Genomic DNA, 58,947 nt, shown 5'->3' with positions numbered 1-58,947 from the left:
TCTAAAAAGGAATTAAATAAAATTTGGAAAAGCTAATGAGATTGAAAGAACCTAAAAAAAATCCTAATTGAATGTAGAAATTCAAAATATCGAAACGACAAAAATATAACAAAAAAATTAGAGAATCTAAAAAAACTATAGCCATATGGATACATACAGGGTGAACCCGAATAATGTGCAAAGATTTTACACCACAATATCAGACATCGCATTTTGACTTAATAACCAAATTTCGCGTTCCAAAACAGAAGAAAAAAAATGATTAAAGTTTTCTGCAGAAATTTGTGTGCGCCACTGAAGGCTTGTAGCTCAAGTTTAGTCAGTCCAGACCATTGAGAAGATGGGAATAAAAAAGCTAATAAACAATCGACAAAAATGCTTTTATCGGAGTTCTCAGTTTAGCAATAATCGTGGTAAAGAAATATGAGTTTTACAGTGCCAAATTGTTCATATTTGGATTATTTTGAGTTAGATTTTTGTATTATTTGCCAGTGGTTTCTTCATAAGTGTTGTGATGAACCTAAAGTTATAAGAAATGTTTTGTTTATAGGTAAAACTGAATTTACGCGTAATGACTTTGTGGATTCTCCATTGGAGCGCATTTGGTCATTTTTCGTAATAACTTTAAAAACGTTTTCATTATTTTGTTTCTATTAAAATTTCAGTTTGGTCCACAAAACGAGTCACCTTACGAACCAATCAAGATAAATATTGGCTCTTTTGAAGGCCCATTTATTCAAACAAATTTATTTTTTGTTACACATAATTTTTGAAATGTGCCTTTAAAATCAGCAATTTAAAGTGAAAGTTAAACAAATCCGATAAGAATTTCCCCATTCGATGAATTTCAAATTTTTTTGCAGAATTATTATCTACAGCGGTGTCTGATATTATGGTTAAAATCTTTGCACTTTATTCAGGTTTACCCTGTGCAAAGAATCTAAAAAATTCGAGAAAATACAATCAGAATAGAGAAAAAATAATTTTATAATAACCACTGACAAAGAATAAAATAAACTCTAAATTAAAATGATCCAATTTTGAACAATTTGGCACTGTAAAAGTAGCGTTTTTATTCACAACTTTTCGATGGTCTAGACCTAGGCTAAACTTGACGTTGAACTGGTCTACTCTTCAGTAGCGCACAACAATTCCTACAGAACACTAATTATTTTGTTCTTACAAACAGTGACGTTTTGGAACGCAAAATGTGGCCATTATGTCAAACTACGTTGTCTGATATTGGAGTTAAAATATTTACACTTTATGCGGGTACACCCTGTATATGAACAGAACTTAGAAAATCCAAAGAAAATAAAAAATGAAGCGAAAAAAATTTAGGAATATAAAGTACAAAAGAGAGTCGAATGAAAACCCAAAAAAAAATTCTTATAGCCAATCTCTGAAGACAAAATTTCAAATATTTAATAAAAATTGATAGAATCTGGGGAAAATTTAAATAAATAAATCTAGTGAAAATCTAGGCAACTCAAAAATTTTGAGATACTTAGATAGAATCTAAAGAAAATCTAAGACAAATTTAACGAGAACTGAGAGCTAAGAAAAAAAACATAAAAGAATTTGGAGATTGTAAAAAAACATTTAAAGAAAATCTAAAGATTACAATAATAAAGATCTATAAGTCTAAAGAAAAATTGAAGAATCTTGATAGAATATAACAAAAATAAAAAAAAACGCAGACTTTTATAGAGAATAAAAAACAAATTCTAAATTCTAAAAAGAATAAAGAAAACTTAAAAATGATTTAAAGAAATTATTTAATCTAAAAAAAATAAAAGAAAATCTAGTAGATCCAAAAAAACTGGAAAAATTAAACAGAGATTATCTAGAAAATCTGCAAAAAACAGAAAAAATCTAAAAATAATCTAAAGAGAAAAAAAACTAAAGCGATTCAAAATATGTATAATTAGAAATAATCTGAAAAGAATCTCTAAAATTAATACAGAGCCGAGGAAATATTTAAAAAAGATCTACAAAAATTCTAACAATTTAGAATATGGAATTTTGATATGGAGTCACAGCTTTAATGCCAATAGACTCTTTAAACTTCAAAAACGAGCATTAAAAATCGTTTGCAACTTAAGCTACAGAGAAAATTGTGCAAGTCACTTTAAAGACTTAAAAATTCTCACTTTAACCATCATTATACATATTTAAATGTTTAGTCTACTTAACCAATAATATATTCGTACATCTATTCGACAAACTTAACGCTTTTCACAATTACAATACAAGATCTGTTGAGATGATCAGTCATAATAATATGCGGCTCTCGAACAGCCACAAATTACTTTCGCATAAAATTTTATAACATTTTACCAGCGGATATAAAACTCTTGCCAGTCAAGATCGTTCAAAGAAAAATAAAACATTTTTTAACGAACAATGACTTTTACTCAGTGGGAGGAGTTTTTAAATTTTGATTTTAGGCGAGACCTGTCATTTTAACCTGATTTATTATGTATACAGGTGTCCGGAAAGTCGCGCACCACCGTGAAACTGTATCATCCATCAGACAATGTCATAGATCACCGAAAAAATGTTAAAAAAAATCCACATCTTCAAATTTTCGAAATATGATAGATTCAAGAAGCAAAGTTTGATTCGAAAATTAACGATTTCTGTGCAATAATTTTACGTTCAAATGAATTTGTTACTTAAAGGACATTTTGCGCAAAGGCACGGTGCAAAGAAAATTGGAAAAATCTTGTAAGAAATGCCTGAAAACTGTTAACAAGATTTTTGAATCAACAATCTCGATCAGTGTGGCATCGTTCATGTGAAACCATAGTTACATTAGTCGTTCATGAGCCGACAATACAACAGCAACGTTACTATGGCTTTGAATACTGGAAATTTAAATTATGGGGGGTACAGTTCTGCAATGTTGCCATTTTCCTAATTTTCTTTTGCTCCTTCTGCTAAAACATAGAGTCTGGAATTTTTTTTAACATTTTTTTGGTACTCTGGGGGACCACCTAATTACCCCCTTTCAAGGTGGTGCGTCACTTTTCGGACAGCCTGTATATTTTTAGATTTTAACTTGTTTCATTTTATACTTGTCTTTTTGTAATTTTTTACTATTTTAATGTCATCCATTTTAATCTGTTTAACCTAGACCTTTGGTTAAACCGTTCAGGTTTCTTCCTCAACAATAAACATTCTATTCTATTCTAACATCTCTCTTTTTAAAGAGTTTCAATATTTTCTGCACCAGTGTTACGAGAATCAAGTGGAACAAAATGCCATACTATTCGATTCTAAATAATTGTTTTAAGAACTTTAAAGTTTATTTGTGTTACACTTAATAAGAATTCCCTATCCTCGAAATGTTCTCAAAAAGTGGTTTGAAAGCAATCATTAGCATGGTTCTCCCAGCGGCTTTATCGTCAGTTCGTGCACCTAAAACTGTGTCAAAACTAACAAACCAAAGTTAAAACTTACTTGCACATGCTCTGGCGTCGACAGCACGTAGACAACACCATCCGCTATATCTTCTTCCTTTAAACTGGGTCTTGCTTCAAAAAATTCTTTTCGTTCTTTACTGATGTCTTCTCTCAGTAGGGTCAACTCAGTGACCACAAACCCTGGACTGACACTCTAAAAGAACATGTTAAAATAAAGAAGGCAGAATAATGAGAGTTTCACTGTAATTTTGATGGGAGTCCCTCGGAGCTCCTGCCTTAGAGTCTCCGTCAGAGCAGTCACCGCGTACTTCGAAGCTGGGTAAACATTCACTCCCGCCGCGTTTCTTATTGAGTGCCCCAAAATGCTGTTAATGTGAATAATATGCCCTTTGATGTTATTCTCCTTCATTATCTCCACCGCCTGTTTCGTTGCGATGCACAACCCGATAACGTTAACGTTGAAGACTCTTTTCCACACCTCCACGCTTCCCGTTCCAAGAGGTCCTTCCTTGGCAAACCCAGCGCAGTTCACCAGAATATGAACAAGACCCAAGTTTGAAGTGATCCACTTGAAGGCGTCAACAATATCGGATTCCTTCGTCATATCTGCTTGAAGCGCGTGAAGAGTACCTTTACAATGTGAGAGGTTTTTGGCTCGAGCTTCGATTCGATCGGTACGACGAGCTATTCCTACGACCTTTAAGAAGTGTTATGAAGAAATGGAGAAAGGGTCTTACAATGAGGCCTTTGGCGACGAGGGCGTCAGTTATGGAAGCTCCGATTCCCGAACTTGCGCCTGTTACCACGGCGATTTTGCCGATCCATCGGTCCATAGAAAGCACCATTTTGAAACGAGGTGGAAATTCTATTGTAAGTTGTGTTGGTAGAGGTCGGTGGTTTTATAATAATTTTTGATTTGCATAGAATGCACGATGCATATCGAAGTGTTGGCAAGGTTGTTGTAATTTATTAGAATAAAGCAAGAAAGGTCACTTGTATCGAATTTTTGAAAATCGGAACGTTTGGATTTTGATTTTCTCTTGTTTGTTCAAACATTCTTTATGAATTCTGCAGATATTTTTAAGCGTTTCAGATTTTTTCTAAGATCCTTTAAATTTTCTTAGAAGTTGCCTTAGATGCTCTATGTTCTCTTCATTTTGTTTATTTTCCTTAAATTAGACCGAAAATTAAAAACTTGGACATAAAACCGTAACTGAAATAGTGACGTAATATTTTTTACATAGTTAGGGCCACCCTTAATGCTAGAAACATTTATAAACAATTTGCATATTCACAGCTGAGTAAAGTTCGTTAAAAAAAAAACAAAACTGCATTCTTCCACCACTTTTCAAAAGCAACGTCGTCGATGGTGATTTTCTGGTGATAAAATTAAATATGTTAGTTGACAATTGGATTACACATAACGGCCTTTCAGACTGTGCCGAGTTGTTACAATGTTTAATCCTTTGATTTGCAATCCAACAATCTGTAAGAGACATTTTAACCGAAAAAACTGCGTGATTTTCAGAAACGTCACTAATTTGACATTTGTTTTCTCACCAGAAATCTCCCTAGGCAACGTTGCCGGTTGTAAAAGTAAACACCCCAAAGCAATTAAACATAACACACAATTATCGTTTAAATAATTATATTTATTTTGACTTTGGTTTGAAATTGAAACGTTCCTCATTTAGGGGAATTTCATCAGCTGGGAAATAGGTAAATAGGTTGGTAGCACTCCATTTAAATCAAACTATTGCAGATTAATTTAAATTCAAATGTGTTTCAGCCAATTTTTGTGGTAACTTAATTAATTCACTTTTATTGGCCTCCAAATCGGCATACAAATTGACACAATTGACATTTATGCAGCGATGCCAACTTGCAAAATAAAACCAACTATTCGAAATGTTACGTTTGACTGCCTAGACATTCAAAAGATGATTTTCTTGCCGCAAATAAGTATCACAAATCTCATGAAAAATGACGGAGACGCGCAAATGTTAATTAAATAGTTTTTAATACCGGTCACTGTCAAGGTGCGAGAAAATGTACACCCAGTTCAACAGATCGACTGAATGTGCAATCGTCATCATCGTTTGTTAAATTTAAACAATTGTGTTTTTAATTTCACAACAGTTTTCTTGTTGTATGTTACTGTATGTTTTTGCTCTTGAGAAGTGGTATTCTTCGTAGTTTTGTATATTTGTATTTGCAAAGTAATTCTTTAATTTTTGTTTCATGTCTTTTATTGTTAATTTTTCGCTGTTTGCCTACTACCACAATTTTTTACTATTTTTCCTCTCTTTGTTTGTGTAGATTCTGATTGCGGTACCGTCAGAAATTCTCTTTAATTTGTGATTCTTTCGGTTTATACCTCTTTCGTTATTGTTTATGCTCTTTATTTTGTCCCATCTTTCTTAATTATTTATTATTGATTTTCGTTTCAGTTGGTAAATTCTCTGGTTATTTTGTGTATATTCGGTGTTATAAAGTGGTTATTTTTTATCTTTAAATCATTGCCTAGGCAAGCTCTTTTGTCCTTCCTGTGACTGCATATACATAGAGATACCATAATAATATTTTTAAAATATTGTCTACCCATTTCGATATAATCAACATTTTTGATAAAAGCAACATTTTAAAAAAATGTTTTCAGACAGGGTGACTATATCGAATGTTTACAGTACTACTAAACGATTTTCACTACAGTAAAGTGACTATTACTGTCAAAGATGCGAAAATAGTATATTGTACAACTAGTGCAGAAAGTTAGATATTTCACATGAATGTGACAGTTGAACTACGAGCCGCAGGCTAGGTGCTTAGCCACAGGAGTGTGAAATATCCAACTACCACGTCTGCTTGGTTGTCTCATACCATCAAAAGCAATGATTTTTACCACTTTTTTGTCGAAAGATGAATTTCCTAGAATTTAAAAATTACCAATGCATCAAACAGGATCACAGCAGAGACCTTTTTAGGACCACTTGAATCTGTCGAAGTGACATTTTTGGTTCATATAGTACTGCGTTAGAACTAGCGGACAAATTTATTTAAATAGATTTTATTTAAAATAAATAATTTACAATAATAAATATTTATCCAAAATGCACTAATAAAGTAGTACTTTATTCACTCATTTTAGACAAATAAAGTACTCTTTTACCATCTAAACACTTTAAAAAAAATTATGCCACATTTCCATGACAACAATGCAAGCATGGCTTTCTAAAAGCTAAAAATTTGTCACTGCTGTCACTTCTGACAATTCTTTTAAAGCCCTAATTGCAATCAACAGAGGTTTTGGATAAAATGTAGTATTATATTCGAGTGTAAGGACAAATTATTCACTTAAAAATCTTATTCTCTCGATCTACGATCTCGAGAATGACTGATTTTTGTCGTGAATAATTTGCGCCCTTACACTCTTATATAATAAATTGGGGGCTATTCGGGTGTCATTAAATGGCGCCACTAAACTATAAAATGGCGGTTTTAACGGTGAACAACAGTATCTAACAAGCAACAAAAATTTGCATTTTTGTTTATTTAAAATGCCCTACGATGCAGATAATTTTTTTTAAAGAAACAAGCATTCTTCGAACATTTAAAAGAAGGCTGTTGTGGACTTATGCCGGTTCAGATTATTAGTTCTTGAAGATTTTATTCTGTGATTCGGCTCTGGTTTTAAAAGAAAGTTACATATTTATATAATAGTCACGGAAATGATACACCTATGGCTATTGAATGTTTTTCAACAATTTTTTTGCAAGTAAAATCCATAAACTAACATCAACGTAGCTGTATTTGGCTTTTTTCAATTTTATATTTTTAGTGCCTGCGTTTCTGCCAATTTTCAATATCTCATGAAACAAATTGTTACTACAAGACTTCTTCCAATTTGTTTGTTTGTTTAGTTATGTTAACATTTTCTTGCCATTTTACTCTTGAACAATGACACATTTGACCATTGAAATACTAAATAAAACGACAAATTACTTTTGTCATACGCAGGAAAGGGCCTAGACATTACAAGAAAAAGTATTTCAACCTGTTAATTTGCAAAATTCAACAACGAAAACGGTTCAAAAAAACTTTTCAAACTTCATCAAAATAGGCCGTTTTTGTTGTTCACCGTTTCGGCGTTTCAGACGAACGACGACAGATGTCGCACCCTTCGCCAATTTTTCCAATATCTATTATCTAAAACCTAGTAGTAATGTGATACATTCCACACTAATTTAACACAGATAAAGTACCAAAATACACACTAGTGAATAAAGTAACGTCAGATTTATTTATTTACTTTCCAAATTTATTCAAATGGACTTAATTTTGTTTGCTGTTTTTTTTAGTTCTAGATCGCACATTTAGTTTCTGCTTGTTTTCTACCTATTTTCTTTTTTTCTGACCCTTTGACATTTTTTTTTTCATTTCTAAATAAATATTTTGATATTCTATGCTAGGTAACACTCTTTTCCTGTTTTTGGTCTTTTTCTTGGATCTCTTTGTCGTGTTTCAAAATGATTTTCATCTAGTCTAATGCTTTTCGAGGCAAATTAAAATATGTCGCTTTACGCAGATAATGAATGATTACTGATTAATTGTCTAATCTCAAAATACTCTTCAAAAATAGAGGACAATTCAATAACAGAAAGATAAAGCTGACTTAATCTCTGTCTTATTTTGTGGTTTGTTGTTTGAACTTCTTCCCTGTCGGCAATTTTGACATTTGATAGAAGTTCAAAGTGACAGAAGTAGTTCAAATACCGTACGAGCGGCACAACAAAAATTACATTCCAAAGCCAAAATCATTTTGAAACACGGTGTATTAATAAAAGCTTATCTCAGGCAAGCTTTACTTTATAATGAAAGATTTATGAAGACATTACTGAGGAGTGAAGGATTTTAATAGAATAATGTTCTTTATATTTTTACTATTTTTTTTAGAAATACACGCATCACTATTTCAAACAGTGTTTTCCGCGCATTATTTAATAAATGTAAAGAATTTGACTGTCAAAACATCAGATATTTCTTAAATCATTGAGTATAAAAATAACAGAGAAACAACCCAATGCTAATTTTTGTAACCAAACGAACGACTTGAACACCAGTGGGCGCCACAAAAAAAACGCTAGCGCCACCTATGTTTCAAGATGGTCGTCACACACCCTCTAGTGGTCAAGATTTTATAACGAGAAGCTAAAAAATATTTTATTTTAACATTAAAAATTGAAATATGTAGAACATTTGAAAAACTTAAATACATTTAAAAATTAGTTGAGGAAGTAGCGTTCTGAAAAATTAAAAAGCGTTTAAAAGAATGATATAATATAATAAACATATTTACCATTCCGGGTCAGAACCAAAAAGCAAAAGCAATTTTAATTGCAACAACTGTTTCTTTTTTAAAGGAATTTTTACAATCAGCTTCAGGTTTTCTGTTATCAATAGACACCTTGGAGTCGGCGGCCGTTGTATTTCAAAATTGGCGCTTTCCATTTTTTTAAATAAGCGTTCACGTCGACCTGGACGATTTTGACGACGTCGAGACATTTTATCAAATACACGTGACGATTAGACGAAAATACAGAACAAAACAACCAGCTAGACATTAATCTCCTAATTTATTACTCACACTTTAAACTATATTTGTGAGAACTAGTGAAGTAGGCAGTTTTGTTTATAAAAAAATTAATAGAGCTGAATTTATTAGATGTAGGGGAGAAGTGACAAAATAAAGTTTATTGTTTTATGGTTTGATTTTACTGTTTGTTGCTGGCATTTGGTAGTTGGAACGTACAAGTTCCAAATTGTAAAAGGTTGGCTGAAAATAATTTCATATTGTTAAAGCTTAATGTACACCGCGTAAAATCTAATCAGCGAAGGTTAAATCCGCGAACGGCGAAGTCCGACTGTAGTGATTTACCTTCACTTTTTTTGTAGATCACTTAGTCGTTTCATATTGTCAGTGTTCTTTTCAAATGTTTTAATTAAATATGTAATATGTTAAATATCAAATAAACTTTTTCAATTTTATAGCTATCTTGATTAAGAATTCTTTTAGTATATTACTTAATTAACTTACAATTAGTTGCCAAATTTCTAACGGTGATTACAAGTAAAATTTTTACCTCGAATTTCTTATTTCGACGTCTAAGCGGCAACATCCGCAACCTCAGTTGAGAAAATATTTTGTTACTACTTTGTCTCAGATGAATTTTTCGCGGGAAACTTACTGGTGGAGATTATCTTGTGTATTACTGAATAGATCTAACCTTAAGCTAAAGTTTGATATCAAATATTCATTGAGAAAAATTGTTTACACTGACGAAAAAACAGTTTTTTTGCGCTCCCGTATGCCTTTGTAAAAATTGAGATTGCGGTAGTTGCCGCTTAGACGACGATTTATTGGTTTGTAAAGTAAATATTTAGACTAAAAATTGTAAGTTACTCTGTATAATGTTCATTCCATTTGTTTTAGTTATCCCCTAGATATTATTCTCGAAATTATTCTCAAAATTCCCTTTAAATATTTATTACTGTACGTGCTTAAAACATCGGTAAAGGTAGAATTACATACACATGAACAGAGTCGTATTTGGAACCGATTTTATTTAGTACGTTAAAAATTTGGAAAGTGGAATCTTTATTACATTAAAATTTGGGATATTGAGACATCTTTTTAAGTTGATTTGGCACCAACTCCTCAGGCAGTTGTTAATACACGCACCCTTACTTTTCATAACTTTGTAGCCATTTTAAATTTGTGGAGAGATAATAAAGAAAATTTTCCGTATTTGTTAACGAATCGATTAAATCAAGATCCGATAGAAAATCTTTTTTCCCAAATTCGTCAAAGAAGAGGTTACGATCCTAATCCGTCTGTTAGACATTTTAGATTAGCATTGCAAAGCATTATATCTGCTGCGTTAGAAAAATCGACCGAGTTATCAAATTGCGAAATAGATGAAGATCACTACATTTCTACCTCAATTGATAATGATTTATTAAAAATGGAAAATCAAAATTTAAGTACTCCTACTAAAGAGACTTTCTCCGAGATGTCATCCACATCTCCTTTAATGCCTCCTGTTGAAGTAACCGTCAGTGAAACAATTTTGACCAATCCCACATTAGAAACTAACTCGGTAAATTATTTTACAGGTTACGTTTGTTCTAAGACAATCAAAAAATTCAAATGTACCAATTGTAAAAGTTCGTTATTACGAGATGATGGTGAAGACATTGTTCCAATTGAAATTTTAACATTAAAACGCGATTATTCTGAGAGACCTCACATTGAATATTTGAAAAGACCAAAAGATGAAACTTTTGAAATAGTCTTTATTTGCTTAAAAATATTTCAAGGGACTTTCTTTGAAAGACCTCACCTTTCTTCCATCAAAAATACCATATTATCTGTTATTTATGATCATCAAAAAGTAGCGCAATGGTTATTGCAATACGAAGGTTCTTCAACGCATAGATAATATTTAATCGACAATTTAATTAGAACTAAATTATTTAATGTTAATAAACTGCTGAACGTAAATGTAAAAAATGTCAAACAGAGCAAACGAAAACTGAAAACTCTTTCGCATACATAACAGCAATTTTTTAAAAAGACTTTTATGTGCTATATCTTAACTAATAGCTAATAATATGTTTATTATTATATGTTTGAATAGAATATATTCTTTTTTTTGACATTTTCACTTTTATGGGAACTTCTCAATTGTCAATTGTCAATTTATTAATTAGGTAAATTATATTATGTCTGTTTAGCGCAATTTGTATTTTCTTGTAGGTACTTCATAGTTTGAAAAATAAAAACCTCCGTATTCCGAAATTGCTTTACTTCTTGCGAATATTCGTTTGTTGAAACGATATATTCTACGAAATTCAATCCAAACTGTTTATCTGACCTGAACCTATCTCAACCCAACATGATATCATATTACCACTATCACCAACCTGTAAAAAAACTTCGTTCGTAGCAAGGAACTGTAATTTTGATGGTAGTGTGGAACTCTTAAAGAAAGGTGGCACCACTTCCTTACCACATACTGGCGGTTACAAAATTCCCATAAGCGTGGTTCCTCTGTTATTTTAATACTCAAGGCTTAAATTACCTTTTAAGTCTTCGTTTTTTTTATATCAACTTCTTTCAGTCTTTGTATTCTTTTTTATTTTTTTTCCAAAATGTTGTGTGTTCTTTCTAGATTTATCTCTCCATTCTATATTTTTTTTCCAAAATGTTTTGTGCTCTTTCTAGATTTATCTCTCCATTCTTTATTTTTTTTTCCGACTTTCGTTGAAATATGGCCTTAACCTCGCTCCTGTTAAATCCGTTAAATCCGCCTCTGGCCAAAACCGAATTAAACTACACAATTCCACGACCTTCCCGCATCATTAGTTCCAACAATTCCACTTCCTCCCTCTCTCTGGACCCGCACCAAATTCCACTCCGCGTTCAAATCTCCAGTCTTCTTCCAACCATCATGGTACTGTCAATGGACCGCTGGATCGGCAAAGTGGCCGTCGTCACCGGCGCCAGCAGTGGAATCGGTGCCGCCATCGTCGACCAACTCGTCTCCAACGGCCTCCAGGTACCCCATCATCTCTCATTATCATTACCAATGTAACAACTTCCTCCAGGTCGTTGGCATCGCCCGTCGTGTTGACCTCATCGAAAAACACGCCAAAGAACTCGCCAACAAAAAAGGGAAACTTTTTCCGTACAAAGCCGACTTCTCCAAAGTGGAAGAAATCGTCAAGGCGTTCCAATGGATCGAAGAAACTCTAGGTGGTGTCCACATTTTGGTGAACAACGCCGGCGTGGCTAGAGAAACCAATCTTATCGACGGAGACGCCGAAGCGTGGAGAAGTGTCCTTGAACTCAATGTCTTAGGATTGAGTGTGGCGACAAGAGAGGCGATTAAGAGTATGAAGAAGCATGGAGTTAACGGTCATATTATTCATATGAACAGTTATTGCGGGCACACTGTGCCCAATTTTCCGGGTTTTAATGTCTATCCGGCGTCGAAACATGCCGTCACGGCGCTGGCGGAGACGCTGCGGCAAGAACTCAACAGAGAAAAATCCAAGATTAAAATCACGGTACAGTGAAATCATTCGCATTTTTTCTTTTCAATTTTTTTCTATTTTGTTTCTAGAGTGTCAGCCCTGGACTTGTGGCCACCGAAATGACCACTCTGAAGAAAGATTTAGATCCAACAACTAAAGCAGTTATTGATACGTTTCCAGTTTTGAAAACTGAGGATATAGCTGATGGGGTTTTGTATGCTTTGAGCACTCCGGAACATGTGCAAGTATGTTATTATTATAGCACTAGTGTTGGAATAACAGTAAAATGTTTCAGGTCCATGAACTAACCATTAAGCCGGTGGGAGAAATGTTTTAGTTTGTTTTAGGTTCTGGAGAGGATAAAAACGACTTTGAATATTTACTAGATGGTTTTTTAGTGGTGGCTCCCAAATCCCTTCAGGATGAGGAGATCCGGGTGGTACCAAATGCCACGTTTGCGCATATGTTACATTATTTTTTATTACTGGTTTGACGTGATAAATGTTTGTTCACCGACTGTAAAAAAATGTTTTCATAGAATGGTTATAGTAAAGCTTTTAGTTTCATTTTTATTTGTTTATTTTTATTTTTAGCATTTTTTTTAATGTTTAACAATTTTATGACCTTTACAACTAAAACCACGTCATGAAGGAGACAAAAATTGTTTTTTACATGTATTAATGGTTATAGAATTGACTAAAATATGATTTTGTTCAAAATGCTCTAAAACCAAAAAAAAAAATATTTTTTTTTATAAGTTGCAATGGTAGCAATTTAAAAATGTGTCAAAAATGGGGACCAAAATTTTGATTTTTTGTTAAAAACTGCAATTTTCGTAGTTGTTGTTAAGTTCAAGTATATTTTGCCTGTCCAAACTCAAAAACGCAGATTTCTTAATTTTTCATAGAATTAGCTATATTTTTTTTTATTATACCTGCATCATAATCCTAAATTAAAACACGCAAAAGCGTGCAAAAAGGGGTCTTTAAAACACTAAAGCTTTAAAGTCGTCTAGGTAACAAGAAATAGTGAAATGTCAGGGCCAATTTTTATTTATAATATAAACATGAAAATTACAATTACTATTGTTTGAAATTTCAAAGCCCGCCGCTTTAAGCTGGTTTAAGCTTTTTCATTTTCATTCTTCTGTTGGACGTCCACAGCTCTTGATGAAGTTGATTTAGCAACCGATGTGTTCAGAACTCCAGCAATGCGTTTGGAAACAACTATTTTGTTTAAAATGGATTCTTCAATATAGCCACTAGCCACACTCGAAGATTTCCATCTCACCTGACGTTTCAACTCATCGATGCCACCACTGTTTCCCATAATCGTATGAAGTTCGTCGGAAAGCATGACCAGCATACTTCTAAGCGTCGGATAGATTCAGAATTAATCGCAGTTCTGCATGTTCTGCTAGCCTTTTAATATCATCACTCATTTTCTGAACGGATTTTTACAAACGTGAAAAAATGTGCTTAACAACGTAAACAAACAATTGCTTGCTAACCGTCTCTACGAAAACGATTCACAAACAACCTTTGATAATTTTATTGGGTAAATTCACAATTTTTCAATGCTCCTTAAGGATTGTAAATGGATAGGTATAATAAAAAATAGCGTATAACACTCGTTTATAAGCGCCTTTAAAACACTTACGACGTTAAAAGCACTCCGCTGACGCGTCGTGCTCTTAAACTCGTCGTGCGTGTTTTAAAGGCTTGCTTATAAACTTGTATTATAATATACTATTTAAAATTGCCTCAAATTTGAAAAATACGTCAAATCTTATATAAAATTTTAGAAACTGTAACTATTTTCTTGTAGGCTTTGTCTTTTTGAACTCGAAAACAGAAAACTTTGCAAATATCCACAGAATGAACTAAAAAGTGTCTTTCTAAACTGCTACAAATTATAAAAATGTGCTAAATTTGACCATTATAATTTTTATTTTTTTTCCAAAATTTGTGATTTTTAAAAATTTAGTTATTTTCATTGCTATTCTGTCTCTTCAAACTTAAAAGTAAAGATTTTTTTCTATTATCCACAGAATTAAGTAAAACATGATTAATTAAAATATTGTTTTGAAACAGAAAAATGCTCTCTATCATTTTATCTGCGATAAACTAAAAATAGGAAAACTTTCAATTATCTACAAAATTGATTAAAATGTGTTTTTTGTACTGCTGCATAAAAATGTGCTAAATATGAGAACAAAAATTTTTATTTTCCTTTAAAAACCGTTTGAAAATGTGAATATTTTCTTGTATTATGTCATCTGTCGAGTAATTTTTATGTTATTTACAGAAGAAACTAAAATATGATTTTATTTAATTGCTTCGAAGTTAAAAAATGCTCTAAATTTAAAAAAAAATCTAATTTTTTTCTATAACTTGCAGTTTAGAAAAGCGCGTTAATTTTGTAGATTTCGATTCTCTAAACGTCAAAGTAATATATTTTTAAATTTCTATAAAATTAACTGAATTGTGTTTTTTTTTAATTGCTTTGAAACTGAAAAATGTGCTAAATTTGAAAATTAAAATTTTAATATTTTTCCATCTTGTGATTTTAGTAAATGTGGATATTCTCATTGCTATTTTTCTCATCAAATTCAAAAGTAACGATTTTTTTATTAACCAAAGAATTACCTAAAACAATTTTTATATTGTTTGGAAATGAAAAAATGCTTTAAATTTTAAATAAAAAATTTAACTTTTAGAAAAGTTTCCGTTTTTCTGTCAATTTCGTCTGTTTGAAATCAGAAAGAATTTTTGATGATCCACAGAATAAACTAAAGCATGATATTTTCTAAAAATGTTTAAAAAATTGAATAAAGCTTTAAAACTTAAATTATAAAGTTTTATTATAAGAAAATATAATAAATATTTTAAAACAATTTTTTTTTAAAACTGTAATTAATGTTATTATTTTTTTGTATACATATTTTCTCTGTTCAAACTTAAAAACGAATATTTTTTTTCAGAGAATTAACAAAAATTTGATTTCATTTAATAGCTTTGAAATTAGAGAATGTTCTAAATCTAAAAAAAAATATTTTTTTTTCTATAAATTGCAATTGCGGTTATTTTCATGTAGATCTCAGCCAAGATAGATAGAAGACTGGTAAGCCAACTCGGTAGCCATTTTGTGTCGTAATTTTGGGCCCAGGTCAAACACTCGCTAGGTGTCGCTAGGATAGTGTAGGACTGTCATCGTACTGACAATTGTCAATTAACTGTCAATTTTAAACTGAAAGCCGTTACCTCAACCCGTAACCTAACCGTTACTAATAAAGGACACAGTTTTTGAGTTCTCTGTACGGTGATTTTGTGTTTAAACATTAAACAATCACCATTAATCTTTTCACTGCGCAATGTTTTTTGGAAAATTTTGTAACTCTGCGCGGTTTGTCAGCTCCTGCGTTAATATACGTTCCGAGCAGTTGATCGCTGTTTTGCCTTGGCGTATATTACCGTCTTGAGCACTGGGCCGATTAACTAGTTTTACAAATGTTCATAGAGATTTTAATTTTCCACAACGTCAATATATTAAACAAGGTAACATTGAGATGAGAGCTGATTATTATGGTGATATTACCTGGCCCTTAGTTCGGACCTACTTTTAAACTGCGTGGATAAAAAAATGCATGGAATAGATTTCAAATGAATTTTAGTCGTAGACGGATATATACTTTCTGAGCAGGGAACGGTAAAAAAAATGTATTTAAAACAATGAAAGCTATTGTGACTGTTTGTTTTGAGCAGTTGACCATTGCAATCAATGCGAATATATCCGTTCGGAGCAGTTTGAGCGAAATATTATTTTGTGGATTTTTCCGGGCCGAGCAGTGTAAAGGTTAAAAATGAAGAAGTGCGTCATTTGTGGACACGTTAAACTTTTAAGGGTCTACGAGCCTGCCCGAAAATTTCGTGTTTGAAAAGTATGCAACTTTAACAACACCTTTGATTGACAGCTGCCAAAAGGGATTACCGAGGATTTGGTAATGAGCGGATCATAAACTTTATGGAAACGGTCGCTTGACCTGCACATTTCCTAAGAAACCCAGCGGTTGGAACAATAAATTCGTGTTGGACCAAAGATGAGTTAAAATATCCGGATTTGAGTTTCTCTGCGTTTTGAGCTTGTGAAATTTCTGGTTCTAGTAGACAAAAATTTTACGGGTGTAATTTTTTTTCAATTAATGGAAAATGTATGTATAAAATCCCCAAATTTCCAGTTCCCATAGTACGTAATGGAAGAATGTTTTTTTAATTGAAAAATGTAATTTTCGTAAATGTGATCCAAAATTTTTCCTCACTGGTCGCCGGGGAAATTTTAAAATTACTTATTATTTTAATATTTTTATTTGAGAAAAACGCATTTAATTTTTTTTAACCAAACCTTTTACCTGACACATGAGTTTTTGGACCTTTTAGACTCTGTTGTTTTCTGTGATTTAAAAGTTAACTCTTCATAATAATACATCCCACTAATCAATAAAAATACTTCCCTAATTAATATTTTTTAAGCCAGAACCACTCAGGAAAAGCAAAATTGGCGTTTAATGTTATTATGCAAAAAAACTATTTTTTAAAAAATCTGAATCCACTTGTGTCTTTAATTGTACGAATTTTACACAATAATCCTTGTCTCTAATCTTACCTGCTACCGGTGGATTTTATAGGTTACCAATAAGACAATTAGCTTTCAAATATGTCGAAGCTAACACCATAATTTTCATTTCAAGAAAAGACTGTAAAACCCAAAACCTATAAATAAATACCTTGAAAAAATATTTAAATTCTTTCAATTTTTGGATACTTGTGTTTTTGACTGGGCTCGACTTGTAAATCAATGTACTTTTTTAAATTTCTAGAGTTTTATCGATTAAAGTTCAATGTTGTTTTTTGATGTTTTTGATGCTAGAAATACGGGTTTTTGTTGAAAAAAATGCATAGAAAATAGGAAAATGACTAAGAAAACTAGGCATAATAATCTGAGTTAGAATATATCATATATTTAACTACTTATTATTTCAACATATAGTGTATTAACTTAAAAAAATGTATGTTTGAATAAAAAATAAGTACCTTCAACTTTTAACTTTTTTAAAAACAAGGGAAAGTCTGAAAAATATACTTGAAAAGGTAAAATCTCTAATTTTGAGTGTTTTTGAAAGGGAAATTCGCTTCGCTCATGGAGATTTTGTCCGAAATTTGTTTGAACGAAACCGTATTCATTTTTGTTCTGAAGTAGCCCAACAGAAAAAACAGGGTAAAAAGACGAATTTTAAGTATTTTTAAATGGTAACTTTTCTTGGCCGAAACCGTATTCACGTTTGATAAAACAAGATATATTTCTTAAAATTTTGACTTTTTTAAAAAGGGTGACTTCGAAAAACCGGGCGAATTCTTTAAAAATTTTGACTTTTTAAAAACTTTTGAAAACCAGACTAAAAGCATTAAAAACAAAGTGTTCTGAGAGGGCCTACTAGTACAAAATTCAAAACAGGGTAAAATCTTTGAAAACAGGACAAAAGACGAATTTTAAGTATATTTAAATTGTAACTTTTCTTGGCCGAAACCATATTCATATGTGTGCTGAAGTGGCTCCACAGAAAAACTGAGCAAAAAAGGCAAATTTTATCTTTTAATTAAGAAGACTGTTAAAATAGGACTAAACTGCTTAAAAAACAAAGTATTTCGAAAAACCGGGCAATTTCTTTAAAAAATTTAACTTTTTAAAAGCTACTTTGAAAACCAGGCCAAAACCGTATTCATTTTTGTTCTGAAGTAGCCCAACAGAAAAACAGGGTAAAAAGACGAATTTTAAGTGTTTTTGAAAGGAAATTTGTTTGGACCAAACCGTATTCTTGTTTGAAAAAACGGTGTATTTTCCTTAAAATGTTGACTTTAAAAAAAAAGGGTGACTTCGAAAAACCGGTCAAATTCTTTAAAAACTTTAACTTTTCAAGTTAGTTTGAAAACCAGGCTAAAAGCATTAAAAATGTGTTGTGTTCTGAGGGGGCCTACTAGTACAAAATTCAAAACAGGGTAAAATCTTTGAAAACAAGGTAAAATTCCTAATTTTAAATGTTTTTAAAAGGGAAATTTGTTTGTACGAAACCGTATTCACGTTTGATAAAACAGGATATACTTCTTAAAATTTTGACTTTTTTAAAAAAGAGTTCGAAAAACCGTACAAATTCTTTAAAAAATGTTAATTTTAAAATATACCTTAAAAACGGGAGTCTTTTCACGATTTTTCTGCTTTTCTGTTAACCCTTGAAAATCGGGGTGTTTTCCTTAAAAAGTAGCTGTGTTCTCAAGGGGCCATCTTAGTAGTTGAATTATACGAATTTTAAAAGCAATTAAAAATGTATTTCGAAAACCTATAAATAAATATCTTGAAAAAATATTTAAATTCTTTCAATCTTTGGATACTTGTGTTTTTGACTGTGCTCGACTTGTAAATCAATGTACCTACTTTTTTAAATTTCTAGAGTTTTGTCGATTAAAGTTGGTCAGTTGCTTTTATCAAACTTGCACGTCAGCAGTTTTTGACAAAATTTGGTGTTTGGGAATAAATTGTGTTTTTGATAATTTTTATCAACACCAAGATTTGAGCCAACAATTTTATTAAAAAACGGTGATGAAAAATATTAGGAATAGTTCCGAAAGTAAAAATGTAATTAGCGGTTTTAAGTCAGAATTATCGGATAAAGTTTTTGAAATAGAAAATGTTCCCAATAATACACATTTTATAATTGCGGAAAAAAGGTCTTCTAATTTAAAACTGGAAAATACGAAATGTAAAATTAATGCGTAAATAACAAAATTTTGTGTGAAAAACAGTGAATTATACCGAGTCCGGCAACAGTAATAATCACCCCACTTAGGGCCCGATTTTAAATCAGTGGCGTAAAATTGCGTTGTCGCAGTTGAAGATACCTTTGCTCCCTACCATCGCTAAAGAATTATTTACAATGTCAGGATTAATATGAAGGTTTACTGCCTTAATTACTTAAATATTTTTAACACATTTATATTAAAATATATATATATATATATTGAATGGTTCCAAAAACCCTCACAAATAGATAAAAATTACACTTTTAAGGCGTCGCGACGCCAAAACTATCGGTGATAAAGAACAAGTTTTTGCGTCATCTTCTAGAGCTTCTTCGATTATCCATTAGCGTATGTAAATTTTTAAAATTTTACCTCTATAAGACAATTTTGGGGGTGACCACAAATGTTGCCGGACCCTGTATCAGAGATAATAAAATATTATTTCTCAATACACTAGCTACAAGTACCTTCGATATTTGTTGCCGAGAGCGACCAGTTGGGTCTTTACCTGCTTTTACCCGATAGCAGTTTATTACAATTGGGCGGAACGTCACTGACCCCCTAGTGAGCGGTCGTAAATCATGAGATTTGAATAAGATAATTTGCGTTAGTTGTACTGTTGGTTGCCTATTTTTGATTTGTTTTTTTATTAATAACTTCAAAATTATAGCATAATGACAAAAACAAAAATGTCACCTCCATAGAGGTTTTAATTCTCCACATGTTGGTATTTTTTTTAACTTCCTAGGTTGCTTCATATTCCTTAAAAACGAAAAATGGGAATTTCAGTTTTTAATTAATTAAAGTCAAATTTTTCACTTTTTCAAAATTCGAAGATGTCACCTCCATAGCTCTACCTGAGACGCATACATACAGAGGTCGAGCGATTTTTCAAAGTCCAAAATGCGCTTCAAAAACGAAAAATCGTAAGCCATATACGGGTATATGCGTAGCGTAGACCCTTAAGGGCCCCACAAACTTCGTTCTTGCACGACGTGTTTGAACGACGGTTTCGACGGTTGGAACGAAACGGTCGGAAAAACCGAGGTCTGTGGGCAAAAACCGTCGTGTTGAACCGACAGTTTTACCCACAGACCTCGGTTTTTCGGAAAAACCGAGGTCTGTGGGCAAAAACCGTCGTGTTGAACCGACAGTTTTACCCACAGACCTCGGTTTTTCCGACCGTTTCGTTCCAACCGCCGAAACCGTCGTTCAAACACGTCGTCCAAGAACGAGGTTTGTGGGGCCCTTTAAACAGTGATGTTTCTATTTTTAGAGTTCCTTCGGTAATATACACCTACATATTTATTTGAAAAATTACTCCTTAATCAACATGAAGATTAGTACAAAATTTTCTTAACCTCAAAATCACAAATTGACAATTACCTGACAGTCCTTCGCTAGAGTGTCGCCATCTATGTGAGGTTTTATCTGGACCCAAAAATACGACACATTTTTATAGTAGGGAGTTGACGTACCAGTCTTATATGTATCTTGATCTCAGCTATCTAAACATCAAAGTAATATATTTTTTAAATATCAACAGAATCAACTAAAATGCGTTTTTTTGTAAATTGCTGCAAAATTAAAAAATGTGCTAAATATAACAAACAAAATTTTATTTTATTTCAAAACCGGCAATGTGGTTAAATTTATTGTTATTTCTTCAAATTTATAATTAAGACAAAATTAACTAAATCACATTTTTTTATAATTTTTTTGGGCCGGTTTACACAATAATTTAAATGAAATTAAGTTAATCTCGCAATGAATTTAAGAATTGATGACTTTTGATTGGCGGAAAAACTATCACATGTCACTTTAACATGATGTTAAGTATTTAATTAAAATTAAACATTTAACATTACTTCTGTAAACCAACCCTTTATTAATTTGCTACAAATTTATTTAAAAAATATGCTAAATTTGAAAACCATTTTTTTACAAATACTACAATTTAAAAAAAATATGGTTATTTTCATTTCTATTTTGTCCAAAGTGTAAAATTTTTGTATTTGTACTATAGAAATAACTTTTTTTAATTATTTTAGAAATAAACATTGCCCTAAATTTTAAATACATTTTAATTCCAATTTTAGGAAATGTAGTCATTTTCTTGTAGACTTTTTCTTCCTAAACGTAAAAAAAAAGAAATTTTCAACTATTCTCAAAATTACATAAAAATATCGTGCCAAATATACCAGTTGCTCTCAAATCTTTCCAACACGGTGGTCAAATTTCAGGTCAAAACTATTTTAGTGTCACACACCTGCTATAAAAATTAAAATTCTTTGATAAATAGTAAACATCGCATTTATCATTTAACTACTCAGTTTAAAATGTAAATTTGATAACACACCATTTTTATTTTGTTTTTGTGTTAATACTTTTTAAACTGTGTAAGAAAGTCATTGCTGTAAAAATACCAGCGTCGTATTGAATTAAATGAGACTTCTCCCCCAGCTTTTGAGGTATTCCCGCCTACAATTATTAAAAAAATATGTCAAAAGTCCCAAAGTGTCTGTCAAAACCTTCAAGAACTACCATATTGTCAAAATTCCATTCACGATTGCCCGAATTTGTGAAATTTGGAACAACCCTAACATTTCTAAGGTGTGTATAAACCAAACATTTTAAACACTTAGTTATTTTGTTTCAGGTGATAAGATACTACTCGACTTTTTATCTAATTACGTACTATTGTAACCTTGTTTTACTTGCCTTCACTGTATTCTTTTGCATTCTTTTTGTGATAAACTTTATCAAGTTGTAAACAAAGTGTCATGTTTATTTATCCTTGACAGCGGCATTGCTTCCTCCTTGACCTCCTACATTGAAGGAATCTGGGAATTCTAACCAAATTGTTTCTTTTTCTCCGATAAGAACTCAAATCAAAAATTATCAACACAGTCTGTAACTATAACCGCTTCAAAATGGTTCTATCAATGCAACGCTGGGTCGGTAAAATCGCCGTCGTCACCGGCGCGAGCTCTGGAATTGGTGCCGCCATCGCCACCGCCCTCGTCGAGCACGGCCTTATCGTAAAACACTCCATATTTCCCGTTTCAAACTCTACTCTCTTCATTCCAGGTCGTGGGCCTCGCCCGCAGAGTCGACAGGATCAACGAACGCTCCAAGGAACTTTCCGGGAAAAAAGGGAGACTCTACGGGGTGAAAGTCGATCTGACTGTTGAACAAGAGATCCTGGATGCCTTCAAATGGATAGAAGACAACTTAGGACATGTCCACATTCTGGTTAACAACGCCGGATTCATGAAGGAGGAGCTGCTCACCGAAGGAACCACCGAAACGTGGAAGAGAATCATCGATGTGAATGTGTTAAGTCTGTGCATTGCAACCAGAGAGGCTATTAAGGTAATGAAGGCGCACAACATCAACGGGCACGTCGTTCACGTTAACAGTATTGTGGGGCACATGGTCAGTTCAGTACCCAAAATTAACTTGTATCCGGCGAGTAAGTGGGCTGTGACGGCGTTAACTGAGACGTTACGACAAGAACTGAACTCCTTTAAGGCTATGTCCTACCCCGGCCGAAAAGCATAGGAAATAGCGCAAAACGCCATTACTTTTTACGGCCACAAATTAAGAGCTGGAGTTTTGATTTTTTTTGTACGTGTAGACAATATCGAAATGTACACGGGAAACTCTGTGATTTTTAAAAATTCTTAATAGATTTATTTAAAAAAAATAAAAACTGAAAAAACGCCATGTCGTTTTACGGGCACAGTTTTAGGAATTTTTGCTTGAACTACGACTTGATAGATGGAGAATTGTATTCTACACCCGGGAAACTCCTTGATTTTTTTCAATTTTGAATAGTTTTTTTAGAAAAAAATATAATGTAATGTAAAAATGGTCCTCAATTTTCTAAAAGTCGGCAACCAACACTTCAAAATACAAATGATTTACAACCCCTCACAGCAGAGGTTTCTAATCCTAATGACGGTTCGACGACTACGGCTCGACCGAGTCGGGATTGACCATTGGAACCCCAACCAGATACCTACTCACTACCGAGAGCTGATGATCATGAATCCCATAACATTTTAATCTTATTCTTATCAGGATTATCATTACTAAATTTTGTTACCAAGCATAAAGCTGGCCCAATTACCAACGAACGAAAATTGTAATTATCAATTAAATTACACTCAAAAAAAATCAAAGAAAATGATAGAATTATAATATCATCCTATCATGTTATGTCCTTGTAGCCATGTGATAATCACATAGTTAGCCTTTAAGCTAGGACATTTGCATAAGTGGTTGGGATTTAGAGCAACAAAATCTAATCAAATTTTTTTTATTGCACTTACAAATCCTTTTTTAAAATATTACGAAGGGGTTCATTTCTGCTCCACCGAGAGTCAATAATCTCTGGAAGCATGGCTTTAAAATAAAACTTCTCGAGATGGGTGATCATATTATTTTCCCAAAAATCATTATTCCGTTCAACCACACAGTATTGTAAATCCGTATACACTACAAAATAACAATATTGCTTTTTAGTGATGTGGAGTTGACCCTGGACTTGATACATATATGTATCTAATGGCTTTAAAAGTATCTTATTGCTGTTCGGATCAATCGTACAAAAAGTGATTGTTTTGTTGTTTATTGCATCTTTGACCATTTGGTTTTTTGCGGTATAAGCACATTTAATTTCTAGAATGCAATCAGTACCAACCAAACCATCAGCAGATGCCTCTAAAAATTTTCTCTCCGAATCAACAAACAATCCACATTGTAATACTGTCATCCCAGTGATAACTTCAAATTGTTTTTGCGCTTCCTCTTCACAATCAATGCCAAACTGAATAGACTTAGGCAGTATCTTTGGTAATGATTTGCATATAATATTTTTCACAGTGTTCGCAGTATTAGTGGTATCTCGCATCTTGCAAATTTTTCCGAAATTGCTAGCAGTTAATCGAATATTTCTTTCATTGATCCATAAACTATTATTTCTCTGGCCCCGCGTATTTTTTTCGATTGAAATAACATCGCACTTATTGAGATCAATTATGAAATCAGATTTTCTTCTTTCAAAGTCGACATGTGTCATATCCGGAATTTGAATTTGAGTGTGAGCATTTTTTCCATAATCAGAATCGGCACTTTGTATTCTCAACCTCTTTCTTCCACTCCTACATGTAGTATTTTTTTTTTAATTTAGTTTCCGCAAATTTTGTTGTAAAAGTGCCAACATTTCCGCCGTACATTTTATTTGCGAGTTGGAAAACAAAAGTGCCTTTGTTGTTGTAGCTAATCACAGCAGCTAAACATCTACATTGGTACGATCCTCTATAAGAAAAATTTATTCTTTTCCCACCAATAAATTTAAATTTCAACACAAGGATACACACGAAGTGAATTCTCAAGGAGAAAAAAGATCCATTATTCGACTTCTTACCCTTCTTATAAAGATAAGCAAAGCTCCCCTCTTTTTTTTTTAAATTACCTAGTTTACCCCTTCGGATTGACACACTTCTAAGAAGTAAAATTCTGGTTTGTTAATGTTATTTGCAATCAGTGTTTACAAATATTTAATACTTTTAAAATAAAAATTTCTAAAAGAAAAAACTTTATCTTATACTTTCGTATAATTGAGATGCACTCTTGTTTTGAGACGTCAAATTTTGAATTATCTATTAGATCTCAAAATCTATCCTTTGGATTTCAAAAATATGTACCTAATAAGTAATTCAGTAATCTCTATGCTTTTTCCAAATGTTAGACTTGATCTTTATTGATTTATCGACTATAAATTCCAACTCGAATATAAGATACATTTCAATTTTCGAGATGCAAAAGAAATAACAAGATGGGAAAACAGCTTTATTTTATTCATTTTAATTTACGTATTATCATTAATGATAATTTTCCAATACATTAAATTAATTTCGAGGGACATCGTATTTCGAAATAAGAAAAATCTATGAAACAAACTTCGAACCAAGGCAAACTTATCTGCCTGGTTTATTGCTGTACTGTGGTAGAAAATATGCTAATTTTACAGACGATTTTCACCCTTATGGATGATTGGCATGTGTCAAATGGTTAGTATGTTGGGTTGCATATTTTTCAAAACACGAATTTTAGTTGAGGGGTAGAACAGCCTTAAGAGTAAGATTAAGGTCACGGTACGTTCGCTTTTCTGTAGATTTGATTGGTTTAATTTTTTTTATTTAAGAGTGTCAGCCCTGGGTTGGTGACCACTGAAATGACAGTATTGAGAAGCGACTTCAGTGAAGAGAAGCGACGGATGTATGAGAGTCGCCCGATTTTGAACACAGAGGATATAGCGGATGGGGTGGTCTATGTCTTGTCCACACCGGAACATGTCCAAGTATGGGGTTAAATTAGCCACATTTAGCTAACTTGGGGTTGTAGGTGCACGAACTGACTATTAAACCACTTGGAGAGCCTTACTAAATCCCAACTGTCTCAAAATTGGCACTTTATTCCTCCTCGACCTCCTAACTTTGGAGGAATTTGGGAGCAGTATAATCAAACAGCAAAAAATTGGTTTTAAGTTGTTATTAAAATAATATAATATAATAGTATATTAAAGAACGTGTTTTATAATGGCCAATTTGGTGCACGAGTTCCTGGTGTACAAAACGAGCCGTAGGCGATATGTATGTATGGGACGAGTGCTCCAATACCATTATAAAACAAGTCCTTTATACTATTTTTTCGCATTTGCGGCCTTTTTTTAATAAAAAATTAAAATTTTCCAATTCTAAGAGTTTTCGTGTTAAGAAATTGGTAACCACGAGTTGCCACTTGATATTCAAATTCAATTTAAAATTTGACATTTATTGAGTTTCACTATCACCGAATTTTAACTTAACGTAACCTAACCTCACAACCTGTAGATATGGTAAATTCAATCTATTAGGATTTTTTTAATAAAGCTATTTTCTTGTAACTTACTTCGCGTTAGGAATATCTCTAAAAGTTAGTGATTATTCTAAGAGAAGTTGCTTAGAATCGAATTTTAAATTCATTTATACCAAATGAGAAGTTTTTAAACAAAAAATTCCCAATTTTTATTTTATCACATACATTTTTTTAAGCAGAAATATGTTGTATAATAAAAATAGGCGAACCAAAATGAGCCATGAATTCTTTAGTACATACAATGTTGTCCATGCTTTCCTACACAATTTTGAACCACTTTCAACTTTAAATTTTGAGTTCCTATTAAATATAATTTTTTGCGAACTAAACATAAACAAAATCATTTATTTAGCAGAAATTAACAAAATAATAATATTTCATTATCAATAATTAACGATCGAATTTCAAGGTTTTAATATTAAAAAAAATCGAAATAAGAATTTTAGGTTGAAATTTTGTAAGGAATCTATTATGAGCAACTTTTCTCAAAAATCGAAGATGTCCAACACCACTTTATTCAAAAACTCAATTTTTGTAATTATTATTGTCTTTTGTTATTAATAATTTCAAAAAAAAATGCCAATTCTTTCTGCTATTTGCTGCTTTTTTACATTACAATAATGGCATTCTTTTATTTGACACCATGCACCTAGACTTTATTAACTTTTATTGCCTATTTTTTTTCATTTTTGATATTTTTTTTAAATATTTTTTGTAAAAGTAGAACATATTACACATTTCTGAATCAAGAAAATTAATATCTTCCAAATTATGAAAAAAAAAATGGGTTTCAATTTAAAATAAGAAAGTTGAGTATCGCCCAAAAGATACTAAGACATTTAGAAAAAAATTTAAAATCATCAGTTAATAGGGAATTTAAAACCATTTAATTTGTTTCTTAAATTTATGAAATCTGTTCATAAATAAAAATTCTACAATGCCTGCCGTTTTTAAAAAATCACCCTGTATAAGTGGGATCAGCGAAGAAGTAGACACCACCATGAGGTGTCTTTTTCATCTTAAACTCGTTGTATATTTCTTGTACCACAACTCCAAAAGAGGTGTCTTTCTTGTATAAGTTACCGAAAGGAATGGATGGTACCAAGAAAGGAACTTTCTTTTTCTTCCAATAAGTGAAAAACCAGCAATAGTACGTAAGTACCAGCGCGGCTATAGTAATGACCGCAGCAAAGAGATTTACCAGAAGCTGAGCAGTGGACAACATTTGAAACATATTGTGATCTTGAGTTATTTTGACTGTTTGTCTGTTTAAATGCTATCTTGGAAAGTACTGTAATTCAACGGTTAAGTGTAACCGATAGTACCAATGATAATGAACGTACGTGTCTAATGTGTAATTAAAGAAAATGGCGATGGGTGGAAAAATGTCAATTTTTAAGTTGAATTTATTTCTTTTAAGTTTACATGAATTTTAAAAAAAATATTCTCAGAATTAAAAAAGAACCTAGAAAAAGAAAGATACAAAATCTAGAGAAAATTTAAAGAAAATTAATAGGTTGAGAAAACGTGAAAGCAATTATTTGAGAAAATTTTAAAGAAAAAAAAAATTAAAAAAATAATTCTAGACAATTTAGAAAAGAAATACAAGATGTCCGGAAAGTCGCGCACCACCGTGAAACTGTATCATCGGACAATGCCATAGGTGACAAAAAATGTTAAAAAAATCCATGTCTTCAATTTTTCGAGATATGATGGGTTGAAGAGGCAAAGTTTGATGCGAAAATCACCAATTTCAGTGCAATAAATTTACGTTCAAATAAATTTGTTACCTAAAGAACATTTTGCGCAAAGGCATGGTGCAAAAAAAACCGGAAAAATCTTGTAAGAAATGCCTGAAAACTGTTAATAAAATTTTTGAATCAACAATCTCGATCAGTGTGGCATCATTCACATGAAACCATAGTTACATCACTCGTTCATGAGCCGACCTGACTAACGCCAACAATACAACAGCAACGTTACTATAGCTTTGAATACTGGAAATATAAATTATAGGGGGGTACAGTTCTGCAATGTTGCCATTTTACTAATTTTCTTTTGCTCCTCCTGCGAAAACAAAGAGTCGGAATTTTTTTTTAACATTTTTTTGGTACTCTAGGGGACCACCCAATTACCCCCATTCAAGGTGATGCGGCACTTTCCGGACACCTGTAAATAAGATTCTTTAATTCTTCCTTTCTTTCATTCTTTTTTTTTCTTTCATCTACTCTTATTTTTAATCTCTTCTTTCTTTTTTATTGAGATTTGTCGTATATAAATTATTATTAATATTAAATTAAAAAAAAATCATTACAACAAAAATATACAGGGTCCGGCAACACTTGTGTCCACCCCCAAAATCGTCTTTAATTTTAAAGATAAAATCTTGAAATTTTGCATACTCAATAGTTGGCAAAGCTCCAGAAGCTGATGCAAAAATTTGTTTTTTATCACGGTTCGTTTGGCGTCGCGACGTCTAAGAAGTATAACTTTTAGCAATTTTTAAGTTTTTGCGGAAATACTCGCGAATTTATTTTTCTTTTTAACACAACTGGGATACAAATATTTGAGTTCTAATTTTAGATCTAATGTAAATTGTGTTTAAAATTTGCGAAAAAAACGTTGTTTTATCAAGTTAGTTTTCCAAATTTTGACGGCGCAGTGGCAAACTACGTTTACACCACATTTTCACAAGTCTCTTCATTCGCTCGTATGAACGTCAACTTTCATAAACTCGGCCATGTTGCACTTTTTAGACACCAGAAATCGTTAATTAACATTGACAAAGCGACAATTTAACCAAGTAAGACTTTTGTGACAATTTAAAGCAAACCAAAAGATAGATGACATTTGTGACACAACATATTGACAGATGGGTGTAAACGTAGTTCTCAATTTTGACGTAATGAAATTGGAAACTAACTTGATAAAACAGCAATATTTTCTCAAATTTTGAATATAATTTGCATTAAATCTAAAATCACAACTGAAATAGTTTTAAGACATTTTTTATATTGAAAAAAAATTAAATTAGCAGTTGATTTTACAATTAGCTAAAAATTACATTTTTAAGGCATTCTGTGCTATTTCAGAAAGAGTATAAAAAACAAACAATGTTTAATTAAAATTAACTCCAATCCACGTATTTTCTGCACCACTGGTAAAAAACGCATGAAATGACTTGCAGCCTAGCAACCAGCAACTCGATTTTTGTTCACTTTTAAATCAGTGGCGCACAAACAAATTTATTATTTCTGTGTAATTTTATCTCGAAAACAAAAAGATTTTTACTAAAACTTTTTTCTTTTAATACGCTCAACTTGTGATAAAGAATAACCACACTCTTTTTGGGCATGCATTTCAAAAACACCCTGTATGTAGAATCTAGAAACATAAAAAAATTATGAAAAACATCTGAACATTCACAGAAAATGTAAAAAAAATATCTATTTTAATCAGAGATCAATTTGCTAAAAAACGCCAAATTTTCGAATCAAAGTCCTCCTGAGAAATTTTTTGATTTACGTCAAACTGACAGTTATTATTGTATGCCAGTGACGTAGTTGTTTCGTATTTGTATAAACAAACATATTTGTCACACAATAAGGCTATCGTTATTAAGTCGGTTATACATATGTAATATTATTCAAAATTATGTTTATTATAAACTTATTAAAATTTTGTTTTCTCTTTGTTTTTCAAACAAAATTGCAATACTTTTTCTTCCCGTTATTGACGCCACTGTTTTTAGTGACAATTTATTTATTTGGTCAATTTTTGCAAAATTCAAAATTGGATTGAATAAATCTAATTGGACAATTTTAAAGCATTGTATCTTTTTAAATATGTAATACGAAAAAAATAAAAATAATTGCGGATTTTAAGAAACTTTACCATCTTTGATTAGCCATTGCTCTATGCCGGTAACGTCACCTAACATCCTGTATACAACATCTAAAATTGAAAAAATCTAAAGAAAATCTAAAGATTAAAAAAAATCAAAGAAAACTCTAAAAAAGTGCTGAAAAAATGTTAAAGAATATAAAAAAAATTAACAAGAATTTAGAGAATTTACAGAATCTACAGAAATCATAAGAATATAGAAACTCAGGATAATTAATTTAAGCAGAATTCAAGTAAAATTGTTGTACAATTTCTTAGATTTGCTTTAAATGTTAAAATCTTAAAGGCTTACAAAAAAAACTGTTTCTTCAATTTAAAATTAGCAACTAAATTTTCTTTGCGTCCAACCAAACAGCACCATCTGGAGCCAAAATTAAAGAGTGAACGTCAAACGTCATCGGTTGCTTTGTCTTCCGATTTAAACTAAACTCGTACTTTCTTAACAGAGAAGTTAGCCCAACTTTGGCCTGCATGAGCCCAAACCGCATTCCTGAAACAACGACAGTATCTAGTTGGAGTTTTCCACAGAGTTCTACTTTACCGATACAAATTCTAGGACCTTCTCCAAAAGGAATATGAGCGTAGTTATGTCTAGTAGCTGCATTCTCTTCGTTGAAACGCTCAGGATCGAACTTCTCAGGATCAGGATAATAATCTTCGTCGTGGTGTATCGCCAAGATTGATACAATGACTTTTATACCCTTTTCGATAATGATGTCTTCACCGGGAACTTTGTACTCTTTGACACATTCTCTTGTTATGTAAGGAACTGGAGGGTACTTTCTTAAAGCCTCTGGAAGAAGATTGAAGTTTTTTGAGGTGATTAACACTTAGATTCTCACCGTTTAGAACTTTGTCCATATATTTCATGTCCTGGATGGCGTCATATGTCACTTTCCCGTCATACTTCTTCAAGACAGTGTTGATCTCCTCTCTGACTTTTTTCTGGACTTCTTGGTGGTGGCTCATTTCGTACATAGCCCACATCATGGTGGTTGAAGACGTTTCAAAACTTGCCAAGAAGAAACCAACACTCAGAGCTGTGATCTCATCCATCGTCAACGTGTTACCATCATGCTTGTAACCATCTTCTTCCGCCAATTTGTTGTTCTTCAAATCAATCAGAAGCTGCATAAAATCTCTCCTCGTGTAGTTATTCTTCTCTCTGAACTCAACAGTATCTTTGACCAGTTTGAAGAAGAACTCACTGATGTCTTTTGGGAAGACTCCGACTTTCAACAAACTTGCAATCTGAGGTAAATTCGTTCCAATCGCTAAGTTAATCCTCCTCAGAGCTGTTAGATTAAAAACTTTTTTTCCATACTTTCTAAAAGGAGATTCTTCATCTTTGAAGGAGTTGCACTCCAAACCGAAAGCACAAGACCCGATGACGTCAGTGGTAAAACTCCCCACAAGATCTTTGATGTCAATTGCTTCTTGTCCATTCACCAGAGTTGAAATTTTTTGTACGAGGTTTTCTTCACATTCTACCAACGTCTGGAACATCGTCTTCATCTTCCCGGAGGTGAAACTCGAACTTAGTTTCGCTCTTAAGTTCCTCCACTTGGTACCACCAATTGCAAAAAGATGCGCACTGATGGGGTCAACCTTCTCATTGTAAAACATTCCCCGGTCTGTAAAGTGGTGAAAATCTTTGGTTAGAACGTTTTTAACTACCTCCAGGTCAGTTAAAACGAAGATGGGTCTGCTTAGAAAGAAGACACCACCGAGTTTCCAGGTGTTGCATTTGATCTCTTCGTAAAATTGTCTCACTTTTACTCCTGGAGCTACTGTTGGTTTATATGGGTTCTCGATGTTACCAAAAGGAAACGATGGTTTCAAAAATGGTAAATTTTTTCGTTGAAAGTACGAATATTGCCATTTGAAAAACAAGAAGATCGTAGCTGTCAGAAGCATTATCAAACCAAGAAGGTCGATTAAGAAAGACAAAGTCCACAACATCTAAAATTTTATAAAAGTACAACGTGTTTATAAATGTTTCTAGCATCAAGGGTGGCTATCAAATGTCAAAGAAATTTGCCGCTCATTACAAATGTGGGTTTCGATTTTTCAACTGACATTTGCAGTTAACCTCAAACATGGAGCAAAGTAAGTTTTGAGAAATAAACTGTTCCAGTTGTGGTTTAAAACCTGAAAATTGAAAACTTGGACACAAAACCGTAACTAAAACGTCATTGAAGTAAGTAACATTATAAATAATTTTCCTGATAGTTATATTCCCCATGAAAACAAAGCGGCAAAAGAGTGTACAACAGGAATTCCAAAGCCACGCTTGATGCTAGAAACATTTATAAACACCTAGTAGAATAAATAGTATAAAACAAGCCTTACATTTTAGACCAAATTGGCGTCAAAATGAACAAAACTTTACGAAAGTGGTCAGACTGTAGATTTATATAACCATCCAATGACTTTCAATGACGTCAAAATTTCCACGAAAACAATGTAAAACTGCCCCATTAAAAACTAGGACAGTTATTACAAAAATTAACATACGCTTTTAAAGACAAATTATTATTTTTTGTTTTAAAGCCTTAAAAGTTCGAGCACATATTAGTTACAAGACTTTGACGGAATCTCTAAAGTTTTATACATTCTGTGATTGTATGATTCTGTAATTATGTCATTTTATGATTATAAATGTTTCTATATGAGTCTAGGATTTTAGCATTCTGTGATTGATTCTATAATTCGGTGGTTAAGTTATATTGGTTATGTTATTGTTTTTATGATTCTGGAAGTTTAAAATTCTATCAGGGTCCGTCAACACTTGTGTTCACCCCCAAAATCGTCTTAAATTTTAAAGCTAAAATTTTGAAAATTTGCATACGCTCATGGTTGACAAAGCTCAAGAAGCTGATGCAAAATTTTGATTTTTATCACCGATAGTTTTGGCGTCGCGACGTCTTAAAAATGAATTTTTTAGCTAATTGTGGGGGTTTGTGAAATTAACTGCTTATTTAATTTTTTTCCATATCAATGTGTTAAAAACATCTCAGTTGTCATTTTAGATTTATTGCAAAATGAATTAAAAATTTGAGGAAAAAATGCTGTTTTATCTCAAGTTAGTTTCCAATTTCATCACGTTAAAATTAGGAACGACGTTTACACCCATCTCTCAACTTTTTGTGTCACAAATGACATCTATCCTTTGGTTCGTTTCAGATTGTAACAAAAGTCTTACTTGGTGAAATTGTCGCTTTGTCAATGTTAATTAACGATTTCTGGTGTCCAAAAAGTGCTACATCCCCGAGTTAATCAAAATTGACTTTCACACGAGTGAATGAAGTGACTTGTGAAAAATTGGTGTAAACGTAGTTTGCCACTGGGGCTTCATTATTTTGAAAACTAATTTGATAAAACGGAGTTTTTTTCGTACATTTTAAACAAAATTTGCAGTAGTTACAAAATAAAAACTCAAATATTTGTATGACAGTCATAATTCAAAAAAATTTGGATTCGCCAGTATTTCCGCAAAAACTCAAAAATCTCTAAAAATTATACTTTTTAGGCGTCGCGACGCCAAGTGAACAGTGATAAAAAACAATTATGAGCGTATGCAAATTTTCAAAATTTTATGTTTAAAATTAAAGACGATTTTGAGAGTGGACACAAATGTTGCCGGACCCTGTATAATTATATGATTCTATGATTCTATGATTAATAGTATATTATGTCATTAAGGGCAAATAGGAAGCTTTGTGTGCTGAGCCTGTTCGTGTGTCTGCCGAACGTAGTGAAGCATATACGATTTTTTTTGCAAACGATAGAAAATTAGTCTTATTTTACTGTAAAAACATTAAATTCATGCAGAATCATAGTGCAATGGAAACATTTTTATGGTTATGGTGGAGCCCAATCATATAAAGTGCTGCGTCCTGCTTAAGCATATAAGTGAAACTTATACCCTGACAATCGAGCTTGATAATGTGTCACTTTTATGACGTTTGAAAAAAAAATGCTAATTTTAATTCGATTCTGTTTAGAGTTTAAAATTTCTTTATTCTTCTCATTGTGCTTTATGTTATGTTTATTATTGTATCATTCATTCCATGATTCTATGATTTAGAGTCTAGATTTTCGTTAGATTTTCTAGATTTTCATATTGATTGTCTTTGAAGTGTAAATTTGAAGTGTAAATACGACATAAAAGGTGAAATTTTCTTGGATTGCCAGGAAGTTACAGAGAACCCGTGGGCATGATTGATACCTCCCCAATCAAGAAATGTTTGTTAAAATAAAAGGTGAATGAGTCGTTTTATTTTTCGAAAATTTCTCTTTTTTGCAATTTTATGGTAGGTAGCTCTTATCACTTCAAGATAAGACGTGTTATCAACACCAAACATGTTTTCCCACTTACTGCCGCTTTTGCAACATCACTCTTTAACCGAAACTCTTCCAAAATGGTTCTCTCAATGCAAAAATGGTCCGGCAAAGTGGCCATCGTCACTGGTGCAAGCTCTGGGATTGGCGCTGCTATCGCCGACGCTCTCGTTGAACACGGCCTCATTGTGAGCCTTCCACTCTCTTACCGCTCTTCCAATTTTTTTTCCAGGTCAACTCTTCCAATGGACAACGAAGACCTTGGGGCTTGTTCACATTTTGGTCAACAACGCCGGACTAGCCACTCCTGGTCTCCTAACAGAAGCAAAAACAGAAGACTGGAAGAAAATCCTCGATTTGAATGTCTTAGCGCTGTGCGTTGCAACAAGAGAAGCAGTGAAGATAATGAAAGAAGGCAAGATCAACGGGCATATTATACACATTAATAGTGGATTGGGGCATCGAGTTGCCCCTGTGCCTGCTCTTAGCGTCTATTCAGCGTCGAAATTTGCCGTCACGGCTTTGACGGAGACCCTAAGGCAGGAATTCAACCATCTGGAGCTTAAAATAAAAATTACTGTGAGTAAAAATGTCTATTAACTTTAGGGGCAGTTACAACATTATTTTAGAGTCTTAGTCCAGGTTTGGTGGAGTCCGAACTTACAACTTTGGGGAAAAATTTGGATTCAGAAAGGGCAAATTATTTTAAAGATAAGCCGATCTTGAAAGCTGAAGATATTGCTGATGGCGCCATTTACGTGTTGTCTACACCAGAGCATGTCCAAGTGAGGAAAAATTTTTGTTTTTTTGGAAAATTTGTACCATGCCATTGCAGGTCCACGAGCTGACAATCAAACCGTAGAAGAAACCAGGAAAAACGTAGAAAGATGGGAATTTCCACCAAAAGTTAAATGTTTGTCATTATTATTGTCTGTTTTTGACTTGCAAAAAATAAAATTTAAAACCCCGACCCTTTTTGATTTGGCTGAATTTTTTTTTTCTTTTCTACTCTATAAAAAAAGGTTCTCAAAATTTTTTCAATTTGTTCCTAATCCAAAAAAAGTTATGAATTTTTCGAAAAATTTTTTCAAATTGCGATAACTTTTTCAAAAATTAACTTATTGAGACGTTTTTATTTCAAAATACATACAAAAAAAATTAAGATGATGATGAAAAAAACGTTATTTTCTCGAAGTTTGTTGTGATTGGTTGATTTGAAAAAATTAAAGTCGCTGATTGGTCAAATCTATAGTGAGTTGAATTCTCATTGCAAAATTTTTGATGCTGTGGATTTTGTCCTTTTTAACAGACCTTTTAGGTCTTCTGGTGGCTATAGTCTTCTCTTTTTTTTAAGTGGCTATACTAGTACTTTCAACAAAAAAACGTTCCATTCTTAGAACTATCCTTTCCTTTTAGTAACTTAGAGAACCCATTTAAACCCACAGTAACATTGGGAGTAAAAGTAACTTTTCGAAGAAATAAAATGTAAGAATTGAAACTTTAGGAGTGTTTTTTTATCCGGGCCAATGATTGTAAATGATGTAAATGATGTAAATTAACTTGAATCAAGTCAAAAACGTTTTAACGAAGGACTTGAATAAAAGTTTCTTCAAATACTTAATTCTTATCAGTTTTTCACACTTTCACAATTTTACTTCTCCAAAGCAACTCAGCAAATTTTTCGGGTGTATTTTTCATTTTGCAAAAGGAATTTTTAATTATTATTATTGTATTACATTGTATTATGTATGTATTAGATTCCAGCATTTTTTATGTCAAAATTTTAAAATACCCGCAAAAAAAGTTTTCCTAATTTGTATTTTAAAGATTGCTATTATAGCATCGCGTATCGAAATGGGATATTATATATTATAGCACTGAAAACAAATGAGGAAATAGCGAAAATAGCTCTGTTACAAGAACAAATTAGGAAAAAGCGTCTGGAACATCATCTTCATCTTCCCGGACGTAAAAGTCGGAGTGACTTTCGTTCTCAAGTTCTTCCATTTCGTACCACCGATAGCGAAGAGATTCGCGCTGAGAGGATCATCTTACTCGTTGTGATAGATTCCACGATCAACAAAATATTAGAAGTCTTTCGTTAGCACGTTCTTGAGGTAATCCAGGTCCAATACCATGTACGCAGGAGTACCAAACATGTAAATACCACCATGAGCCGCACTTTTCTTCTTCAATTGCTGGTACCACTGCTGGCCAACAATCCCGAAATTGATTTTTTCGGTCCATGGGTTGTTCAAGTTGCCAAAGGGTATCGACGGCTCCACAAAAGGGACGTTCTTGGTACTCCAGTAAGTGAAGGACCATCGGAAGTACGCAAGTACCTCCGTGGTCAAAGCGAGAACCAAACCGGCGACATCTATGAGAAGTGAGGTGGACTCAAACCACAACATTTGATGACGTAATGTTACTTAAGTCGAGTTACTGGGTACTACTAAGTACTACTCGTATCGGCGAAAAACACGCAACTTTAAATCTGAGAGTTCGAACGCGATTGGTCGACGACAATAATAATGAAAGGTGCAAGAACTTGATGCGTTGTGAAATCTTGTGATAATTAATGACAGAGTACCGCTGAACGAGAGTAATTTTTATGGAATTTATGACGCCACTGAGCTTGTTTTTAATTGTCATTCTGATGTAATTTATTTACTCTAATTTGTAGAATTATTGCGACATGTTGCGGTTTTTGATGGATAAGATTAGATAATTTTGAGGAGTCTGAGAATTGAAATGGGAAATTGCGTTGTCACATTGAAACCACTTGTTACTTTTTTTTTTTATTTTCATGATGTATGTAACTATTAACTATTTTTTTGATTCGTGTCATATTTGATCATTTTTTTTAATTTTTTTTTTGGAAAAATAGACCGCAAAAAAATGATGCTTTAATATTTCAGAGTTTTCACTCTCTAGTGAAACCACAAACTTCAAAGTCTTCTAATTAGAATATTTGTTGACGTACGTTAAAATTTCAAACAGTTTTGGATTATGCGCAAAATTCTGCGTTAAATCAGCAAATAAAAAATGTCACTCTTAACCTCATATCATTCATTGACTTAAAAGACAAATTGAACGCATTTTAAACAATTTTTTGTTCGTAGAACAACACAAATAACTCATAATTTACTCACTTATGACATTTTTAATAAACTTATCAACGACATGCCTATGCGGTAATGATTTGAACGCACGATACGTAGAATACAATATTTTTTCTACAACTATTTGCTTAAGTCTGAATCTGGCAAAAGACAGAAAAAACTGAATACATCAATTTGACCAACTAAAATTTCGTTTAATTTGATTTTTTGCTTCTAATACTCACCCCAATTAATTACAGTTTATTGTCATAGTCAATTGAAGAGTTTTCTGAGTATTCATCAAAAACATAAAATAAGTCTTTTTATTGTCAGTATTTATTGTCAGTTATACCAATCTGTAGTTGGCAGTAGTAAACTCAGCTCGTTTTTCTTTCACCATTTGCCCTGTTCAAATAATGAGAATAAAAGTCTTTACATAGTTGTAAATAAATGTCAATGTTGATAATTAGATGGTTTTACTACTAAATAATCTCAAGCTTAATAATCGCAAAATATAATAATAAAGAAAAAGAGTTATAATAAAATACTTGCAAGTTTGCACTGAAAATAACAAAAACGAGTTTATGTATTCGTAAATGTTATGTATTAGGACATTTACAACACAAAAAATCACCAAATAAACGCAAGTCTAACACCACAGAACTCTCTCCACATGAAAAAACACACATTAACAGCAAAAAAAGCGAAATTTTAACACGTGTTTATCCTTCACCGGACAGTTCAGATTTTTTCCGCTGCACGACGCGTCGATCTCGCGGTTTGCCCAATTGCATCGTGTATCTCGCTCTGCTGAATAACCAATCACAAAGCTGCATTTTAAATTTAAGGTCGACAAAAATTCTCTGCAGGGAAAATAGCTTCAAGAGCTCATTATTATCAGTTCACTCATCAAAAAGTAAAGTTGCCAACAGGCCCTAGCAATTTTTATCGGTAACAGTTGGCAGCAATCTTGTTGGAAGCTAATCGTCCAGCGCAAATTTGCCAAAACTTGTTAAATTCTTATGTAAGTCTCACTTTTGGAACAAATTTTTGAGTTAATATACCCAACTATACAGGGTGTCCCAGAACTCGCGCCCCAGAGAGCAAGGTAGGGTGCCGACAACAATACAGATGGTAAATTTCAAAACAAAAATTGACTAAGTTTAATAGTATTCGAGAACGGATAAAAAGTTAACAACCAATCCCAAAAGCTTATTCGAGAAGTGGAGTAAATGGCCATCCCAATTTCCTAGGCAACGAGAGTCTAATGTTTAACTGACCAATGGATGATAGTATGTGTCCATAGTTACCAATTTTCAAATTCTGTTCAGCTTCGGGATTGGCTACAGTTTTTTTTGTCTTATCTCGGTTATTTTTTGAGTTAAAAAATTATAGTTTCAAAATTTTGGTTCAGAATTGTTGCCTCCATAAGCCCTTTCTCTCTGGGGCGCGAGTTCTGGGACACCCTGTATGTATGTATAACTATATTCAACTTTTCCCTAATTTTCTTCCTAAAGAATTGAGAAACTGTTTTCCAGTAACTTAAATTTGCTGTACAAATAAATGAGAGGTTTTCAGAGAATCTTTATAAAGTTTTTTTTTTTCGAGTTTTGTATAAATTGAAAGAACAGCTCGAGTTCTATAAACTGGAAAATCTCAGATTGGTAGATCAAATAGTTTACGTGTAGTGGTCAAAAAAAATCAAATTTGTTGATTGTTTCAGTCAAAATTTTTGCCCAAAAAAATGACCATCGAATTTTGGATATCCGATAACGGACTCTAAACAAAAAAAGCGCGAGAAAGGCGACAGTGAAAACCGCAGTTTTCTGTCTGTCATAGTTTCGGAGATATCGAGCGTTTAAAATTTAGAAACCGAAAATTTACTATCCGAAAATTTAATTGTTGCAAATTTAGTTATTTGTTGACTTACGTAAAAAAATTAGCCCTGTTTTGAATTCTGCGTGAAATTCTGCGTAAAATGAGAACTAATAACTTAAGTAAGTTTGTTCCGCAAATACGCTGGAAAACGACCAAAACATATTTACATATACATAATTTTTTCAAAAAATTTAAAATTTTGAATCACGTATATATCAAAAATAGCAATTTTAAAAATTTTATTTAAAGAAAAATTTTAATAAGTCCAATTATATCCTTTTGGCGTTCAACCACACATCGCCATCCGCCGCCAAAATAAAAGAGTTTGTGGCAAACTTCATCGGCTGCCTGGTCTTCTCGTTAAGAGTGAAGTTGTACTGCTTCAACAGAGAAGTTAGCCCAACTTTCGACTGCATGAGTCCAAAACGCAGTCCTAAAACAATGAAAACAGTCGGAGGAATTGTACAGAGCTCTACTTTACCGATACAATTTCTTGGTCCTTCTCCAAACGGAATATGAGCGTAGTGGTGTCTAGAAGCAGTGTTTTCTTCGTTGAAGCGCTCAGGATCGAACTTCTCAGGATCAGGAAAATTGTCTTTGTCGTAGTGAATTCCTAAGATTGATACAATGGTTGTTAGACCCTTTTCGATGATGATGTCTTCACCGGGAACTTTGTAGTCTTTGACGCATTGTCTTGTTATGAAAGGAACTGGAGGGTATTTTCGTAGGGTCTCTAGAAGAAGATTGAAGTTATTTTGGTGTGATTAGATTTGAATTTTACCGTTAAGAACTTTGTCCATGTATTTCATCTCCATGATGGCGTCATAAGACACTTTTCCGTCATATTTCGCCAAGACGGTGTTGATTTCTTCTCTGACTTTCTTCTGGATTTCTTGGTTTTTGCTCATTTCGTACAGCGCCCACGTCATGGTAGTGGAGGAGGTTTCAAAACCCGCCAAGAAGAAGACGAAACTTTGAGCTGTGATCTCATCCATCGTCAAGGTGTTACCATCATGCTTGTACCCTTCTGCTTCCGCCAACTTGTTGTTCTTCAAATCAATCAGAAGCTGCATGAAGTCTTTCCTCGTGTAATTATTTTTCTGTCTGTACTCAACAGTGTCTTTGACTAGTTTGAAGAAGAAGTCACTCACGTCTTTCGGAAAGACTCTGAACTTTAGCAAACTCGCAATCCGAGGGAAGTTTGTTCCGATCGTAATCTTAATCCTCCTCAGTGCTGTTGATGTAAAGACCTTCTTTCCGTACTTTCTGAAAGGAGAATCCTCGTCTTTGAAGGAATTGCACTCCAAACCAAAAGCACAAGATCCGATGATATCAGTGGTGTAACAACCAACGAGATCTTTAATATCAACCGCTTGTTTCTTCTCCACCAAAGTCGCGAGTTTTTCTTGAAGATTCTCCTCACAATCTACTAAGGTCTGGAACATCATCTTCATCTTCCCGGAGGTGAAAGTCGGAGTAAGTTTCACCCTCAAGTTCCTCCACTTTGTACCTCCAATTGCGAAAAGATGCGCACTGATCGGATCATCCTTCTCATTGTAAAACAGTCCTCGATCCACAAAGTGTTGAAAGTCTTTGGTTAGAACGTTCTTGACCAATTCCAAGTCAGTTAACATAAGCATCGGTCTGGTCGTAAAGAAGACACCTCCGAGTTTCCAGTTCTTGGACTTGACTTTATTGTAGAGTTCTTTGACTCTTTCTCCGAATGTTACAGTAAACTTGGATGGGTTCTCCAAGTTACCAAAAGGAATTGATGGAGCCAAGAACGGAAAGTCTTTTCGTTGAAAGTACGAAAATTTCCATTTGAAGAAAGAGTAGATTACAGCAGCTACGGCTACCAGAAGACCAAAAAGGTCGAAGAAGAGGGATGGGGTCAACAGCATCTAAAATTTTGAATGAAATGAATTGGAAAAAATAACTGACTTACCTCAATGAAAAGAATCGATTGAGAATGATGTTGGAATTATCAAAAGATAGCAAGAGATAACAAATTTAATTTCACAATACAGTACAACCTCGATTATCCGTGCTTCTCGGGACCCGAGTCTGCACGGATAATCCAGTGGGTAAATAAACATACGTTTAAAGCAACAGAATTATTTGGAATGTTTTTTTAGTTCAAAATATATAAAAACTTTAACAAAAATAAATATTCAAAAAAACTCAACTCTTATCAGTCATATTACATAAAAGTAACTATTTTGTAGTAAAAAAAATCTAATCTTTTATTTATTTCTTTTTTGGTTGCAAAATGTTCTCTGCCATTTTCAGTTTTCTTAAAATGGCTTTTATTGCGAAGAAATTTATTTCAAGCATTTTTGTTACTACTATTAATAGAAACAGACATTTGAACTTACAACTTTGTTTTTGTTCGCTGCACTGACTTAAATCTCTTTAAACTACACCAACCGTTACTCGTGAAATTCCAAATTTTCAGTTTTCTAACATTGGAAACAAAAGTACCAAGCAGTTGATCTTCGATTTGTGTGTTTTTTGTAATGCACGGATAATCGAGGCACGGATAATCGAACGAATACCCTTGCACGGATAATCCGCACCCGGATAATCGAGGATCTACTGTAGCTGTTTTAAAACATAACAAAAAATAAATTGGGCAGTCACATTGTAGACTGAATAAAAATTTATTGCAAAAAGTAAGTTGTAAAAAAAATAAATATTAAACAAACCTGATAATGATTCTAAGTCAACAAAGCCAAAATTTGTTAAGCATGACTAAAAGACCAATTCGATCGATTAGACTAAAAGATAAATTAAGATTAGATTCCATTAGACCAAATATTAGAGTAATCAAGTCTATTTATATTAAAGGCTTACTTTTAGCACCGAGATAAGAAATGTTGTACTGGTACGACTTGCTGCATCACCATAACTAATCGAGGCCCGTCCTTGGTAGTTCAAATCATATTATAATCTGAAGGGGAGGGGAAAAATAACCATCGTCACTGAATTGGATTTAAAAAGGTAAAAATAGTAAACAAAATCGGATTTCGAAATGCATTTTTAATCTTTTTGGCCAAGAGGATTGATCATTAATTCGTGGACTTGAACATGCGGAGGAGTTGCCAGCACGTACATCACTGAATCGGCAACGTCTTCAGCGGTCATAAACGGCATGCTCTTCAAATGTTCTGCAGGTATTTGATAGCCGGAAGCTTCCAGGAATTCAGTTTTTACTGCACCAGGACTAACACTCTGCAATTAAAAATTTAAGCTGGTTTTGACTTTTTCTTTAATTTACCGTAATTTTGATTTTGAGTCCAAGATGGTTGAACTCCTGCCGAAGAGTCTCGGTCAAGGCCGTGACGGCGTACTTCGACGCTGGATAAACATTGGAATTAGGAAAGTTGGGTACTTTATGTCCGACAAGGCTGTTGATGTGCACGATATGTCCATCGATGTTGTTCGCTTTCATGATTTTTACCGCTTCTCTCGTCGCGATGCAGAGCCCCAGGACATTCGTGTCGAAAATTGTTTTCCACTTTTGGGTGTCACCGTCTGTCAGATTTGTATTTTGAAGAAGGCCGGCGTTGTTGATTAGGATACTGACTGGTCCAACGTTGTCTGAAACCCATTTGAAGCCTTTTAAAATGTCGTCTTCTTTGGTCATGTCGACTTTCACAGCGTGGAGCTTTCCTGTTTTGCCTTGGAGCTTTTTGGCTTGATCTTGGATTTTTTCGACACGGCGGGCAAATCCTACTACCTTAATTAAATATTAATAAATCGCATTATTCTATTGTCTTATTCTAAATTTTTATGAGAGTTTGCTAAATTTAACTTAAAAGCAATGAAATTTGGAAGATTTATAACTTTAAAAACGCTTATTTAATGTATGTAATTAATTACAAAATTTTTAGAAGTTTTTGCTTGTAGAACGAATTCAACATTTCGAAAATTGTTATGTTTTCTAATTTCAACAGTTTTAACGTTAAAGCAATAATATTTAAGAGATTTATTAATTTAAGGGCGCTTATTGTTTGTGCCAAATTACAAATCATTACAAATCATTACAAACAAAAAGTAACAATTTTACAATTTTTTTGCAGTGGGGACAAAACTCATTAAAAATTTTCATTAGTAATATAATTGCTCGAAATTGTCGGAATATTACTTGTTATATTACTGATGAAAATTCAACGAACTGACAAGTAACTGACAGATCGCGTGGAATTGTCACTGGAAATTTCACTAGTGAAAATTTCCAAGAAAAGTTTACTGTGATTGGTTTATTTGAAAAAATAAATGTCTCTTATTGGCCGAATCTATGGTGAATTGAATTCTCAATGAAATTTGACAGTTTTAAAGATAGAGCAATTAAATTGAAGAATTTGTCTTGTCAGTTTGGAGTTGTTTATTGAGTGTATCTATTAAATTACGTAATTTTATACTTTCTAAGAATTAAGAATTTTTCAAAAGTTTTACTGTTGAAACAAATTGAAATTCAAAATTTTCTATTAAATTCCGTAAGTTTGACAGTCTTTACAGTTAAGCTATGAAATTTTGCATAATTTGAAAACAAGAAATAATTTTTTTTTTAAATTTTCATTTCGTGAACAAACTCAAAATTAAAATTTTTATTAAATTCTATAAATCCAACAATTCTGACGAAAAAGTAACGAAATTTGGAGAATTTATTATCAAAAAGGCACTTAATGTTTGTGTTAAATTGCAAAAATTTAGAATAAGAAGAAATATTTAAAAAAATTTATTCGACCTCATAAACAAAATTTTCTATCTAATTTTGTAAGCCCGACAGTTATAGAAGTAAAGTAATGAAACTTGGAGGATCTGTCATTTTTGTCTGTACTAAATTAAGTACTTTTATAACAAAAAATAAGAACTTTGGCAAATTTTCACAGGTCGGACAAACTCTAATTCAATTTTTTTTTATTAAATAATGCAAGTTTGAAGGTGGTTATAGGGTATATTAACATGAGGAATTTTTACAAAAAAATTAAATCTTTTGAATTTTTCACGTCCTGAACAAACTCAAATTCCAAATGTTTATTTAAATGCTGTAAATCCAACAATTTCGACTTGAAAGTAATGAAATTTGGAGAATTTATTACTGAAAGATCGTTTATTGTTTGGGCAAAATCGCAAAATTTTAGAACAAAAAAAATATAGTTAGTTAAAAATTTTCATTAGTTCTTATAAACCCATAGTGAAAATTTTGCATCAAATTCTGTAGATCTCACAGTTTTAAAGGAAGTGTAATAAAAATAGAAAAATTTGTTATATATTATATCAAGAAATAATAAATTCGGAAATTTTTATTCCTGGGACAAACTCAAAATTCAAAATTTTCGATAATATGAAGTAAGTTTGGCAGTTTTAATAGTAAAGCAAAAAAATTTGGTGGCTTTATAACTTGACAGACTTAACTTAAATTTAAAGAACCGAAGTGTGTTTTATAATACGGAGAAAAGCACGTACCTGCAGACCGGCCTCTACGAGTTGTTCGACGATGGCGGCGCCAATTCCTGCACTTGCACCGGTGACGATTGCCACTTTGCCTTTCCAGCGGTTCATTGAAATAACCATCTTGTTATGTTGGAGTGGTAAATACGACTAAAATAAATTGCAGCAGCTTCACAGGATTTATGTGAAGCTGATGTTAAATTATTTTGGAGAGGGGAATCAATTTTGCTTAATCATGGTGGCCTCGAGCTAAACAAGAAGCAACTTTAACTAAAGTAAATAATGACTTTTTAGAGTTGTTTGTAATAAAAATAATGTTTTATATAACGACCACTTAAAGGCCTTTAAATGTAAGTTTTATACACTATTTTTTCGACGACTGAGCGAATTAAAAATGTTACAAGCCTTTTATCAAAATTTATCTTAAACAAGATATACCACAACTTCTTTGAAATTTTGAGTCATTAATGAGAGTAAAACAAACATTTTTGGCAATTTTTTAGTAATTAGTGTTTTAGCGTGTAGTGCAATTCATCCAAGTTGTACATTATTTGCTGAGTTAACAAACATGTAGAATCTAATTTGTTGCTTTAAATAATTGTTATCACCTTTTGTCTATTAATAACAGAATATTTAATAAAAAACTTTCCAAAAATTTTGCTTTTTTAAAGGCAAGTCAGCAAATTGTTTCTCTATTTCTCATTTAGAGTTCAGAAATAATCATATTAGGTTACAGCAGTTTTTACATCAAAGGTTTGAGTTACCTGCAAAGAAAAATAAAAAAGTATAATTTTTTGATTTGGTTTTTAAGAGTTATATTATAGCATTATTCTGATTATTATCAAAAATAACAGTTTTATTCCCAAACACCAAATTTTGTCAAAAAATGCTGACGCGCGTTTTGATAGCAATGCTACCATCATCAGAGCGATGATTAACAGTTCAGTTATTTTTAATTATTTTTGATAATTTTGGTCAACACAAAGATTTTTATTCAACAATTTTTTTTAGAAAATTAATCTAATTAATAAATTTCTTAATCTTTTTAAAGCATTGCTTTTAAAGTTGGTAGTTCTGTCAATGACTCGTCAAAACTATGAAATTAATTCAATAACAAACGTTATTTGATGACAGTTGACATTTGAAGACGTTTCACCAACTTAATCGTTCAAGTACAATGTCTGTAAATAAAAATATTTTCTAACAAAAATTAAAATTATGTTTGAATTAATAGTATGTACATTATGTCACTAAGAGCAAAAATGAAGGTTTGTGAGCTGAGACTGTGTATGTGTCATAAATTACAGGCGAAGCACACACAGCACTTTTTACTCTGAATTTCATATAAGATTTTTTTGCAAATGATAGAAAATTATTTTTTTTACTTCTTCTAATATAAATTATTCTTACTGCCATGCCAGTTATGAGACATTTTCAAGGTGCATACAGTGACTTGATAAACTGATATTTACAAGTGAGGAACAAATAAAAATAATAAACAAAATTAGATTTTGATATAAATTTTTAATTATTGTCCGCTAAGAGGATTGATCATTAATTCGTGAACTTGAACATGGGGAGGAGTTGCCAGCGCATACATCACAGAATCGGCAACATCTTCAGCTGTCAAAAATGGAATGTTCTTCAAATGTTCTGCAGGTATTTGAAGACCGGAAACTTCCAGGAATTCTGTTGATACTGCTCCAGGGCTGACACTCTATAATTAAGAAATTCAGGTAGTTATAATTTTACAATTTTTTTCGAAAATTTACCGTAATTTTGATTTTGAGCCCAAGATGGTTGAACTCCAGCCGAAGAGTCTCCGTCAAGGCCGTGACGGCGTGCTTTGACGCTGGATAAACGTTTGCATTAGGAAAATTGGGCACTTTATGTCCGACAACGCTGTTGATGTGCACGATATGTCCATCGATGTTGTTTGCTTTCATGATTTTCACCGCTTCTCTCGTCGCTATGCAGAGTCCGAGGACATTTGTATCGAGGACTGTTTTCCACTTTTCAGTTTCACCGTCCGTCAGAGATGTACTTTGGAGAAGGCCAGCGTTGTTGATTAGGATACTGACTGGACCAACGTTGTTTGACACCCACTTGAAGCCTTTTAAAATGTCTTCTTCTTTGGTCATGTCGACTTTTACGGCTTGAAGTTTCCCTTCTTTACCTTGAAGTTTTTTGGCATGTTCTTGGATTTTCTCGACACGACGGGCAAATCCTACCACCTTAAATGAAAATTAATTTTATTAAGTGTTAAGTATTGCTAAATTGCAAAATTTTAGAAAAATAAGTGTACATTTTCATTTTTTTATTTGAAGAACGAAATCCTATTCATAATTTTGTATTAAATTCTGTAAGATAGATTTAACGTTAAAGCAATCAAATTTAGAGAATTTATAATTTTAGAGACGCTTATTGAGTAAACTACTCGTAATTTACAATATTTTGGCACAAAAAGTAAAAATTTTTGAAGCCAAATACAAAATTTTGAAAAATGTTATGTTTTTTAATTTCGACAGTTTTAATGGTTAATTTAATTAATTAAATTAATATTTAAGAAATTTAGTACCTTAAATAAAAAATAATAATTGACTTATTTTGAATTTTTATTAGAGTTTGCTAGATTTAACGTTAAAGCAATGAAATTTGAAGGATTTATAACTTTAGAAACGCTTATTTAGTGTATTAAATTACAAAATTTAAAAAAAAAAAAAATTTAGAAGTTTTTGCTTGTAGAACGCGAATCCAAAAATTCGAAAATTGTTATGTTTTTTAAATTTTGACAGTTTTAACGTTAAAACAATGCTATTTAAGAGATTTATTACTTTAAGGGCGGTTATTGTTTGTGCTACATTACAAGTTATAAGAATAACAATTTTACAAATTTTTGCAGTGGAAACAAATTCGCTAAAAAATTTTAATGAAATTTGACAGTTTGAAAGGTAGAGCAATCAGATTGGAAGATTTGTTTTGTCAGTTTTGAGGTGTTTATTGAGTGTATTAAATTACGTAATTTTATACTTACTAAGAAATAAGATTTTTTAAAATGTTGGAATTGGAATTCAAAATTTTCTATTAAAATCTGTAAACTTGACAGCCTTTACAGTAAAAGATATGAAATTTAGAGACCTAAAAAGTGTACTAAGTTGCGTAATTTAAAAACAGAAAGTAAAAATTTAAAAAAAAATTTATTTGGAAAACAAACTCAAAGTCAAAATTTTCATTAAATTTTGTAAATCTAACAATTCTGACGATAAAGTAACGAAATTTGGAGAATTTATTATTAAAAAGACAGTTAATGAAGGACACTTATTGTTGGTGCTAAATTGCAAAATTTTAGAACAAGAAGTGTTTTAAAAAAAATTATTAGTCAAAATTGTCTATCTAACTAATTCTATGTATAAATTCGACAGTTTTAAAAGTAGGACAATGAAATTTGAAGGATTTGTCACTTTAGATGTTCTTATTAAGTGAACTAAATTATGTAATTTTATACCAAGAAATAAAAATTTTGTAAAATTTTTACTTTTGTGACAAACTCAAATTCAAAATTTTCTATTAAATTCTGTAAGCTTGACACTCTTTGCGGTTGAACAATAAAATTTAGCAGATTTATTACTTTAAAAGTGCTTAAAGGGCGTAGAATTTTTGAGAAAGAAGTAAAAATTTTAGAAATCTTCATTTCGGGATCTCAAATTTAAAATTTTTAATTAAACTCTCTAAAATTCAACAATTCTGACGTTAAAGTAATTAAATTTCTAAAATTTAATATTTGAAAGACGCTTGCTTATTGTTTGTGCAAAATTGGAAAATTTTAGAACAAGAAAGAAGAGTTTTAAAAAATTTCATTAGTGGGGACTATCTAAGTCAAAATTTTACATCTAATTCTGTAAGTCCGACAGTTTTAAAAGTAGAGCAATAAAATTTGGAGGATTTGTCACTTTGTCACTAAATTAAGTAATTTTATACCAAGAAATAAAAACTTTGTACAATTTTTACTGGTAGCACAAACTCAAGTTCCAAATTTTCTATTAAACGCTGTAAGTTTGCCAGTCTTTACGGTAAAGCAATAAAATTTAGCAAATTTGTTACTTTGTAGGTGCCTAAAAAGTGTATGTACTAAGGTGCAAAATTTAAAAACAAGAAGTAAAATTTTTCGAAATTTTAATTTTGAGAACGAACTTAAATTCAAAATTTTTAATTTAATTCTGTAAATTCAACAATTCCGACGTAAAAGTAATAAAATTTAAGGAATTTATTACTGATAGAGCGCTTATTGTTTGAGTTAAATTAAAAAAATTTGAAACAAAAAAGAATAGTTTAAAAAATTTTCATTAGTGGGCGAACTCAGTTAAAATTTTGCATCTTTAGTTCTAAGACAGTTTAAAAAGTAGTGCAATAAAAATTGGGGAATTTGTTACTTTGGAAATATTTATTGAGTGTACCAAAATACATAAGTTTATATCAAGAAGTAACAATTTTGGAAATTTTTTATTGTTGGGACAAACTCAAATTCAAATTTTTTTTTAAATTATGTTTAATTTAAATTAAGTTTGGCAGTTTTAACAATAAAGTAAATTAAATTAGCAAAAAGAACGGCAGTAAATATTTTTTCTGGAGAAAGGCATGTATACCTGCAGACCGGCTTCTACGAGTTGTTCGACGACGGCGGCGCCAATTCCTGCACTTGCACCGGTGACGATTGCCACTTTGCCTTTCCAGCGATTCATTGAAATAACCATCTTGTTGTGTTAGAGCGGCAAATACAACTAAATAAATTGCAGCAGCTTCAGAATTTATATGAAGCTGTGGTTAAATTATTTTGGAGAGGGATTTTTTTTTGCTTAATCATGGTGCTCGAGCTAAAAACATGCAACTTTAACTAAAGTAAATAATGACTTTGTAGAATTATTTTAAACTAAAATTGTATTTTAATTCAGCAATCATTTAATGGTTTTTAAATGTAAGCTGTATACACTATTTTTTCGACAACTGAGCGAATAAAAAATGTTTGCATGTCTTTTACCAAAATTTATCTAAAAACAAGGAATATTACAATTTTCTTGGAATTTTGAGTCAATGGCAATAAAAAAAATTATTTTGATCCCAGTTTTGTTAATTACAGTGTTTTAGCGTATTGTACAATTTATCCAAGTTGTACTATTATTTGCTGAGTCAGCAAACATTGTAGAATCTAGTTTGCTGTTTCAAATAATTGTTATCACATTTTATCTATTGATAACTCAGACAATATTTAATTAAGACACCTTAAAAATTTTACTTTGAATTAAAGGCAAATCACTAAATTTTTTGGGTCTATTTTTTATTTTGTAATAGAAATTTATAGAAATAATTACCTTAGATTACTGCAGTTTTTACATAAAATATTAAGTTATCCGCAAAAAAAATCAAAAAGTAATATTTTTTATTTGGTTTCTTAAGAGTTATACAAGGTGTCTAAAAATTAGCGAATTTCGGATTCAGAGCGCGATAGGAGGAACCCAGTAGGGCCTGTTAACACTTATGAAAAAAAATTGCATTTTTTAAAGAAGATTAAGATTTAATTTTGTTCAATACGACAACATTGCAAAACTCAGGTTCTTACCTATCTTTATGATTTCAATTTGTATTGCTCAGATTTTGCTAATTTTGTAATGTCATTCTAGTTCTTTTAGAAGTTTTAGTTCATAGAACCGAATTGTACTGTTTCTTCATCCTGTTGCTGCATAAAATTTAATTTTAGATTTTATTTATTTAAGCCCAGAAATAAAAATATTGAATTTAAAAAAAAGAGCAAATCGACAAAATTTTGAAAACTTTTGTTTTTGAAGAAACCAAAAATTTTATAGGTTTGTTTATAAGCACGTCAAAAACAGTTTCACATCCAAATTTCATTGTTACTTCTTGTTCTAAAATTCTGTAATTTAGTACACTTATTAAACGTCACTAATGAAACAACTCAAACAAATTTTATTGCTATAGCGTTAAAATTGTCGAGCAAAAAATTTTAAAACTCTTATTTGTTTAAAAATTTTGTTATTTAACACATTTGATAAACGTTTTTAAAGGAACAACTCCACGAAATGTCATTGCTTTAGCGATAAAATTGCCCGGATTTATAAAATTTATAATAAAATTTTGAAATTTGAGCTTGTCCTATAAAAAAAATTCTGAAATTCTTACTTCTTGTTTTAAAATTCTGTAATTTAGCACACTCAATAAACGTTTCTAATGTAACAACTCGACTAAATTTTATTGCTTTAGCGTTAAAATTGTCGAATCTATAAATTTTAAAAGAAAATTTTGAATTATGAGCTCGACTTAAAAATTAAAAATTCTAAAACTCTTACTTCTTGTTTTAAAATTTTGTTATTTAGCACACACGATAAACGTTTTTGAAACAACAACTCCATGAAATATCATTGCTTTAGCGATAAAATCGTCGGATTTATAGAATTTATAATAAAATTTTAAATTTTGAGCTCGTTTTATAAAAAAATTCTAAAATTCTTACTTTTTGTTCTAAAATTCTGTAATTTAGCACACTCAATAAACGTTTCTAATGTAACAACTCGACCAAATTTCATTGCTTTAGCGTTAAAATTGTCGAATTTATAAAATTTATAATAAAATTTTGAACTTTGAGCTTGTTCAAAAAATAAAACATTCTAACGGGTCGATTTCAAGTCACTACGTTAACGTAAATTTGCAACCTTTGCTAAGGTATGAGTAATGTGATTGGCGTTGCTATGTTGCAAATGGGATTTGCAGTAACGCAAGTCACACTTGAAATCGACCCCTAAGATTCTTAGTTTTTGTACTAAAATTCTGTAGTTTAGTACACTCAATAAATGCCTCTAATGTAACAACTTTACTAAATTTTATTGCTTTAGCGTTAAAATTGTCGGATTTATAGAATTTATAAAGAAATTTTATGAAAATAGAAGTAGGTATATAAATTGTCACAGAGAAAACAGAATGGAAAAAAATTGTACTGACTAAACTAGAAGTTTGCCCACAATGTTTTTTCTACAGGCGAAAGTACACTTACACAAGTTCAGTTTGAAACTAAATGTAAAAAAAATAGTGTTATACTTGCAAATTTTTAAAATTGTTCCAGTCGATAAACTACGATTGTAATTTTATTCTTACAAAGTTAAAATTACCAAAGTTAACGAAACTTAATACAAAATTTTGGAAATTTTTGGTTTATCTTATAAACTCAAATTGTGTTTTAAAAAAATAAAACAACTTTGAAGTCATTTTTCGGAAACCAAACGGTAGTGATTGTTTAAAACATCTTGCTGTTAATCGCATGACACAGCTGATTTATCCAAGTACAATATTTTGCTGCGTCATCAAAACTTGCTTTAAATAATAAATAATTGTTATCACTTCTTCTCTCGTCATAAGTGGGACAGTATATTTAAAAGAATATTTTCATTCAAAAGACTTATTCTTCAATGGTAAGTTAACTACTATAACCGGCTTATTTTTTCTCATAAAATTTTAGATGTTATTGACCTCCTCTTTCGTAACAGACCTTCTGGGTCTTCTTGTGGCCTTATCAGCTATTACATACTCTTACTTCAAATGGAAGTTTTCGTACTTTCAACGCAAAGAATTACCATTCTTGAAACCATCGATTCCATTTGGTAACTTGGACAACCCATCAAAACCTACAGTTACATTCGGAGTCCAAGTGCAAGAATTGTACGAAGAGATCAAATCCAAAAATTGGAAAATTGGAGGTGTCTTTTTCTTAGCCAGACCAATGTTTTTGTTAACTGACTTGGACCAAGTCAAAAACGTCCTCACCAAAGACTTTCAACACTTTGTAGACCGAGGAGTATTTTACAACGAGAAAGATGACCCGGTCAGTGCGCATCTTTTTGCAATTGGAGGTACAAAGTGGAGGAACTTGAGAATGAAACTAACGCCAACTTTCACCTCCGGGAAAATGAAAATGATGTTCCAGACTTTACTTGATTGTGAAGAAAATCTCCATGGAAAACTCACAATGTTAGTGAAGGGGAATCAAGCGATTGATATTAAAGACATCGTCGGCTGTTACACCACTGATATCATCGGATCTTGTGCTTTTGGCTTGAAATGTAACTCTTTTGAAGATAAAGATTCTCCATTCAGGAAGTACGGAAAGAAGGTCTTTACATTAACAGCGCTGAGGAGGTTGAAAGACACCATCGCAGATAACTTTCCTCAGTTCGCGACGCTGCTTAAGTTCAAAGTGTTTCCGAGTGACGTTGGTGACTTTTTTTTCAAAATAGTCAAAGACACTGTTGAGTACAGACAGAAGAATAATTACACCAGAAAAGACTTCATGCAGCTTCTGATTGATTTGAAGAACAACAAGTTGGCGGAAGATGAAGGCTACAAACGTGATGGTAACACGTTGACGATGGATGAAGTCACAGCCCAGAGTTTCGTCTTCTTCTTGGCGGGTTTTGAAACGTCCTCCACCACCATGACGTGGGCGCTGTACGAAATGAGCAAAAACCAAGAAATCCAAGAGAAAGTCAGAGAAGAAATTAACACCGTCTTGAAGAAGTATGACGGGAAAGTGTCGTATGACGCCATCATGGAGTTGAAATATATGGACAAAGTTCTTAACGGTAAAATCTAAATCTAATCTCACCAAAATAACTTCCATCTTCTTCTAGAGACCCTACGAAAGTACCCTCCAGTTCCTTTCATAACAAGACAATGCGTCAAAGACTACAAAGTTCCCGGTGAAGACATCATCATCGAAAAGGGTGTAAGAACCATTGTATCAATCCTAGGAATCCACTATGACAGAATATTACCCGGATCCTGAGAAATTCGATCCTGAGCGCTTCAACGAAGAAAACACAGCTTCTAGACACCACTACGCTCACATTCCGTTCGGGGAAGGCCCGAGAATTTGCATCGGTAAAGTAGAGCTCTGTACAAAATCTCCAACTATTTTCATTTTTTTAGGGATGCGGTTTGGACTTATGCAGTCGAAAGTTGGGCTAACTTCTCTATTAAGAAAGTACAAGTTCAGTTTGAACCAGAAGACTAAGCAACCGATGAAGTTTGCCATTGATTCTTTTATTTTGGCGGCGGATGGCGATGTGTGGTTGAACGCCGAGAAAATTTAGTCGATATCGAAATATAGTAAAAATAGTTGTATGCAACCAGTGGAAATTTGTGGAAATAGTGGAAATAAAAAAATTGTGGAAAACATTATCGGTTGCTTGTCAATTATTGGGAAATTTATGAGAAAATTTGAGTAAAATTTTTTTTCTTTAATTTTTCTAAAAGTATGACACTTTTTTTTTAATGTAGTGGCAAACTAAAGCTTTTGCCTCTAGAAAAAGTATTGTGGGCAAACTTCTAGTTTTAGTCGGTAATTTTTTCTCTGCGACAATTTATAAAACAATTCTTTTAATCCGACAATTTTAACGCTAAAGCACTGAAATTTCGTGGAATTCTTACACTAAAGACGTTTATTAAGTAAACTAAATTACAGAATTTTAAAAGAAGTTAGAATTTGCTTATAAATTCTATAAATTCTACAATTTTAACGCCAAAGCAATGAAATGTTTATTCCATTTGAAACGTTTATTGAGTGTGCGAATATACAAAATTTTAGAACAAGTAAAAATTAAAAAAAAATATTGGAAGAGCACAAAATTCAAAATTTTTTTTATAAATTCTATGAATCCAACAATTTTAACCGTAAAGCCATGAAATGAAGTATAAAACCTGAAAATTCTCATAATTTTACGGCTAAAGCAATTAAATTTGGTCGAGTTGTTACATTAGAGACGTTTATTGTGTGTGGTAATTAAAAAATTTTAGAAGAAGAAATAAATTTTTTTAGAATTTTTCATTTATAGGACGAATCAAAATTTATTTCTTTTTTAAGAATTTTTTAAATTCGACAATTTTAACGCTAAAGTAATTAATTTTTTTTATTATCAAATACTAAGAATTATTTATTGAATGTTACTGAGTGTTATTATATTATTTTTACCAAAGTTTCGTTAAAATTGGATTTTAGGACCTCAAGTTTAAGTAATTAAAGTTTAATTTAATTACTTTGAGACTTAGACAAATGAATGACTGTGAATACGTTCAAATTAGAGTAAATTTACTCGAGATAAAACTAAATTAGATAAAATCGTATTAAATAAAAATATAAACAATAATTATGCATATTAAACATTTTTAGTACCGAGATAAGAATACACACACATCATAATTCGTATTGATAATTGTAATTAAATTGGAGGTTCGTCCTTCACAGCTCTAATGTCATTTACTGGAGGGGGAGACAGATTACACAGCATAAAATAAATTAAACTACAAAATGTTGAATTAGACTGACTTGGAGTAAATTATTATTCCTATTAATTAAACTGAACTTCGCATTGGTAACATTTTGGCCACTTGAATGCATAACTTTAATTTTCTAATTAGAAGAAGTAGATCATTGTTCATTTTTAACATTATTTTCCAACAGAAACTATTCACAATTTTTCAAAATTTTTATTAAAATTTTAATAGCTCTCACAATGTTAAATTGATTAAAGTTCGTTCAAAATTGCAACTAAATTCTTTCAGCGTTCAACCAAACATCGCCATCCGCCGCCAAAATGAAAGAATTCGTCGCAAACTTCATCGGTTGCTTGGTCTTTTGATGTAGAGTAAATTTGTACTTTCGTAATAGAGAAGTTAGCCCAACTTTCGACTGCATGAGTCCAAACCGCATTCCTAAAACAATGAAAATAGTTGGAAATTTTGTACAGAGCTCTACTTTACCGATGCAAATTCTCGGGCCTTCCCCGAACGGAATGTGAGCGTAGTGGTGTCTAGAAGCTGTGTTTTCTTCGTTGAAGCGCTCAGGATCGAACTTCTCAGGATCAGGATAATAGTCCTTATCGTAGTGGATTCCTAGGATTGATACAATGGTTCTTACACCCTTTTCGATGATGATGTCTTCACCGGGAACTTTGTAGTCTTTGACGCATTGTCTTGTTATAAAAGGAACTGGAGGGTACTTTCGTAGGGTCTCTAGAAGAAGATTGAAGTTATTTTGGTGTGATTAGATTTAGATTTTACCGTTAAGAACTTTGTCCATATATTTCAACTCCATGATGGCGTCATACGACACTTTCCCGTCATACTTCTTCAAAACGGTGTTAATTTCTTCTCTGACTTTCTCTTGGATTTCTTGGTTTTTGCTCATTTCGTACAGCGCCCACGTCATGGTGGTGGAGGACGTTTCAAAACCCGCCAAGAAGAAGACGAAACTCTGAGCTGTGATCTCTTCCATCGTCAAGGTGTTACCATCATGTTTGTACCCTTCAGTTTCCGCCAACTTGTTGTTCTTCAAATCAATCAGAAGCTGTATGAAGTCTTTCCTGGTAAAATTATTCTTCTGTCGGTACTCAACAGTGTCTTTGACTATTTTAAAGAAGAAGTCACTGACGTCTTTCGGAAAGAGTCTGAATTTCAACAATCTCGCAATCTGTGGGAAGTTTGCTCCGATGTTGCCTTTAAACCTCCTCAGTGGTGTTGAGGTAAAGACTTTCTTTCCGTACTTTCTGAAAGGAGATTCCTCATCTTTGAAAGAGTTGCACTCCAAACCAAAGGCACAAGACCCGATAATATCAGTAGTGTAGCAACTGACGAGTTCTTTAATATCAATTGCTTCTTTCTTCTCTACTAACGATGTAAGTTTTCCTTGAAGGTTCTCCTCACAGTCTACTAGCGTCTGGAACATCATCTTCATCTTCCCGGAAGTGAAAGTCGGAGTAAGTTTTACTCTTAAATTCCTCCACTTCGTACCTCCAATTGCAAAAAGATGCGCACTGATCGGATCATCCTTCTCATTGTAAAACCCTCCTCGATCAACAAAGTGTTGAAAGTCTTTGGTTAAAACGTTTTTGACATCCTCCAAGTCGGTTAACACGAGCGTCGGTTTAGTCATGAAGAAGACACCTCCAAATTTCCAGTTTTTGGACTTGATCTCATCGTAGAATTGTTTTACTTTTACTCCGAATGTTACATTGAACTTAGATGGGTTCTCCAAGTTACCAAAAGGAATTGATGGGGCTAAGAATGGTAAGTCTCTTCGTTGGAAGTACGAGTATTTCCATTTGAAGAAAGAGAAGACTATAGCTGCTAGGGCAACCAGAAGACCAAGAAGGTCTGTTACGAGAGAGTTGGTCCAAAGCATCTAAAAGTTTGTAAGAAATGAGACGACAAAAGAGGTAACTCACCTTGCAAAATGAATCACATGAGAGTGAATCTGAGATTTATATTGTCCGAGAAATAAACAGATAAGAAGAAGTGGAAACAATTAAATGCGTAACAATTTTAATCACTAGACAATTAAATTGTACTTTTTTGAATTAGTTAGGTAGATTAGTCATCTCAAGTGTCCAATTTAGACTAAAATGAGTCTAAAAGCTTGCCCAAAGTTAGTTAGGCTGGTTAGTTAATTCTGCGTAACGATAAGTCAGGTTTTGGTACGCTAAATTAGACTATTAGACTTTGTCTAAATAAAACAAATTAGATTTAGAATAAAAGATTGCAATTCGATTACATAAAAACGTACGTCAAACACCGAGATAAGAAATAAACCACTCAAGTAAATCCCTCTAGCACTTAATCGAGATTCCGTCCTTCACTACTAAAAATCGTGTTAAAGTTGCAGTGGCTATGAAACGAAGATAAGGAATTATTCCTTCAAATTTACGTTTGTTATCGGTCATTTGCATGTTTATTTTGCTTCTAAATTTGTTACACTATCATCGTACTCTTAAAATTAAAGTCATTGCAATTAGATAAGTTCAGATGTCATAATGACTTGCATATTCTTGGATGGTTAGAAATTCGTTCGGTTCGTCTAAAATTTCGGAGATTTTTGGCGTTCTGAAAACTCTTTCAGAATGTAAGGGGAAGGATTTTAAACAAAACAAATATTTTCCCCAATAAAGATCAATTTATTTATCGAAATGGAGCAATAGATAATAAAATAATAAAGTGGTTACTCTCTCATCTGAGACAGATAATAGTATATTACGCAACGTGTGGGGTAAGAAGCCAATTACGCACGAGGGGAAAAATTGTGCGCGAGGCGAAGCCGAGCGCTATAATTCCACGAGAGCGTAATTGGCCTTACCCCCGAGTTGCGTACTATACTTTTTCTACGACTTTGCTTGCTTGATTATTTTTGATAAATTACAACTAAAGTTGAATTTTACATGATTTTTATTAAGACATTGTTAATTCAAACATTATTATAAAGAACAACTCAACAAGAACAAAGAACCATTTTCACAAATTATGAGCAATTTCACAATGTTTTTCAACTCCTGCTATAGTAAACTATGAATTACTTGAATCCATCCGATTGTCTCATCAAGTATCCTCGTAATTTCTCGTAATTTGTAGTAGTAACGTCGTGTTTGAAGGTTAACGTAGTCTCAACATTGAATAAAAAGGCCATAGGGACGAAATAGAAAAAATAGCGTATGATACTTGTTCATAATGCATTTTGCCGCACTTACTACATTATGACACTCCTCGCTGCGCTCGTCGTGTCCTAAAAACGTGCGTGCGGCAAAATGTTCATTATGATACGCGTTTGATAATATACTATTATTACTCTCTAGAGAAAAAGTTGACTTGTGTCAATTGTTAACGCTTTAATTGCAGCTAACAGGTTTTGGATAAAATATTGTATTATATTCGAGTATAATGGTATGCTATTCATTCAAAAATTCAAATTGTTTTGGTCTGCGATCTCAGAAATACGTAATTTTTTGCGTAACGCGTAATGCGTATTTTTTTACGTTACTATTTGCTTCTTACAAAGAGTGGTCCACATAAACTTTAACATTTTTCTCAAAAATTATAAGCGACGAGAATTTGCAATTTTGCAAACAAAAGTAAGTA

General features: G+C 32.3%; 8 protein-coding genes, 1 long non-coding RNA gene and 2 pseudogenes across 15 annotated transcripts; 5 read left to right on the top strand and 6 right to left on the bottom strand.

Annotated features, from left to right (window-relative positions):
- Positions 1 to 3,344: 3,344 nt before the first annotated feature.
- Positions 3,345 to 4,273, bottom strand: LOC148177109 (farnesol dehydrogenase-like). Its single transcript, XM_088031798.1, has 4 exons — positions 4,166 to 4,273; positions 3,670 to 4,125; positions 3,466 to 3,621; positions 3,345 to 3,423 (listed from the first exon to the last, which is right to left on the bottom strand). Exons 1-4 carry the CDS (start codon positions 4,271 to 4,273, stop codon positions 3,382 to 3,384), a joined length of 762 nt encoding a protein of 253 aa, XP_087887924.1. The 3' UTR covers positions 3,345 to 3,381.
- A 7,609-nt stretch (positions 4,274 to 11,882) lies between these two features.
- LOC148177108 (farnesol dehydrogenase-like) lies at positions 11,883 to 13,094 on the top strand. Its single transcript, XM_088031846.1, has 4 exons — positions 11,883 to 12,046; positions 12,096 to 12,557; positions 12,614 to 12,769; positions 12,820 to 13,094. Exons 1-4 carry the CDS (start codon positions 11,939 to 11,941, stop codon positions 12,859 to 12,861), a joined length of 768 nt encoding a protein of 255 aa, XP_087887972.1. The 5' UTR covers positions 11,883 to 11,938; the 3' UTR covers positions 12,862 to 13,094.
- Positions 13,095 to 21,639: 8,545 nt separating this feature from the next.
- LOC148177107 (uncharacterized) lies at positions 21,640 to 22,239 on the top strand. 2 transcript variants are annotated; one of them, XR_015769737.1, is made up of 2 exons: positions 21,640 to 21,988; positions 22,180 to 22,239. It is a non-coding gene; the product is annotated as an uncharacterized LOC148177107 (long non-coding RNA). The 2 variants fall into 2 exon arrangements; XR_015769736.1 differs by lacking the exon at positions 22,180 to 22,239 and adding an exon at positions 22,035 to 22,148.
- Positions 22,223 to 26,140, top strand: LOC148177106 (farnesol dehydrogenase-like). The gene is made up of 5 exons (XM_088031702.1): positions 22,223 to 22,416; positions 22,466 to 22,909; positions 25,522 to 25,539; positions 25,590 to 25,745; positions 25,790 to 26,140. The coding sequence occupies exons 1-5, from the start codon at positions 22,309 to 22,311 to the stop codon at positions 25,829 to 25,831; spliced, it is 768 nt and encodes a 255-aa protein (XP_087887828.1). The 5' UTR covers positions 22,223 to 22,308; the 3' UTR covers positions 25,832 to 26,140.
- Positions 26,141 to 30,531: 4,391 nt separating this feature from the next.
- LOC148177104 (putative cytochrome P450 6a18) lies at positions 30,532 to 36,987 on the bottom strand. 2 transcript variants are annotated; one of them, XM_088031795.1, is made up of 4 exons: positions 36,658 to 36,987; positions 31,048 to 31,882; positions 30,747 to 30,998; positions 30,532 to 30,695 (listed from the first exon to the last, which is right to left on the bottom strand). In XM_088031795.1, the coding sequence occupies exons 1-4, from the start codon at positions 36,958 to 36,960 to the stop codon at positions 30,532 to 30,534; spliced, it is 1,554 nt and encodes a 517-aa protein (XP_087887921.1). In that variant the 5' UTR covers positions 36,961 to 36,987. The 2 variants fall into 2 exon arrangements, with proteins under 2 accessions (XP_087887921.1, XP_087887922.1); XM_088031796.1 differs by having other exon boundaries at positions 31,048 to 31,977; positions 36,765 to 36,987.
- Positions 34,594 to 35,512, top strand: LOC148177105 (dehydrogenase/reductase SDR family member 11-like; annotated as a pseudogene). The gene is made up of 3 exons (XR_015769744.1): positions 34,594 to 35,128; positions 35,179 to 35,334; positions 35,385 to 35,512. The product of XR_015769744.1 is annotated as a dehydrogenase/reductase SDR family member 11-like (transcript).
- A 2,765-nt stretch (positions 36,988 to 39,752) lies between the features above and the next one.
- LOC148177103 (putative cytochrome P450 6a14) lies at positions 39,753 to 42,466 on the bottom strand. Of its 3 annotated transcripts, XM_088033519.1 has the most exons (5): positions 42,382 to 42,466; positions 42,234 to 42,305; positions 40,310 to 41,429; positions 40,010 to 40,261; positions 39,753 to 39,961 (listed from the first exon to the last, which is right to left on the bottom strand). In XM_088033519.1, the coding sequence occupies exons 3-5, from the start codon at positions 41,427 to 41,429 to the stop codon at positions 39,798 to 39,800; spliced, it is 1,536 nt and encodes a 511-aa protein (XP_087889645.1). In that variant the 5' UTR covers positions 42,234 to 42,305; positions 42,382 to 42,466; the 3' UTR covers positions 39,753 to 39,797. The 3 variants fall into 3 exon arrangements, with proteins under 3 accessions (XP_087889645.1, XP_087889643.1, XP_087889644.1); XM_088033517.1 differs by lacking the exon at positions 42,234 to 42,305; XM_088033518.1 differs by lacking the exons at positions 42,234 to 42,305; positions 42,382 to 42,466 and adding an exon at positions 41,474 to 41,738.
- An 81-nt stretch (positions 42,467 to 42,547) lies between these two features.
- Positions 42,548 to 45,173, bottom strand: LOC148177102 (farnesol dehydrogenase-like). Its single transcript, XM_088033520.1, has 3 exons — positions 45,001 to 45,173; positions 42,806 to 43,267; positions 42,548 to 42,759 (listed from the first exon to the last, which is right to left on the bottom strand). The coding sequence occupies exons 1-3, from the start codon at positions 45,106 to 45,108 to the stop codon at positions 42,568 to 42,570; spliced, it is 762 nt and encodes a 253-aa protein (XP_087889646.1). The 5' UTR covers positions 45,109 to 45,173; the 3' UTR covers positions 42,548 to 42,567.
- A 1,340-nt stretch (positions 45,174 to 46,513) lies between these two features.
- On the bottom strand, positions 46,514 to 49,750 carry LOC148177101 (farnesol dehydrogenase-like). Its single transcript, XM_088033478.1, has 3 exons — positions 49,629 to 49,750; positions 46,758 to 47,219; positions 46,514 to 46,702 (listed from the first exon to the last, which is right to left on the bottom strand). Exons 1-3 carry the CDS (start codon positions 49,734 to 49,736, stop codon positions 46,514 to 46,516), a joined length of 759 nt encoding a protein of 252 aa, XP_087889604.1. The 5' UTR covers positions 49,737 to 49,750.
- A 2,757-nt stretch (positions 49,751 to 52,507) lies between these two features.
- LOC148177100 (putative cytochrome P450 6a14) lies at positions 52,508 to 54,137 on the top strand (annotated as a pseudogene). Its single transcript, XR_015769734.1, has 3 exons — positions 52,508 to 53,627; positions 53,676 to 53,925; positions 53,974 to 54,137. The product of XR_015769734.1 is annotated as a putative cytochrome P450 6a14 (transcript).
- Positions 54,138 to 55,516: 1,379 nt separating this feature from the next.
- On the bottom strand, positions 55,517 to 57,568 carry LOC148177099 (putative cytochrome P450 6a14). Its single transcript, XM_088031680.1, has 4 exons — positions 57,267 to 57,568; positions 56,104 to 57,223; positions 55,804 to 56,055; positions 55,517 to 55,755 (listed from the first exon to the last, which is right to left on the bottom strand). Exons 2-4 carry the CDS (start codon positions 57,221 to 57,223, stop codon positions 55,592 to 55,594), a joined length of 1,536 nt encoding a protein of 511 aa, XP_087887806.1. The 5' UTR covers positions 57,267 to 57,568; the 3' UTR covers positions 55,517 to 55,591.
- Positions 57,569 to 58,947: the final 1,379 nt, after the last annotated feature.

The sequence above is a fragment of the Gnatocerus cornutus genome, chromosome 3 (assembly GCF_029298725.1).
Source record: "Gnatocerus cornutus isolate USDA-ARS CGAHR chromosome 3, icGnaCorn1.1, whole genome shotgun sequence".
Taxonomy (NCBI): Eukaryota; Metazoa; Arthropoda; class Insecta; order Coleoptera; family Tenebrionidae; genus Gnatocerus; species Gnatocerus cornutus.
Note: the sequence above shows the minus strand (reverse complement) of the source record. Positions and strands in the feature narration are given on the sequence as shown.

What these genes read in the sequence shown, in the direction of transcription:
- LOC148177099 (XM_088031680.1), bottom strand. Translation starts at nt 57,223, where the DNA reads ATGCTTTGGACCAACTCTCTCGTAACAGACCTTCTTGGTCTTCTGGTT. An exon ending in TATGGACAAAGTTCTTAACG is followed by an intron (nt 56,056 to 56,103) that starts GTAAAATCTAAA and finishes ATCTTCTTCTAG; the next exon opens with AGACCCTACGAAAGTACCCT. An exon ending in AGGCCCGAGAATTTGCATCG is followed by an intron (nt 55,756 to 55,803) that starts GTAAAGTAGAGC and finishes TCATTGTTTTAG; the next exon opens with GAATGCGGTTTGGACTCATG.
- LOC148177102 (XM_088033520.1), bottom strand. Translation starts at nt 45,108, where the DNA reads ATGGTTATTTCAATGAACCGCTGGAAAGGCAAAGTGGCAATCGTCACC. An exon ending in TCGTAGAGGCCGGTCTGCAG is followed by an intron (nt 43,268 to 45,000) that starts GTACGTGCTTTT and finishes TATTTAATTAAG; the next exon opens with GTAGTAGGATTTGCCCGCCG. An exon ending in GACTCAAAATCAAAATTACG is followed by an intron (nt 42,760 to 42,805) that starts GTAAATTAAAGA and finishes TTTTAATTGCAG; the next exon opens with AGTGTTAGTCCTGGTGCAGT.
- LOC148177104 (XM_088031795.1), bottom strand. Translation starts at nt 36,960, where the DNA reads ATGTTGTGGTTTGAGTCCACCTCACTTCTCATAGATGTCGCCGGTTTG. An exon ending in ACCTGGATTACCTCAAGAAC is followed by an intron (nt 31,883 to 36,657) that starts GTGCTAACGAAA and finishes ACTGACCTGGAG; the next exon opens with GTAGTTAAAAACGTTCTAAC. An exon ending in TATGGACAAAGTTCTAAACG is followed by an intron (nt 30,999 to 31,047) that starts GTGAGAATCTAA and finishes ATCTTCTTCCAG; the next exon opens with AGGCTTTAAGAAAGTACCCT.
- LOC148177108 (XM_088031846.1), top strand. Translation starts at nt 11,939, where the DNA reads ATGGTACTGTCAATGGACCGCTGGATCGGCAAAGTGGCCGTCGTCACC. An exon ending in TCGTCTCCAACGGCCTCCAG is followed by an intron (nt 12,047 to 12,095) that starts GTACCCCATCAT and finishes AACTTCCTCCAG; the next exon opens with GTCGTTGGCATCGCCCGTCG. An exon ending in GCACTCCGGAACATGTGCAA is followed by an intron (nt 12,770 to 12,819) that starts GTATGTTATTAT and finishes AAAATGTTTCAG; the next exon opens with GTCCATGAACTAACCATTAA.
- LOC148177109 (XM_088031798.1), bottom strand. Translation starts at nt 4,273, where the DNA reads ATGGTGCTTTCTATGGACCGATGGATCGGCAAAATCGCCGTGGTAACA. An exon ending in TCGTCGCCAAAGGCCTCATT is followed by an intron (nt 4,126 to 4,165) that starts GTAAGACCCTTT and finishes CACTTCTTAAAG; the next exon opens with GTCGTAGGAATAGCTCGTCG. An exon ending in CGACGCCAGAGCATGTGCAA is followed by an intron (nt 3,424 to 3,465) that starts GTAAGTTTTAAC and finishes ACACAGTTTTAG; the next exon opens with GTGCACGAACTGACGATAAA.
- LOC148177106 (XM_088031702.1), top strand. Translation starts at nt 22,309, where the DNA reads ATGGTTCTATCAATGCAACGCTGGGTCGGTAAAATCGCCGTCGTCACC. An exon ending in TCGTCGAGCACGGCCTTATC is followed by an intron (nt 22,417 to 22,465) that starts GTAAAACACTCC and finishes TCTTCATTCCAG; the next exon opens with GTCGTGGGCCTCGCCCGCAG. An exon ending in CCACACCGGAACATGTCCAA is followed by an intron (nt 25,746 to 25,789) that starts GTATGGGGTTAA and finishes TTGGGGTTGTAG; the next exon opens with GTGCACGAACTGACTATTAA.
- LOC148177101 (XM_088033478.1), bottom strand. Translation starts at nt 49,736, where the DNA reads ATGGTTATTTCAATGAATCGCTGGAAAGGCAAAGTGGCAATCGTCACC. An exon ending in TCGTAGAAGCCGGTCTGCAG is followed by an intron (nt 47,220 to 49,628) that starts GTATACATGCCT and finishes TTTTCATTTAAG; the next exon opens with GTGGTAGGATTTGCCCGTCG. An exon ending in GGCTCAAAATCAAAATTACG is followed by an intron (nt 46,703 to 46,757) that starts GTAAATTTTCGA and finishes TCTTAATTATAG; the next exon opens with AGTGTCAGCCCTGGAGCAGT.
- LOC148177103 (XM_088033519.1), bottom strand. Translation starts at nt 41,429, where the DNA reads ATGCTGTTGACCCCATCCCTCTTCTTCGACCTTTTTGGTCTTCTGGTA. An exon ending in CATGGACAAAGTTCTTAACG is followed by an intron (nt 40,262 to 40,309) that starts GTAAAATTCAAA and finishes ATCTTCTTCTAG; the next exon opens with AGACCCTACGAAAATACCCT. An exon ending in AGGACCAAGAAATTGTATCG is followed by an intron (nt 39,962 to 40,009) that starts GTAAAGTAGAGC and finishes TCATTGTTTTAG; the next exon opens with GACTGCGTTTTGGACTCATG.